The sequence below is a fragment of the Lynx canadensis genome, chromosome X (genome assembly GCF_007474595.2).
Source record: "Lynx canadensis isolate LIC74 chromosome X, mLynCan4.pri.v2, whole genome shotgun sequence".
Taxonomy (NCBI): domain Eukaryota; kingdom Metazoa; phylum Chordata; class Mammalia; order Carnivora; family Felidae; genus Lynx; species Lynx canadensis.
Genome location: NC_044321.2, coordinates 54134198 through 54206286, shown reverse-complemented (window position 1 = coordinate 54206286; position 72089 = coordinate 54134198). Strand labels below are relative to the sequence as shown.

General features: G+C 38.6%; 1 protein-coding gene and 1 long non-coding RNA gene across 2 annotated transcripts; one reads left to right on the top strand and one right to left on the bottom strand.

The window, feature by feature from the left end:
* Positions 1-5132: 5132 nt before the first annotated feature.
* LOC115507418 lies at positions 5133-7832 on the top strand. Its single transcript, XR_003966644.1, has 3 exons — positions 5133-5205; positions 6464-6469; positions 7805-7832. It is a non-coding gene; the product is annotated as an uncharacterized LOC115507418 (long non-coding RNA).
* Positions 7833-32510: 24678 nt separating this feature from the next.
* On the bottom strand, positions 32511-60974 carry YIPF6 (Yip1 domain family member 6). The gene is made up of 7 exons (XM_030304804.1): positions 60957-60974; positions 59981-60139; positions 58641-58719; positions 54998-55040; positions 51720-51845; positions 37512-37669; positions 32511-35752 (listed from the first exon to the last, which is right to left on the bottom strand). The coding sequence occupies exons 1-7, from the start codon at positions 60972-60974 to the stop codon at positions 35634-35636; spliced, it is 702 nt and encodes a 233-aa protein (XP_030160664.1). The 3' UTR covers positions 32511-35633.
* Positions 60975-72089: the final 11115 nt, after the last annotated feature.

Sequence of the window (72089 nt, the reverse complement as noted above, 5' to 3'; positions counted from 1 at the left end):
CCTCAATGGGGAAAAACTGAGAACATTCCCCCTAAGTCAGGAACATGATAGGGATGTCCATTCTCACCACTGTTGTTCAACTTAGTACTGGAGGTCCTAGCCTCAGCAATAAGACAACGAAAAGAAATAAAAGGCATACAAATTGGCAAGGAATAAGTCAAACTTTCACTTTGCAGATGACATGATACTCTACTTGGAAAACCCAAAAGACTCCACCAAAAAAAACTGTTGGAAGAGATACATGAATTCATCAAAGCCGCAGGATATAAAATTAACATACAGAAATTGGTTGTGTTTCTATACACAAATAATGAAACAGCAGAAAGAGAAAACCAAAGCTGACAACATCACAATTCTGGACTTCAAACCATATTGCAAAGCTCTAATCACCAAGACAGTATGGTACACATAGACCAATGGAACAGAATAGAGAACCCAGAAAATAAATCAAGGAATTGATCCCATTTACAATTGTACCAAAAGCCATAAGATAGGAATAACCCTACCCAAAGAGGTAAATGATGTGCATGCTGAAAACTATAGAAAGCTTATGAAAGAAATTGAAGAAGACACAAAGAATATGATCATTTGATATTTGTAAATACTGTGAAATGATCACCACAATATCAATCACCATACAAATTTATAGAATGTTTTTTATGTGATGGGAACATTTGAATTTACTCTCTTAGCAACTTTCACATATGCCATGCTGAATTATTAACTATAGTTAATAGGCTGTACACTTCCTATCCAAGACTTACATACTTAATAATTGGATTTTTGTACCTTTTGACACCTTTCACACATGTGGACCTTCCCCAACTCCCCAACTCTGGCAACCACCAACCTCTTCTGTGTATCTGTGAGTTGTTTTTATTTTTTATTTTTCATTCTTATTGAGTTTTATTAAATTACAGTATAGTTAACATACAATGTTATATTAGTTTCGGGTATACAATATAGTGATTCAACAATTCTCTCAGTGCTCATCAGGATAAGTGAACTCTTTAATCCACATCACCTATTTCACCCATACCCCTACCCACCTCACTTCTGGTAGACATCAGTTTGTTCTCTATAGTTGAGTCTGTTTTTTTGGTTTCTCTCTCTCTCTCTCTCTTTTCCTATTGCCAATTTGTTTCATAAATTCCAAATATGAATGAAATCATGGCATTTGTCTATCTTTGACTTATTTGCTTAGAATTATGCTCTCTAGCTCTATCCATGTTGTAGCAAATAGCAAGATTTCAACTCTGTATACTCCATTACGTATATATGAAATTATATATATATATATATATATGAAATTATATATATATATATGAAATATATACATATATAATATCTTCTTTATTCATTCATCTATTGATGGATACTTGAGCTGCTTCCATAATTTGGCTATTGTAAATAATGCTGCTATAAGCATAGAGGTGCAGCATATATCCCTTTGAATTAGTATTTTTGTATTTTGGGGGGAAATACCCAGTAGGGCAATTACTGGAATGTAGGGTAGTTCTATATTTAACTTTCTGAGGAAATTCCATACTGTTTTCCAGAGGGGCTGCACCACTTTGCGTTCCCACAAACAGTGAAGGAGGGTTCCATTTTGTCCACATCCTTGCCAATACCAACTGTTCCTTGTGGTTTTAATTTTAGCCATTCTGACAGGTGTGAAGTGATATCAAATAGTGGTTTTGATTTGTATTTCCATGAAAATGAGTGGTGTTAAGCATCTTTTCATGTGTCTGTCGGTCAGCCATATATCTTCTTTAGAAAAATGTCTATGTCTTCTGCCCATTTTGTAATTAGATTATTTGTTTTTTTGGGTGTTGAGTTTTATAATTTCTTTATAGATTTTGGATACTAACCCTTTATCCAATATGTCATTTGCAAATTTCTTTTCCATTCTGTAGATTGCTTTTTGGTTTGTTGATTGTTTCCCTTGCTGTGCCGAGGTTTTTATTTTGATGTATTCCCAATAATTTATTGTTTTTGTTTCCCTGGCCTCAGGAGACATATCTAGAAAAATGTTGCTAGGGTTGATTTCAGAGAAATTACTGCCTATGCTCTCTTCTAGGATTTTTATGGTTTCAGGCCTCACATTTAGGTCTTTAATTTATTTTGAGTTCTTTTTTGTGTGTGGTGGAAGTGGTCCAGTTTCATTCTTTTGCATATTGCTGTCCAGTTTTCCCAATACCATTTGTTAAAGAGACTGTATTTCTTCCATTGCATATTCTTTCCTCCTTTGTTGTAGATTAATTGACCATATAATTGTGGGTTAATTTCTGGGTTTTGTATTCTTCTTACTGCTGTATGTGTCTATTTTCATGCCAGTACCATACTGTTTTGATTACTATAGTTTTGTAATATAACAAAGTCTGGAATTGTGATCCTTCCAGTTTCGTTCTTCTTTTCAAGATTGCTTTGGTTATTCAGAGTATTTTTTGTAGTTTCTTACAAATTTTAAGATTATTTGTTCAGGTTCTGTGAAAAATGCTGATAGCATCTTGATGAGAATTGCATTAAATGTATAGATTTCATTGGGTAATACAGACATTTTTAACAATATTTTCTTTTCCAATCTATGAGCATGGAATGTCTTACCATTTCTTTGTGTCATCTTCAATTTCCTTTATCCCTGTTTTGTAGTTTTCAGAATACAGGTCTTTCACCTGTTTGGTTAGGTTCATTCCTAGATATCTTATTGTTTTTTTGTGCAATTATAAATGTAACTGATTACTTAATTTCTCTTTCTGCTGCTTCATTATTGGTGTATAGAAATGCAACAGATTTCTGTATGTTGATTTTGTACTCCGCAACTTTACTGAATTTGTCTATCAGTTCTAGCAATTTTTTGGAGTCTTTCAGGTATTCTATATAGAGTATTATACCATATGAAAATAGTGAAAGTGTTACTTCTTCCTTACCTATTTGGATGTCTTCTATTTTTGATTGCTGTGAGTAGGACTTCCAGTACTCTGATGAATAAAAGTAGTGAGAGTGGACATCCTTGTCTTGTTCCTGACCTTAAGGGAAAAGTTCTCAGTTTTTCTCCATTAAGGATGGTGTTACCTGTGGGTTTTTCACATATGGGCTTGATTATGTTGAGGTATGTTCCCTCTAAACCTACATTGGTAAGGGTTTTTATCATTAATGGATGCTGTGCTTGGTCGAATGCTTTTTCTGGGTCTATTGAAATGATCACAAGGTTCTTATCCTTTCTCTTATTGATGTGATGTATCATGAGGATTGTTTTGCCAATATTGCAACACACTTGCAAACAAGGAATAAACCCACTTGATTATGGTGAATGATCTTTTCAAAGTATTGTTGGAACAGTTTGCTAGTATTTTATTGAGAAATTTTGCATGCGTGTTCATCGGAGATATTGGCCTGAAGTTCTCTTTTTTAGTGGAGTCTTTATCAGTTTCATATAAGGGTAATGCTGGCTTCATAGGATGAATTTGGAAGTATTCCTTCCACTTCTATTTTTTAGAGTAGTTTGAAATAGATAGGTATTATCCCTTCTTTAAATGTTTGGTAGAATTCACCTGTAAAGCCATCTGGTCCTGGACTTTAATTCGTTGGAAGTTTTTTGATTACTGATTAAATTTCTTTGCTGATTATTGGTCTGTTAAAGTTTTCTATATCTTTCTGTTTCAGTTGTGGTAGTTCATATATTTCTAGGAATTTATCCACTTCTTCTAGGTTGTCTAGTATGCCAATATTGGTTGGCAGATAGTTTTTTGTAATATTCTCTTAGAATTGTTTATATTTCTGTGCTGTTGGTTGATATTTCTCCTCTCTCTTTTGTAATTTTATTTATTTGAGTCATTTCATTTTTTTTCTTGATAAGTTTGGTTACAGGTTTATCAATTTTATTGATTTTTGCAAAGAAGAAGCTCCTGGTTTCATTGATCTGTTCTATTGTTTTTTAGTTTCTGTATCACTAATTTCTGCACTAATCTTTATTATTTTCTTTCTTCTGCTACTTTTAGGTTTTTCTTCTTATTCTCTTTGTAGATCCTTTAGGTGTAAAGTTAGGTTGTATATTTGAGATATTTCTTCCTTCTTGAGGTGAGCTTTTCCACTTAAAACTGCTTTCGCTGCATCCTCAAAATTTTGGACCATTGTGTTTTCATTTTCATTTGTTTCCATGTACTTTTTAATTTCTTCTTTTGTTTCCTGGTTAACCCATTCATTGTTTAGTATCATGTTATTTAACCTCCATATATTTGTGTTCTTAGATTTCTTCTTATGGTTGACTTCTAGTTTCATAGCATTATGGTCTGAAAAGATGCATGGTATCACTTTGATCTTCTTCCCTTTTATTATTATATAGTGTCCATTTTTGTTTCTTGTTACAGACTTTGTTTTGAAGTCCATTTTGTCCAATATGTTTATTGCTACTCCAGGCTTCTTTGACATTCATTTGCATGATAAATGTTTCTCCATCCCCCTACTTTCAGTCTACAGGTATTTAGGTCTGAAATGAGTCTCTTGTAGGCAGCATATACTTGGAACTAGCTTTTTTTAATCCATTCTGTCACCTTATGTCTTTTGACTGGAGTATTTGGTCCATTTACATTCAAAGTAATTATTGATAGATATGTATTTGTTGTAATTTATTATTTGCTTTGTGATTATTTCTAAAGATTTTCTCTGGTCTTTCTTGCTTTTCTCTCTTTCATGGCTTGCTGATTTTCCTTAGCGATATATATGGATTTCTTTCTCTTTATTCTTTGCATTAGGGGTTTTTCACATATGGTTACTATCAGGTTTGTATATAACCTCTTCTGCATATAGCAGTGTATATTAAGTTGATGGTCATTTAAGTTTGAACCCATTCTTTATTACTCTTCTCCCCCACATTTTAGGTATATGTTGTCATTTTTTACATCCTTTTATTTTGTGAGTTCCTTGAATGATTTTTTACATAAATATTTATTTGTACTGCTTTTTTGTTTCCTACTTTCATACTGTCACTTTTTATCTCTTCCTTCTACTCAAAGAGTTGCTTTTAATATTTTTGCAGGGTTGGTTTAGTGGTCACAAACTCCTTTAGTTCTTCTTTGTCTGAGAAACTCTTTCTCTCTCCTATTTTGAATGATAGCCATGCTGGATAAAGCATTCTTGGCTGCAGATTTTTCCCATTCAGCACTTTGAATATATCATGCCACTCCTTTCTTGCTTGGAAAGTTTGTGCTGAAAAATCCCCTGCTAGTCTTATGGTGCTCTCCTTGTATATTATTGTCTTATTTTTCTTGCTGCTTAAAAACTTTTTCTTTATCATTATATTTTTCCAATTTAATTATGTCTTCGTGTCGGCCTGCTTTTGTTCATTTTGTTGGGGGTTCTCTGTGGCTTCTGTATCTGGATATCTGTTTCCTTCCCCAGATTAGGGAAATTTTCATCTAGTATTTTTTCAAATAAATTTTCTGCCCCCTTTTCTCTCTCTTCTTTTGGGACTCCTACAATACAAATGTTATTACCCTTTATGGAGTCACTGAGTTCCCTAAGTCTATTCTCATTTTGCCCAATTCTTTTTTGCTTTTTCTATTCAACTTGATTACTTTCCATTACTGTGTCTTCTAGGTCATTAAATCATTCCTCTGCTTCTTCCATCCTGCTATTTTTTCCATCAAGCATTTCATTCCATTCATTCATTCCGGTTCATTTAATGAACCTTTATTTCTGCTGTTATTCCTTATCTCTGTGTTAAGGGTCTCACTCATGTCTTCCACTGTTTCAAGTCCAGTGAGTATCATTATGAACATTGCTTTAAATAGCCTACCAGTCACATTACTTATATCTGTTTTGCTTAGATCTCTGGCCATGGCCTTGCCCTGTTCTTTCTTTTGGGATATTTTTCTCTGTCTTTCATTTTGTCTAAGTCTCTGTGCTTTGTCTCTGTGTTAGAAAAGTCACCTACATCTCCTGTTCTTGAGGTTAATGGCCTAATGAAGAAGAGGTCCTGATGTGCCCTGCTGTGTCCTGTACACTGTTCCCCAGGGCCTGGCTCTTCTAATAGTTTCCAAAGTGTGCTTTATATGCTCTGTTCTTTTGTCCTGGCTGCTTTATCCTTCAGACCAGTCATCTGCAGAGGATCTTTTTGCCTGTTGTGGGCAGTGTTTGGTTCCTGACCTGAATGTGTATGCTTTGGTTGGCTTGTGAAATGAGACCTGTTACCACTGCCACTGCAGTTTTGTGGAGGCTCCACAAAACTGCCATGTTGGGAGACATGGTGTGATCAAGGGTTTGGGCCAGCCTTCTGTACGAGAGGGCCCACAGCATTGGGACTGAGGCAACTGAGACTAGAAAGGGTGGTTCCACCACAGTGCAGTGCAGGGTGGGGAGAGTGGAGATTGTTGTAAGCAAGTTAGGTAGCAAGTGTTGGTGCTGTACTGGTTCCAGCAGGTGGCCCTGTGCTTTTGCTGAGTGACAGGGATGGAAATGGCAGTAGCCAGTTCCTTTGCTCCAAGAGGGGTCTCTCTGTGAATGAATGGTGCCTCTATGAGATGCACTCCAAAATGAGCATATAACCTCCCCACTGTGTGCCCCAGGCACTCACAGATCACTGTTTCCATGCTGTATGTCTGCAGGTTGTTTGCCTGCCTTCTTTCCAAGAGCAGCACAATGCTCTCCTAGCTCTATCCCAGCCAAGCCCACTGACCTTTAAAACTCCAGGCACTAAACTTTGCTGGTTGCCAGAAGTCATGAAATTGGGTCCCTCTTGCTTTGCAAGCCATTTGCTATGGGGATTCATTTTCCCTGAGTGCTCCCTTGGATTAGTCAATCTCTTGCTCTTCTCTGCAACCACAGCTCCTCCACCGCTACAGTGACCACGTTCCATTTTTCTCAGAGCATTTCTCTGTACTTCCTACCTTCTTTGATGTGGACTCTTCTCTACCTGTAGTTGTGGAGTTTGTTCTGTCAGTCTTCAGGTCAATTTCTGTGGGTATTTAGGTTGGTTTAATAGTTATCTTGTTCTATTGGTGGGACAAGGTGAGCCTAGAGTTCTTCTACCCCACTGCCATTTTCAATGGTCCATACCTTCCTTTCAATCTTCAGATGTCTTTAGGTCTGAGATGAGTCTCTTCTAAGCAGCATATAGATGCGTCTTATTTATTAATCCACTCTGTCACTCTATGTCCTTTGATTGGAGTGTTTAGTTCATTTGCGTTCAAGGTAATCACTGATAGATAAGTATTTATTGCCATTTTGTTACTTGTTTTGTAGTTTTTATCTGATCCCTTCTTCTCTTGCTCTCTTTCATGCTTTGCTTGCTCTATTTAACTATATACTTGGGTTTCTTTCTGTTTATTCTTTGCAAATCTACTACTGGTTTTTGATTTGTGGCTATCTGTAGGTTTGTATATCATCTCTTCTGCTTATAGCAGTCCATATTAAGTTTATGGTCACGTAAGTTTTAAACCATCCTTTACTCCTGTACCTTGCCCCTGTATGTTTTTAGATATATGGTGTTGTATTTTACATTCTTTTATTTTATAAATCTCTTGATTGATTTTTACAGATTTAGTTATTTTTACTGCTTTTGTGTTTTTTGCTTTTCATGCTCTCATTTATGTTTTTTCCTTTCCACTCAAAGATTCCCCTTTAATATTTCTTGGTGTAGTGACCATGAAATCTTTTAGTTTTGGTTTATCTGAGAACACTTTATCTCTCTTTCTATTCTGAATGATAGCCTTGCTGGATAGAGTATTCTTGCCTGCATAATTTTCATTTTCAGCACTTTGATCATATCATGCCACTTCCTTCTGGCCTGCAAAGTTTGTGCTAGAAAATCTGCTGATAGCTTAGAGGAGTTTTGGTTGTATGTAACTCTCTTCTCTTACTGTCTTAATTTCTTTTTTATCATTACTTTTCCCATTTTAATTACTATGTGTCTTGGTGTGGACCTCCTTGGATTGATTTTGGGAGGTAATTTCTGTTTCCTGGACCTCAAAATTTGTTTCCTTCCTCATCCATGTATTTGGGAAGTTTTCAGCTAGTATTTTTTCAAATAAATTTTCTGCTCTCTTTTCTCTTCTTCTTCTGAGATCCCTGTAATGTGAATGTGATTACACTTGATGGAGTCACTGAGTTCCCTAAGACTATTCTCATTTTGCATATTTGTTTTTCTTTAATTTGCTCAGCTTGGTTACTTTCCATTACCTGTCATCCAGGTCCCTCTGATTCATCTAGCCTGCTATTTATTCTATCAAGTGTATTTTTAATTTCATTTACTGTGTTTCTCATCTCTTTTTTTTTTTTTAAATTTTTTTTTCAACGTTTTTTATTTATTTTTGGGACAGAGAGAGACAGAGCATGAACAGGGGAGGGGCAGAGAGAGAGGGAGACACAGAATCGGAAACAGGCTCCAGGCTCCGAGCCATCAGCCCAGAGCCTGACGCGGGGCTCGAACTCACGGACCGCGAGATCGTGACCTGGCTGAAGTCGGACGCTTAACCGACTGCGCCACCCAGGCGCCCCTGTGTTTCTCATCTCTTATTCGTTCTTTATCTCTTTGTTAAGGGTCTCACTGATATTCTTCACTCTTTTATCAAGTCCAGTGAGTATCTCTACTATCATTTCTTTAAATTCTCTATCAGGCATATTACTTATATCCCTTTCACTTAGATCTTTTGCGGTGGTTTGGTCCTGTTCTTTCATTTAGGACATATTTCTCTGTCTCCTCATTTTGTCTATTTCTCTGTGTTAGGAAAATCAGCTTTATCTATTGCTCTTGAACATAATGTTCTTATGAAGAAGAGGTCCTGTAATGCTCTTAAGTGCAGGGTCCCCTGCTCCCTAGGGCCTGGCCCTTCAGGCAATGACCCCATGTGTGTTGTGTGTGGTCTCCTATTGAGTCCTGGTCTTTTTTCCCTTCAGTCCAATTGCCTACAGAGGCTCTCTTTGCCTGTTATGGACAGGGTTTGGTCCTTCAGCAGGGGTGGTTCTCATTTCAACAAAGTGTGCACAGGTCTGCTTGTGAAATAAGACCTGTTGCCACTGCTGCTGGAATTTAGGTCCTGCAAAATGCAGGAGTCAGTAGATGTGTTGGTGGGATTTGTACTGGTCTTCTGGAGGAGGGAGCTTGGAGTAACCAGAATGAGGCTAGCGTGACTGGGAAGGGCTGATCAGCCAAAGAGTGTGTGTGGGGGGGTGGGGGTTTGAGCTTGGTGTAACCAAGTTAGATAGCAAGTGTTGGTGCTGCATTGGTCCCTTCAGGTGACCCTGTGTTTCTGTTGGGGGGCAGAAGAGGGAAATGGTGCCTGCCAGCACTTTTGTTCCTGGAGAGGTCTCACCATGATCTCCACCTCTCTGGGCCTTATTCTGAGATAAGTAAATCACTCTTCCTCCTTTCTGCCCTCTAGCATTTTTCAAACTGCTGCTTTCAAACTCTATCTCTGCTGGCTGTTTGTGGTTCTGTCTCTGTAAGGGTGGGGACCCTGCTTCCTAAGACCCTCTGAGTTCTCCCAGAGCTGAACCCATCAATTTTTTTTTAATTTCAAGTTTAAGTCCTACGGGCTATAAGAACTTATGAAATTCAGCCTCTCTCACTTTCAAAGCTACATGTTATGGGGATTCATCTTCCTTATGTGGGCTTCCTGCTGGGAAAGTCTGTTTTTTGCCCTTCTCTATGCCACCAGCTCCCTCCCCATGGTCTTTTTTGCTCCCAAACCTCATCTTTGCCCTTCCAACATTCTTTGCTGTGGATTCTTCTCTATTATTCCTTGTGGAGTTTGTTCTACCAGTCTTCAGATCATTTTCTATGTCATTTATGCTGCTATGTCAACTAGTTGTATCTGTTATGCCCAGAATTCATGATCCCCAAAGACCACCAGGGAGCCAAGTCCGATGCAAAAGCAAAGAGCCTTTATTCGAACTAGCTCAAGCTCAATCCCCTACCTGCACCAACGCAGCAGTGAGATACCAGAGAGAGAGAGAGCGAATTTCAAAAGCACAAAGGTTTTATAGGGGTCTAGGGGTAGTTGGTGAGGAAATGGTCCTGGCCTTAGCCGATTGGCTGGGGAAGGGTCAGAGTCCCATTATGCAGGTTGCCGGGCATGGTTTGATCAGGAAGTTACTCAAGGGGAGGAGGCGTGGTCTGAGGTTTGAGCAGGAATTTCTTTCTGCAGCCATGTCGGGGACATAGTCACTCAAGATGGAGGATACAGAACAAGATGGAGGACACAGAACAAAATGGAGTTGGTCGGCCTAGGTCTGCTCTTTCAGTATCCATGGGAAGAGGCAAGCTTAGAGTCCTTCTACTTTGCCATATTCCCCAGTTTGTTTTTCTTTTTCTAGTTCCTTAAGGTGTAGAGCTAGATTGTTCATTGGGGATCTTTCTCACTTCTTAATGTAGGACTTTGTTGCTCTTAGAGCTCTTTTTGCTGCATTCTACAAGTTTTTGTATATTGTGTTTCCATTTTTGTTTCTCTCAACATACATCATTATTCCCACTTTAATTTCTCCTTTGTCTATTGATAAACTTCAGAAGAGTGTTGTTTAATTTCCATGTATTTGTAAATATTCCTTTTTTCCTCTTGCTGTTGATTTCTAGTTTCAAGATTTTGTGGTCAGAGAAGATACCTTGGTATCTTTAAGATACTTATTGAATTAAGAGTTATTTTGAGACCTAATGAAGGTCTATCATAAAAATATTCCATGTGTGCTTGAGAAGAATGTGCATTCTGCTGTTGACAGAATATTCAGTATATGTCTGTTAGGTCCATTAGGTCTATAGTGTTCTTCAAATCCATTGTTTCCTTATTGATTCTCTGTTTGGATGATCTTTTATTGAGGGGGGGTATTAAATTCCCCAACTACTATTGCATTACTGTTTATATCATCTTTTAACTCTGTCAGTATTTTGATTTATAAATTAGGTGCTCCAATGATGGATGGATATATATATATATATATATATATATATATATATATATAATTGTTACATACTGATGTATTTTAATATTTTCAGTTTAAATGCCATTTTGTCTGTGTAAGTATAGCTACCACTGCTTTTTTGTTATTTTTGCCATTTGCTTGAAATATCCCTTTTTATCCTTTCACTCTCAGTCTAATTGTGTCTTTAAGACTAAAGTGAGTCTCTGTGGGCAGCATATTGTTGGAACTTCTTTTTAATCCATTCAGCCATTCTATGTCTGTTAATGGGAGAATTTAGGCCATTTATATTTAAAGTAATTATTGATAGGTGAGTACATACTATTGCCGTTATGTCAATTGTTTTCTGGTTGCTTTGAAGATCTTTGTTTCTTATCCTTATCTCTTATTTTGTTTTGTTTCGTTTTGTTTTGACATCTTTTGGCACCACTATGCACTAACCTCTTTATTGTGTTCCTTTGTATCATTAATACAGGATTTTCCCTTGTCATTACTATGATTCATACATAAAATATCTTGAACTTATACCATCCTGTTTTAATCTCATAACATCAATAGAAGTAGTTCTTCTCCCCTTCATATTTTAGATTGTTATTCTTACAATTTACATGTTTTTGTTGTTTGTTTAAGTTAATATATAGTGCAGTATTGGTTTCAGGAGTAGAATTTAGTGATTTGTTGCTTAGATAGAACACCCACTGCTCATCCCAACAAGTGCTTTCCTTAATGCCCATAACCCATTTAGCCCATCCCCCCACCCAGTGCCCCTTCCAGCAACCCTCAGTTTGTTCTCCATATTTAAGAGTCTCCTATGGTTTGCCTCCTTCTCTGTTTTTATCTTATCTTATTTTTCCTTCCCTTTCCCTATGTCCATCTGTTGTGTTTCTTAAATCCCACATATGAGTGAAATCATATATTTGACTATCTCTGACTAACTTATTTCACTTAGCATAATATACTCTAGATCCATCCACTTCATTGCAAGTGGCAATATTTCATTCTTTTTGACCACCATTGTATATACCACATCTTCTTTATCCATTCATCAGCTGATGGACATTTGGGCTCTTTCCATAATTTACCTATTGTTGATATGCTGCTATAAACACCGGTGTATTGCTATTTCAAATCATCATTTTTGTGTCTTTGGAAAAATAACTAGTAGTCCAATTGCTGGTTTGTGGGATAGTTCTATTTTTAAATTTTTGAGGAACCTCCATACTGTTTTATGGTGTGGCTACACCAATTTGCATTCCCACCAACAGGGCAAAAAGGATTCCCCTTCCACCACATCCTCACTAACATCTGCCGTTTCCCGAGGTGTTCATTTTAGCCTTCTGACCTATGTGAAGTGGTATCTCATTGTAATTTTGATTTGTATTTCCCTGATGATGAGTGATGTTGAGAATCATTTCATGTGCTTCTTAGCCATCCGATGTCTTCTTGGGAAAAGTGTTTATTCGGGTCTTCTGCCCATTTCTTCACTGGATTATGTACTTTCTGGGTGTTGAATTTGTTAAGTTCTTTATAGATTTCAGATACTAAATCTTTATCCAATATGTCATTTGCAAATATCTTCTCCAATTTTGTAGGCTGCCTTTTAGTTGTGTTAATTGTTTCCTTCACTGTGCATAAGGGTTTTATCTTGATGAGGTCACAATAGTTCATTTTTGCTTTTGTTTCCCTTACCTCTGGAGACATGTCTAATAAGAAGTTGCTGTGGCCAAGGTCAAACACATTGCTGCCTGTTTTCTCCTGTAGGATTTTGATGTTTCCTGTCTCACATTTAGGTCTTTCATCCATTTTGAATTTATTTTTATATATGGTGTCAGAAAGCGGTCCAATTTCATTCTTCTGCATGTTGCTGTCCAGTTTTCCCAACACTATTTGCTACAGAGAACTTTTTTCTATTGGATACTCCTTCCTGATTGGTCAAAAATTAGTTGGCTATACATTTATGGCTCCATTTCTGGATTCTCTATTGCATTCCATTGGTCTATGTATACCATACTGTCTTGGTGATTAGAGCTTTGCAATATGGTTTGAAGTCCAGAATTGTGATGTTTCCAGCTTTAGTTTTCTCTTTAAACATAACTTTGGCTATTTGGGGTCTTTTCTGGTACCATACAAATTTTAGGATGTTTGCTCTAGCTCTGTGAAGAATTCTGGTGTTGCTTTGATAGGGATTGCATTGAATGTGTAGATTGCTTTGGGTGGTAGCAACATTTTAACAATATTTGTTCTTCCAATCCATGACCATGGAATGTTTTTCCATTTCTTTGTGTCTTCTTCAAGTTCTTTCATAAGCTTTCTATAGTTTTCAGCATGCACATGATTTACCTCTTTGGTTAGGGTTGTTCCTAGGCATCTTTTGGTTTTTGGTGCAATTTTAAATGGGATCAATTCCTTGACTTCTCTTTCTGCTGCTTCATTATTGGTGTATAGAAATGCAACCAATTTCTGTATGTTGATTTTATATCCTGTGGTTTTGTTGAATTCATGTATCAGTTCCAACAGTTTTTTGGTGGAGTCTTTTGGGTTTTCCAAGTAAAGTATCATGTCATCTGTGAAGAGTGAAAATTTGACTTCTTCCTTGCCAATTTGTATGCCTTTTATCTCTTTTTGTCGTATTATTGTTGAGGCTAAGACTTCCAGTACTAACCTGAACAACAGTCGTGAGAGTGGACATCCCTCTCATGTTCCTGACCTTAGGAGGAACGCTCTCAGTTTTTCCCCATTGAGGATGATATTAGCTGTGGGTCTTTTGTATATGGCCTTCATGATGTTTAGGTAAATTCTTTTTATCTATACTTTCTTGAGGGTTTTTCATCAAGATAAGATGCTGTATTTTGTCATATTCTTTTTCTGTATCTACTGAGAGGATCATGTGGTTTCATTAGGATCATTATCCTTTCTTTTATTAATAATGTTGTGTATCACATTGATTGATCTGTGGATATCAAACCACCCCTGCAGCTGAGGAATAAATTCCACTTGATCATGATCAATACTTCTTTTAATGTATTGTTGGATTTGATTTGCTAGTAACTTGTTGAGATTTTGCATCCATGTTCATCAGGGAAATTGGTCTATAATTCTTTTTTTTGTGGGGTCTTTGTCTGGATTTGGAATCAAGGTAATGTTGGTCTCATAGATTGAGTTAGCAAATTCTTCCATTTCTATTTTTTGTAACAGCTTCAAAAGAATAGATATTAACTCTTCTTTAAATGTTTTCTAGAATTCCCCTGGGAATCCATCTGGTCCTGGACTCTTGTCTGTTGGAGATTTTTGATAACTGATTCAATTTCTTTACTGGTTATGGGTCTGTTCAAATTTTATATTTCTTCCTGTTTCAGTTTTGGTAGTTTACATGTTCTAGAAATTTATCCATTTCTTCCAGCTTGCCCAATTTGCTGGCATGTAATAGCTCATAATATTCTCTTATTATTGTTTGCATTTCTGTGGTGTTGGTTGTGTTCTCTCATTTCTCATTCATGATTTTTTATTTGGGTCATCTTTCTTTCTTACTTACTTTCTTTTTTCTTTTATTTTTTTGTTGTTGTTGTTAAATCTGGCAAGGGGTTTATCAATTTTGTTAATTCTTTCAAACAACCAGATCCTAGTTTCATCTATCTGTTCTAATGTTTTTTTTTTAATATCAATGATTTCTGCTCTGTTTATTGTTTCCCTTCTGCTGGTTTGAGCTTTATCTGCTGTTCTTTTTCTAGCACCTTTAGGTTTAAGGTTAGGTTGTGTGTTTGAGACATTTCTTCCTTCTTTAGGAAGGCATGGATTGCTATGTACTTCCCTCTTATGACACCTTGACTGCATCCCAAAGGTTTTGGACTGTCGTGTATTCATTTTAATTGGTTTCCATGTACTTTTTAATGTGTTCTTTAATTTCCTGGTTAGCCCATTCATTCTTTAGTAGAATGTTATTTATCCTCCAAGTATTTGTGATCTTTCCAAGTTTCTGCTTGTGGTTGACTTCAAGTTTTAGGCATTGTGGTCTGAAAATACACATGGTAGAATCTCGAAGGCTGATTTGTGACCCAGTATGTGATCTATTATGGAAAATGTTGCACATGCCCTTGAGAATGTTTATTCTGCTGCTTTAGAATAAAATGTTCTGAATATATCTGTTAAGTCCATCTGGTCCACTGTGTCAATCAAAGCCATTATTTCCTTGCTGATTTTCTTCTTAGATGATGTGTCCACTGTTGTAAATGGGATGGTAAAGCCACCTACTATTATTGTATTATTATCAATGAGTTTGTTTATATTTGATATTAACTGATTTACATATTTGTTTTCCTTCAAGTTGGGGGCATAAATATTTACAGTTGTTAGATCTTGATGTATAGACCCCTTGATTATGACATGATGCCCTTCTTCATCTCTTATTACAATATTTGTTTTAAACATTTTTATGTTTATTTTTGATAGGGAGAGAGACAGATCATGAGTGGAAAGGGGCAGAGATAGAGTGAGACACAGAATCTGAAGCAGGCTTCAGTCTCTGAGCTGTAAGCAGAGCCCAACACAGGGTTCAAACTCATGAACTGTAAGATCATGACCTGAGCCAAAGTTGGACACTTTGGTGGACTGAGCCACCCAGGCACCCCTACAATATTTGTTTTAAAATCTAGTTTTTCTGATATTAGTATGGCTACTCTGGCTTTATTTTCACATCCACTAGCATGATAGATGCTTCTCCATCCCCTTTCAATCTGGAAGTGTCTTTAGGTCTAAAATGAGTCTCTTGTAGGCAAAATATAGATGGATCTTGTTTTTTATTAATTGTGTTACCCTATGTCTTTTTATAGGAGCATTTAGTCTATTTGCTTTCAGAGTGATTATTGAAAGTTATGAATTTAGTGCCATTGTGTTGAATGTAGAGTTGATGCTTTTGGTAATATTCTCTGGCCTTTTCTAGTCTTTGTTGTTTTGGTCTTTTTTTTTTTTTCTCCACTCAGTGTCCCCTTACCATTTCTTACAGGGCTGATTTAGTGGTCATTAACTCCTTTATTTTTTGTTTGTCTTGGAAACTCTTTATCTCTCCTTCCATTCTGAATGACAGCTTTGTGGGATAAGAATTCTTGGCTACATATTTTTCCCATTCAACATGTTGAATACATCCTGCCACTTCTTTCTGGCCTGACAATTTTCTGTGGACAGATCTACTGCAAAGCTGATCTGTCTTTCTTGTCAGTTAAGGACTTTTTATCCTTGATGATTTCATGATTCTTTCCTTGTCTGTGTATTTTGTGAATTTAATTATAGTATGCCTTGGTAATAGACAGTTTTTTATTGAATTTAATGGGAATTTCCTGTGTTTCTTGGATTTTGATGTCTGTGTCCTTCCTCAGATTAGGGAAGTTTTCAGCTATAATTTGCTCACATAAGCATTCTCTCCCTTTTTCTCACTCTAATCTTCTGGGACTCTTATGATACAAATATTATTTACCTTTGATAAATCGCTGAGGTCTCTATGTCTTGTATTGTAATCATTTGCCTTTGTTTCTTGTTTTGTTTTTAAGCTTCATTATTTTCCATAATTGTATCTTCTTCTTTTTTTAATGTTTATTTATTTTTGAGAGAGAGAGAGCACAAGCAGGGAAAGGGTGGGAGGAGGGCAGAGGATCCAAAGTGGGCTCTGTGCTGACAGCAGAGAGCCTGATGCCAGGCTCGAACTCATTAACCATGAAATCATGACCTGAGCCAAAATTCAGCCACTTAACCAACTGAGCCACCTAGATGGCCCTTATAAATTTATCTTCTATATCACTGATTTGCTGCTCTCCTTTGTTCGATCCTCACCACCATGGCATCCACTTGAGATTGCATCTTGGTTATAGCATTTTTAATTTCAGCCTGAGTAGATTTTAGTTCTTTTTAAAATGTTTATTTCTTTATCTTGAGACAGAGAGAGAGAGAGAGCAGAGGACAGGCAGAGAGAGATGAAGAGTGGGAGAAAGAATACCAAGCAGACTCTGTGCTGCCACCACAGAGCTCAATGCAGGGCTCAAACTCATGAACCCCAAGATCATGACCTGAGCCAAAATCAAGTGTCAGATGCTTAACTGATTGAGCCTCCCAGGCATCCTTTTAGGTCTTTTATTTCTGCAGAAAGGGATTCTCTGGTGTCTTCTATGTTTTTTTTTTCAACCCATTTAGTATTCTTACAACTGTGGTTTTAAATTCTAGTTCAGACATCTTATTTATATCTGTGTTGATTAAATCCCTGGCTGTCATTTCTTCCTGTTCTTTCTTCTTAGCTAAATTTCCCTGTCTCATCATTTTGGAGTAAGAAAAAATAATAACAAAATGAAATAAAAAATAAAAATTAAAAAATTAATACCAAAAGAAAAAAATCAAATAAAGGAAGCTAGATCCTAGACGTTTTGGTCTGCTTGTTGAGAGAATCTTGATAGAAAGGAGGAAAAATTTTTTTCTTTAATTTAATTTTTTATTTTTTAAAATTTACATCCAAATTAGTTAGCATATAGTGAAACAATGATTTCAGGAGTAGATTCCTTAATGCCCTTTGCCCATTTAGCCCATTTCCCCTCCCACACCCCCTCCAGCAACCCTCAGTTTGTTCTCCATATTTATGAGTCTCTTCTGTTTTGTCCCCCTCCCTGTTTTTATATTATTTTTGTTTCCCTTCCCTTATGTTCATGTTTTGTCTCTTAAAGTCCTCATATGAGTGAAGTCATATGATTTTTGTCTTTCTCTGACTGACTAATTTCACTTAACATAATACCCTCCAGTTCCATCCATGTAGTTGCAAATGGCAAGATTTCATTCTTTTTGATTGCCGAGTAATACTCCATTGTATATATATATACCACATCTTCTTTATCCATTCAAAAATCGATGGACATTTGGGCTCTTTCCATACTTTGGTTATTGTTGATAGTGCTGCTATAATCATTGGAGTGCATGTGTCCCTTCAAAACAGCATACCTGTATCCCTCGGATAAATAGTAGTGCAATTGCTGGGTCAGAGTGTAGTTCTAGTTTTAATTTTTTGAGGAACCTCCATACTGTTTTCCAGAGTTGGCTGTACCAGTTTGCATTCCCACCAGCAGTGCAAAAGAGATCCTCTTTCTCCAAATCCTCACCAATATCTGTTGTTGCTTGAGTTGTTAATGTTAGCCATTCTGACAGATGTGAGGTGGTATCTCAGTGTGGTTTCCTGGATGATAAGTGATGCTGAGCATTTTTTCATGTGTCGGTTGGCCATCTGGATGTCTTCCTTGGAGAAGTGTCTATACATGTCTTTGGCCCATTTCTTCACTGGATTATTTGTTGAAAGGAGAAAAAATTTTAAACTAAAAATTTTTAAACTAAAAAATATTTTTTAAGTAATAAAATAGAATAAAAGAGGGGCACCTGGGTGGCTCAGTCGGTTGAGCATCCAACTTGGGCTTAGGTCATAATCTCACACTCTTGGGTTAGAGCCTTGCATCGGGCTCTGTGCTGATAGTTCAGAGCCTGGAGCCTGCTTTGGGTTCTGTCTCCCTCTCTCTCTGCCTCTCCCCCACTCTCTCTCTCTCTCTCTCTCAAAATAAATAAACATAATACTAAAAAATTAAAAAAAAGAAAAGAAAATAAAATTGAATAAAAAATTGCTATTTCTGTATCTAGAAAGAAAAAGAAAATAAAGGGAAAGCAACATAAAAACAGAAGCAAAGAAAATGAACAAACGAAGAAGCAAATAAAATGAAACCCAAATAAAGCTAGATCCAGTTTCTCCCAGACCTGAAAGTTTGCAGCACACTACACTCCATAGACTACGTGGGTGAAAGGGATTGGTCTTGGTGGGGGGGCAGTGCCTAAGGGCATAGTTAAGCAGGGCATGTTGTAATGGCTCTTTTCTCCACTTGGTGGCACTACTTAGTTCTCTGGGGATTATCTGTGTGGGTGGGGTAGAAGTGAAAATGCCTTCACCCTAACACCCTCACAGTCATATGATCAATCACCCCTCCTTTGTCTCAAGCTTCTGTCCACTCTCCACCTTTACCCTCCCAGTGTCCAAGCTGCCTGCCTTCCAGACAGTGCCTCCCTCCTCCTGCCAGAGTTTTATCTGATGGGACTGGTTTCAAAACCCCACAATTTAGAGATCCCTGTGGCTTGGACCTGCACTGATCTTCTGGTGGAAGGTCTCCCCGAGCAATGACCGGGTACCAACTTGTCCCACAAGACATTTCTGCATTCCCACTGTGACAAAGGCTCAGAGTTTATGGTAAATCATAGCACACAGCTGACACCAGGTTTTGTTGCACTCAGCTGGTGTCTTTGTTCCAGTATCAATAAATGTGGCAGCTCTCTGGTGTCTGTCAAGACTTTTGCGGGCACAGAGGCTATACTGCCTCTTACCAAATGCAACTCCAATCAGGGGAACTGCTTCTCCCCATGTGGCACAAGGGCTCCTTGGACCTTGCTGCCTGCTCCCAGGGATTAGCCCTGCTTCCTCACCAGAGCACTGCCAGACACTAAGGTCCAAAACTTCAGACTCTGAGCTCCACTGTTATAGAAAACTGGCGGTATTGAAACCCTCTCATTTTTCCCTGTCCCATGGTTTGGGGAACAAATTTCTTGTCCAGTTCCCTGTGAGTGTTTCACCCTTTCTATCTCTCTTTCTCTCCAACTACTTTCAGGGGGAGTGCTTTTCTTGTGCAATCCCGATGTGCTACACTCTCTCCCCCTTTCTCTTCCTCTCTCTGTCCTCTCTGAAAATGACTCCCTACCTTCTGTGGTACTGCCACTTTCTTTCCCCCAAGCCACCTCTCTGCACTGTGTACCTGCCAAGATCTGTGGCTCAAATTATGCAAGTTGTTGCGTTAATCTTCAGATCAATTTCCTAGATGTTCAAAATGGTTTAATGCTGATCTAATTGTGTTTCAGGGACAGGTCCCCATACTATCCCTCCATCTTAACTCCTCTTTACATGTTTTTTATACTGTGTAACTAATAATTATTGTAGTTATGATTATTTTTATACATTCATTTTTAATTTTCAAACTAGAATTGTAAGTGAATTATGCAATACTATTGCCATATTGCAGAATTTAACTATGACTATATATTTACTATTACCAGTAAGATTTACACTAATTTTTAATTTTTAAAAAATTTTTTAATGTTTATTTATTTTTGAGAGAGAAAAACAGAGCATGAGTGAAGAAGGGGCAGAGAGAGAAGGGAGACACAGAATATGAAGCAGGTTCCAGGCTCTGAGCTGTCAGCACAGAACACGACGCAGGATTTGAACCCACAAACCTCAATCATGACCTGAGCTGAAGTTGGACACTTAACCGAGTCACCCAGGCACCTCTGTTTTTCATAATGTTAATTAGCATGCTTTAATTCCATTCTGATAACAACCTTTAGCATTTCTTGAAAGGTAGGAGTGGTGGTAATGAGCTCCCTCAGCTTTTGTTTGTTTGAAAAAGTCATTATCCTTCCTTTGTTTCTGAAGAACAGCTTTGTCAGGTATAGAATTATTGGTTGTCAGGCATTTTCTTTAAATACTTTAAATATGTTATACCATTCTGTCCTGGCCTGTAAAGTTTGAGAAATCCAATGGTTACCTCATCTAATTTTCTTTGTATATAATCTCTCTTTTCTTTGCTGTTCTTAAAACTCCTTCTTTGTATTTGACTTTTTAAGTTAGTGCTTCTTGGTGTCATTCAGATTCAATCTATTTGGGGTCTTCTGGGCCTCATGTTTTTGGATTTTTATTTCTCACTCCAGGTTCAGGAAACTTTCAGCCATTATTACTTTAAATATACTTTGTCTCTTTCTCTTCTCCTTCTGGAAATTTCATAATGAGAACATTGTTTCTATTCATTGTGTCCCATAACCAAGACTTTCTTTTTTTAAATGTTTATTTATTTATTTTTAGAAACAGAGAGCATGAATCGGGGGAGGGGAAGAGGGAGAGGGAGAGAGGGAATCCCAAGCAGGCTCTGCACTGACAGCCTGATGCTGGACTAGATCTCAGAAACCTTGAGATCATGACCTGAGCTGAAATCAAGAGTCAGACGCTAAACTGACTGAGCCACCCAGGCACCCAACACATAGACTTTCCTTTTGTCATTCTTTTTTCCTTTTGCTCCTCAGATTCAGAAATTTCCAATATCTTCTTGTCTAGGTAATTGACTTTTTCTTCTGCATGTTTGAGTCTTCTTATGAAACTATTGAATTCTTCATTTTATTTATTATAGTTTTCAACTTTGGGATTTCTGGGGTTTCTTTTTCTGATGGTTCGTATTTTCTTGTCAAACTTGTTTTCTTTATGCATTGTTTTCCTAACTTTATTTACTTATCTGTGTTTTCTTGTTGTTTACTAAAATTTCTTAGGAGGTTTACTCTGAATTTTTTGCCTGACAGTTCATTGATCTCCATTTCGTTAGGGCCAGTTATTAGATCTTCATTAGTTTCCTTTGGTGGTGTCACATTTACCTGATTTTTTTGTGATCCTTAATTTATTACATTAGTATCTGCATTTCAGTAATCAGGTTCCTCTTCCAGATTTTATAGGTTTATATTGGCAGAGACAGTACTTTATCAGGCAGCTCAGATTTGACTTCTGGGTATGTCTGCTGGTAATGTCCTTGGGCAGGTAGAACCTGCTATTATGATGTGGTTTTTGTTGTTGTTGTTGTTGTTGTTGTTGTTGTTGTTTTTTAAGTGAGGCAACAGTTTGATCTCTGAGGAGGGGAGTGGGAGGGGAGCCATGGCCTAAGAACAGTTTGATAGGACTTGTGACTTGGCTACCTGTGTAAGTGATTCTGCAGGATGGGCCCGGATTCTCTGCTTAGGCTTACTAGATAGTCAGGACTTGGTAATATATTCAGTGGTTAGTGGGGCTATGAATTAGCTTGCCTGACCTGGAAAGACAGTAGGACAGGTACCAGAGACTGTGCAGCATGATGTCTGGGGATCAGAATCAGGCCAGACTGTGCACTGAATTTCCTGGTTAGCTGAACCCACTAGTTTTTTCTTTTTTCTTTAAATTCCAGAGAGTTAACAGTGTAATATTAGTTTTATTTGCACAATATAGTGACTAGCACTTCCACACAACACCAGGTGCTCATCATGACAAGTGCACTCCTTAATCCCAATCACCCACTTAACCCATTTCCCTACCCACCTGTCCTCTGGTAACCATCAGTTTGTTGTCTATAGTTAAGAGTCTGTTTCATGGTTCCCATCTCTCCCTCTTTATTTTCCCTTTGCTCATTTCTTTTTTTTTCTTAAATTCAAAATTAGTGAAATCATGTGGTATTTGTATTTCTCTGACTGACGTATTTTGTCTAACATAATACTTTCTAGCTCCATCCATATCGTTGCAAGTGGCAAGATTTCATTCCTTTTTATGTCTGAGTAATATTCCATTATATATATATATATATATATATATATATATATATGTATATGACATATTCTTTATCCATTCATCAGTCAATGGACATTTGGGCTTTTTCTGTAATTTGGTTGTTGCTGAAGGTACTGCTATAAATATCAGAGCTCATGTATCATTTTTAATTAGCATTTTTGTATTCTGTGGGTAACCACCTAGTACTGCAATTGCTGGATTGTAGGGTGGTTCTATTTTTAACTTTTTGAGTAGCTTCCATATTGTTTTACAGAGTGACTACACGACTTTGCATTCTCACCAACAGTGTAAGAGGGTTCCCCTTTCTTCACATCCTCACCAGCACCTGTTGTTTCTTGTGTTGATTTTAAGCATTCAGACTGGTGTGAGGTGATATCTCATTGTACTTTTGATTTGTATTTCCCTGATGTTGAGCATCTTTTCATTTGTCTATTGGCCATCTAGATATCTTCTTTGGGGAATGTCCATTCATTTCTTCTGCCTATTTTTAATTGGATTATTTGCTTTTAGGGTATTGAGTTTTATAAGTTCTTTATATATTTTGGGTACTATTCCTTTATCAGATATGTCATTTGCAAATATCTCCTCCCATTTTGTAGGTTGCCTTTTAGTTTTGTTGATTATTTCCTTTGCTGTGCAGAAATGTTTTATTTTGATGTGGCCCCCATAGTTTATTTTTATTTTTGTTTTCCTTGCCTCAGGAGACATATCTAGAATGAAGTTGCTATGGTCAATGTCAAAAAGGTTACTGACTGTGCTGTCCTCTAAGATTATTATGGTTCATGTCTCACATAGGTCTTTAATTCATTTTGAATTTATTTTTGTGTATGGTGTAAGAAAGTGGTCCAGTTTTATTCTTTTGCAAGTTGCTGTCCAGTTTTTCCCACACTATTTGTTGAAGAGACTGTCTTTTTTTGCATTGGATATTCTTTCCCTGTTTGTTGAAGATTAATTGACCATATATTTGTGGGTTCATTTCTGATTTTTTTACTCTGTTCTATTGATCTACGTGTGTATTTTTGTGTCAGTACCTTACTGATTTGATCACTACATCTTTGTAATATAACTTAAAGTTCAGAATTATGATACCTTCAGCTTTGCTTTGCTTTTCACAATTCCTTTGGCTATTTGGGGTCTTTTGTGGTTCCATACAAATTTTGGGATTGTTTGTTCTAGCTCTGTGAAAAATGCTATTGGTATTTTGATATTAAATGTGTAGATTGCTTTTGGTAATGTAGATATTTTAATATTTGTTCTTCCAATCTGTGAGTATGAAATGTCCATTTCTTTCTGTCATCTTGAATTTTTTCCTCAATGTTTTGTAGTTTTCAGAGTATAGTTCTTTCACCTCTTTGGTTAGGTTTATTCCTATATATCTTATTGTTTCTAGTGCAATTGTAATGGGATTGATTCCTTAAATTCTCATTCTACTGCTTCATTATTGGTGTATAGAAATGCAACCGATTTCTGTATGTTGATTTTGTATTCTGGGACATTACTGAATTCGTGTTTCATTTCTAGCAATTTTTTGGTAGTCTTCGGGTTTTCTATATAGAATATCATGTCATGCGCAAATTGTGAAAATTTTACTTCCTCCTTGTCTATTTGGATGCCTTTTATTTATTTTTGTTTTCTGATTGGTATGGCTAGGGCTTCCAATACTATGTTAAATAACAGTGGTGACATTGGACATCCATGCCTTGTTCCTGACTGTAGAGGAAGAGCTCTCCATTTTTCCCCACTGATGATATTAGCTGTGGGTTTTTTGTATATGGGCTTTATTATGTTGAGGTATGCTCCCTCTAAACATACTTTGTTGAGGGTTTTTTTTTTTATCATGGATGGATGTTGTATTTTGTCAAATGCTTTTTCTGCATCAATTGAAATGATCATATGGTTCTTATCCTTTCTCTTTTATGTGGTATATCACATTGATTCATTTGCAAATATTGAACCACCCTTGCAACTCAGGAATAAATCTCATTTGATCATGGTGCATAAATTTTTGATGTATTGTTGGATTCGTTTTGCTAGCATTTTCTTGAGATTTTTTGCATCCATGTTCATTAGGGCTATTTGGCCCATAGTACTCTTTTTCAGTGGACTTTTTATCTGGTTTTGGCATCAGGGTAATGCTGACCTCATAAAGTGAATTTGGAAGTATTACTTCCTTTTCTATTTTTTGGAGTACTTTGAGAATAGGTATTAACTCTTTTTTAAATATTTGGTGGAATTGGCCTTATGAAGCCATCTGGCCTGGGACTTTGGTTTGTTGGAAGTTTTTGATTATTGTTTCAATTTTTTTGTTTTTTGCTGGTGATTAGTCTGTTCAAGTTTTGTATTTCTTCCTGTTTTAGCAGTTTATGTGTTTCTAGGAACTTATCCATTTGTTTTAGGTTGTCCAATTTGTTGTTATATAGTTTTTCATAATATTCTTTTAGAATTATTTGTATTTCTGTACTGTTTGTTGTTTCTTGTCACTCATTTGTGATTTTACCTATTTGGGTCCTTTCTCTTTTCTTTTCGATAAGTTTGGCTAGATGATTACCAATTTTATCATTTTTTTTCCAAAAAACTAGCTCCTGATTTTACTAATTTGTTTCTTTTAGTTTCTATATCTTTTATTTCTTCTCTAATCTATATTATTTCTTTCCTTCTGTTATCTTTTGGCCTCATTTATTGTTCTTTTTCTAGCTCCTTTAGGTGTAAGGTTAGGTTATTTATTTGAGATTTTTCTTGCTTCTTAAGGTAGGCCTATAGTGCTGTATACTTCCATCTTATCGCTGCATCCAAAATTTTTGAACCATTTTGTTTTTATTTTCATTTGTTTCCATGTATTTTCTTATTTTTTTATTTCAGATTTTTATTTCTGTTCCAGTTAGTTAACACATAATTAGTTTCAGGCGTAGAATTTAGCGATTTGTCACTGATATATAACACCCAGTGTTCATCACAAGTGCTCTCCTAAATGACTATTACCCATTTAACCCATCCTCCCACCCACCTCCCCTCCAGCAGCCCTAAATTTGCTCTTTAAGAGTCTGTTATTTTCTTATTTCTTATTTTTCAGCTTCATTGTTTTTCATTATTTTGTCTTCTAGGTCACTGTTTTTCCTTTGCTTCTTCCAGCCTGCTTTTCATTGCATCAAGCATGTTTCCAATCTCCTTTATTGCATTCTTCATCTCTGACTCTTTTTCAACTCTTTTATCTCTGTGGTAAAGATCTCACTGATGTCTTTTATTCATTTCTCAAGCCTAGGGAGCACCTTTATGATTGTTGCTTTAAATTACCCATTAGACATGTTACTTATATTGGTTTTGCTTAGATCTCTGTCCAAGGCCTTATCTTGTTCTTTCGTTTAGGCTAAATTCCTCTATCTTTGCATTTTGTCTAAGTATCTGCCAGTTAGAAAAGCCAGTTATGTTTCCTGCTTCTGAAAGTAGTGGCTTTATTAAGAAGAGGTCATGTAGTGCCCAGGGCTGGTGCTTCATGGAATGTCTGTTGTGTGTGTTGCATGCTCTCTATTGTGTTTTAGCTGCTCTATCCTTCAGGTGTCTTTCCTTGCCTATAGTAGACAGTGTTTGGTCCTTGGTGTGAATGTGGTTTTAACTATGTGTGCTCTGCTCTGCTTGTGAAATGAGACCCCAAACTTCTTCCAGTAGAACTGAGACCCTGAAGAAATCTCTGGTTGGAAAATGTGTGAGCAGGGGTTTGTGCTGGTGTTCTGGGCAAGGGCCCCACTTAGGCTAGCATGACTAAAAAGGGCAGTTCCACCAGAGTGCAGGGATTTGGGGCCTGTGTCTGCAGTGTCCTGCATCGAGCAGGTGGCTCTGTGTTTATGCTGAGGGATGAAGGAGGGAAATGGCGCCCGCCAACTCCTTTTTTTTCCTAGAGGTATCTTGGTGAAAACTGCCTCTCAGTGACAGGTCCCAGAGCAAATAATCTCTCCCTGTGTGCCCCAGGCATTGTTCAGATTTCTGTTTCCATGCTGTCTGCCCCTGGGTTGTTTGCCCATCTTCTCTCTAGGAGCAGGGCAGTGTCCAGTGGGCACTATCTTAGCCAAGCCTACTGACCTTTAAAACTCTTGGCTTGAAGCCCTGCTTGTTGCAAGAACTCAAGAAATTCACCCCTCTTGTTTTCCCAGCCAGTGGCTTTGGGGAAACTTTCTTCTTGTGTGTGTTTCCCTGTGTGCCCTTCTGTTTCTGTTCCTTCTCTGTGACCATGGCTCTCTCCTCTCTCAGCACTCATAATCGGTTTCTCCCCTAACCACGTCTTCACACATCCTACCTTCTCCAATGTGGCCTCTTTCTCCCTTAGTTGTGTATTTTTCTCTGTCAGTCTTCAAGTAAATTTGTGGTGTATTTAGGATGATTTAATAGTTATATAGTTGTGTTTGTGGGACCTTCATCAGCTAGAGTCCTCCTACTCTGCCACGGTCTTCCAAGGCCACTAGTTTGCTTTGCAGATGGGGTGAGCCATCAGCTGTGGTCTCTTTTCAAGTGCTACTATATATAGGGTTGTTGAATGGGCTATGCAACTGTGTGCTCTGGTTAGGTCCTCTGGTTGGATGGACTGAGGGCTGTATTAAGTGATAAGCAGGGCTATGAATTAGAGTCCTTGCCTTGGCACAGCAGAAGCACCTCTAAAGGCAATAAAGCTCTTTGTGGCCTTAAACCAACTTATACCCCAATTCCCCGATAGAACATGGCCACTGTCTTTCCTCTGAAAACTATTGGCTTTGCCGACCTTTTGGCTCAAGTACTGCTGAGCAACACAGCTTCCAGGAGTTGTCCCAGCTTTTCTGGTCAGATGAGACCAGAAGACACTCTTCACAGCAAGTGGGGTGCTAGGTCTCAGCTCTCTTACCTGGCTGGGAGTAGGGGAACTCCAGTCTACTGTCAATTTCCCAGTCTCTTTGGTTGGAAGGAGCTAGGAGCTACCCTGAGCTTTGGCTATGAATTAATCCATGAATGCTCCATGCCCAGTACTGGATTTGCTCTGGGGGTGATCAGTTCTACTTGCCTCTCAGCTCAATCACCACTGAGCCAGCACAGCTTCCAGGGATTGTTGCCAGCCCTTTTGGTTGGATGGGGCTGAGAGACCTTCCATAGTAGGTGGACCTGTGATTCAGTTACTTGCCTCGGTATAGGCAACATGGGTTCTATGTCCAGTATATCTCATTTGAGGATCTGAATCAGGAACATCTGCACCCCATCAAGTTCCCTAGTCAGAGTCTATGCCCAACTTGGTTTTGCAGATGAGCAAATCTGCTAGTTGGGACTACATGGGCATTGTAGGTATGAATTTGGTCTGCCAAGATCCATGTGCTGGTTGTTGCAAGCGTCTCCCTTCTCCATCAGATTCCCAGTGGTTGAGCCCCATAAATTTCCTTACAATCCCCTTGGTGTGAGAACAGAGCAGGGGCTCCTGCAGAGCAACCTACCATGCTGGATGGGATGATTGCCTCCCCTGGGTTATCTTGTCCCACTGGAGTAACTAGAAGCTTAGGAGAGATGTCTCCACATGGTATTGTGCTGGAATGGAGGAGGAGCGATGTCATCAACATGTAGCTACTTCTCTTGCCCTTCTAATTCCATCTGTCTTGGTCTTTGTGGTACAGTGGGGTGCTTCAGCCTCACCCCTATGTTTTAGGATTCTCTCAGTGGTGTCTTGTTCTTGAATAGTTGTTAGTTGTTCTTGTGAAGGGCAGCGAAGTTAGGAATAACCTCTGCCACCATCTTGGTGCTATCACTCCCCTGAGGCAGTTTTGAATCTTCAATATCTAGCATAATATAACAGTCAACAAACTTGTTGAGGTGTAACATTTAATTATTAATGTATCTATCTAACCACTCAGTCTTCATTTTCACCTCACAAGAGGTTTCTCTACTTTCTCCAAAGCTAATCTACCAACTATGTTCAGAATCACAGTCCTTTTCATCTTCTTTGGGTAGTTACTCCCTTAATAAACCCTATTCCTTGCAGCCTATCACTCTTTCTTATAAGCATCTCCTTTTTTCACTGTTACATATGTGCAGTGACAAAGTGTTGATTTTTTTTTTTGCATTAGGTTATGACACTTTCAGCTACTCTACTGTGTTATATCATATAAAGAGCAGTGGACTTGAAGAAAACTAAGTTTTATTCTGGTTCCTTCCATTAGCATTGGATAAGTAATCTTCCCTCTCTGACCCTCAGCTTTTCACTGGTAAAATGAGTAAATGGGATCAACTATCTCTAAGATTCCTTTCATCTCTAATATTCTGTGCTTGATATGACTCTACAAATAAGAAACAAATACTCAGTGCCTCAAGCTTCTAATAACTTTGGAAACCTAAAAAGAAAATTAAGAATGGCTTTTGTATCCAGTTATCTACCGCCACTATAATGCTGCATATCTAACCACTCAAAATTTAGTAGATTAAAACAATAAGTATTTATTTAGTTCTTGAATCTGCAGATTGACAACTTACGTTGGCTACAGCTGGGCAGTTCTTCTACTCTTAGAAGGCTCACTTATTTGTCTGACAGTCAGTTGGTGTTGGGCTAATCTGGAATAGCTAAGGCTGGGATGACTGGGCTATGTTCTGTATGTCCAGCAGGCTAATTCAGGCATGTTCTCACAGATATGGCAGAGAAATGAGAGATAAATAAAAACACACAAAGCCTCAGGTTGCAGGGTCACACCATTACTTTTGCCAGATTTTATTAGGCAAAGCAAGCTATAAGGACCACCGAGAAAGAAGAGGTGGGGAATAGGTTCTGCCTTTTACTGAGAAGAACTTCAAAGTCACATGGCAAAGGGCAGGGCTTCAGAGGGGGGTAAAATATTGAGACACTAATGCAATCGAATTACCACAGCCTTCTAGCCAAATATATTCTTTCAATTCTTATTTCTCATCATGCCCCCACACTCAGCATGTAATACCTATTTACTATTTTTCTTTTAACTAATTCAACACATTTCCTGAACACCTACTTTGTGCAAGACACTCATTCTTAGGCTTTCAGAGTATAAAACTTTCTGTAAGGGTAGCAGAGCATAGCAGGAAGTGCACACACTTTTGAGTTAAGATGGAGCTGTGTTCACATTCCAACTTTGCCACTTACTGAATCCAAACTGCTTCTTCCTCTGTAAGAATGAAGGAAATTCCCTCAAAAGGTTAGTGTAATATGAAGGTAGCATGTAGAAATCTGTGGCACATAAGTAATAGTTCCATTTCTTCCTTCTCATCTTTCTGATTCTTAATCAGGCCTTCCCTTCAGCAACTACACTTGTCAACAAGACTGAAACAATACATTCTCTCAACATGCATCACATCTACAAGATCAAATTTACATTCCTAGCTATGATTTTTACAATTCACTTGTATTTCCAGTTGTCTTTAGGATATGATTGCTTTGATGGTCAAACTCAGTACCTATTCTCAAACACATACCATTCTTCAAGGCCCGTGGTTAGAAATATACTGGCATTCCTTTCTTCTCTGCCCTACTCACAATCCAAGTTTTCAAGGTCATTTATTCCATTAAAGTAACTTTCTTCAAAAAACTCCCCTGCTCCAGAACTTTTGAAAACATCCTATTTCCTACCACAGTATGACCTACTCATGACTTTTCAGTATCTACCCTCAATAATTTGGTCTCATCTTATCCAACCAACTTTATTTTCCAAAGTCAGTTGAATTCACTTCAGTATGTGAGTTATCATTAGAAAAGGATCAATATTAACATGAAGAACAACTTTCCAATTGTGTTCTTGAGACTGGCTTTATGATTCAAGGCCTATCACTTCACTTATCTGAGCCTATTTCCTTAGGTATAAGCTTAGAAGCTTTATCTACCTTGCAAAGTGAAATAAAGGCAGCTAGAAAAATTTCACAAAGCATTGTGATTATGTACAGGACAATGTGACACACTTGCACATGTGCACACAGATGGCTTTAGACTTGCCTGCTATCTCACCTTTGTTCATAAGTATTCTCTACCATCTGGAATGCTACACCCCACCCCCATCTTGGATGATACAAATTCTCCCAATATGTCATAGATGTATTCCTGTTCATACTGCTCATTCTGAGATCTTATGTGGCACCAAAATTAAGAACCACATGCATTTCAACTATTAGTGTGTAGGGATGGTGAGTTCAGTTTATCCAAGTAGATTGCAAACTGAAAGCAGAAACAGGTATAGTTCCCAGAAGATGTGTGAAAACCCAGTTTCTCACCATGTTATTAAGGTACCTGATTGATGCGGCTTAAGTGGGTAGGTATGATGGCAAAGAACCAATATAGAAGACTATGGAGTCATAAAACCAGAGTTTGAACCCTGGTTGTGCTGTGACTTTAGGCAGTTTATTTAACCTTCCCAAGTTCCCAGGTTCCAAAATGTTGAGATAAGGATAATACCACCAACCTCAAAAGGCTGTTGTGATTAGAGATACTGTTTATAAAGTAGCTAATATTAACTTGGTATATATTATTTGCTCAATAATTGTGATTTCTCTTACTAACTTGCTGCCTGTGCAATCCTATACAGCATTCAATATTGTCTGATGACAATATATTACATCTGAAAATAGTATGCAGCAAATATCTCTGCATCTTTCAGTACAAGAAGATGCACATACAAAATCTCCTTTTCCAGTGTTTTTATTTGCACATTTAACATTCACAAATCATTTTACAGATTTATTATTTCCACAGGTTCATTATTTATAGGAAAGATCAGGATTGAAATGGAGTACTAAAGAGGACCAAGAAATTACCAGCAGTGATGGCATAGTTTAAAAAGTTCTGAAATAAAGAGAACAGAGTGAGCAATAGCAGCATGTGGCCACGTCCTACCAGGCAGAACCACTGACTTCATTAAGGCAATGTCCTTACTGTTATTTTCCCCACCTAGTTTAACCAAAATAAAAAAGGATTTTATTCTCACAGTACTGCTTTCTGAAGTCTTAGAAATATAAATGGTACTATAGGTGACTAGATGCATCTGAGGACTATAAACACCTGAATAAACAGGTTAAATTTTGATGCATTAAACATCCCTATGGAAGATTTAAAATGAAAGAGGCAGAAGTCCGTTTGACTCTTAAGACTTTGGGAATTTGGGGGAGGGGTGTGTGTGCTGGTGGGGAGAAGGGAGAGAAAAGGGATTCAAGGTGCAGGGGGCAGCAAACCTAACTCCAATGTACACCTCCTCTTGTGTTTTTCTCAGATGCTAACATAGTGTTCTATTACTCAGGGGAAAAAAAGAATGAGTTATCTATCTCTAGTCAGTTGTAGGGTATAATGGTTAATGACAGGGAGCATACCCTGGGAAAGGGGTACATTCATTTCATGTACATAACAATGCAATTCAAAACTGTGTCCTACTATGCTCCCATCTATGGTGTTTTCCTACTTTATTTTTTAAAATTTTATAATGTTGATTTAGTTTTTGAGAGACAGAGAGACAGAGCGTGAAGAGGGGAGGGGCAGAGAAAGAGAAGGACACAGAATCCATAGCAGGCTCCAGACTCTGAGCTGTCAGCACTGAGCCTAAGATAGAGCTCGAACTCATGAGCTATGAGATCATGACCTGAGCAGTAGTCAGATGCTTAACCGACTGAGCCACCCAGGCACCCCACGTTTTCCTATTTTAAATCAATTTACTGCGTGCCCTTGGGCAATTTACTTAACTTTTCTGTGACCCAATTTTCTATTTGTAAACTAAGAGCTGTAGCATTTTATGTTAAGGATTAAAGGAGATATATAAAATGCATTTAACGATAGTGCCTGGCCAAATCCATGGAGACAGAACGCATACTGGTGATTGCCAGAGGCTGGGGAGAAGTGGGAGAGGAAGTGACTGCTACTGGATATGGGATTTTACTGTGAAGTGATGAAAATGTTCTCAGATGAGAGTGGTGATAATTACACAATTATGTGAAAATACTGAAAAATCACTGAATTGTATAACACTTTAAAAGGGTGAATTTTATGGTAAAGTATATCTCAATAAAGCTGTTATAAAAAAATTCTTAAAAAAATAGAATATTGCCTGGCACAATGTAAGTGCCCAATAAATGTTAACCATTATTAGTAGTAATATTACTGTTATTATTATTATTTGGCCATCCTATGGCCTGAGTAAATCACTAGAAATTCTTTATTTTCAATAAAAGCCCACAGAATCTAGAAAAGTATTTCTAATTTACATATATTAACATTCACACATTTATTTCTATCCAAATTGTCTCAGAAATTAACAGTCTAATAAAGAATAACAATGTCAGTATTTTACCTGGAATAAAACAGCTGCATGCAATGGATGTCTGATCATATCATGATAGCATTCAGATAAATTTCAATGATTTGATGTTACCCAAAGATTTCAAATGACAGGAGATTTTCATTTTCATCTCCAGGAATAAACAGGAAGTCCAGGTACAGTAAGTACTTAGCTTATAAGAAGTATACAATTAAATCTTCAAATACAGGCTTGCTAACCTTCTCACCACATCTGGGGAATACTTTATAAAAAGACAAATATAGTAAACAGTTAAATGCTTACCAGTCCCATGCTCTGTGACAAGCCCACCTTGCCCAACAAAACAAAACCCCCATCACAATAAAAAGATCCAATTGAATTCATGTAATAAGCCTTTTATGATGCAAAAGACTTGAAAATTAATGGTATGACTGACATTTACGACTACATGGCACAAATACATTTGCATCAGTTGAGTTTTTATAATCTGAACAGAGATTAAATCCAGTCTTTACCCTTCCTATTGCTAAAGAATATGACAGTGGAGGCTCAATCTCAGAAGCAAGAGCAGCAAATGATAAGCCACGACAGTAGTGATGCACCACACTTGGCAATGATCCACCACATTTGGTAATGATGCTCACACACTTGAGTTTCATCTAAAGCATGAAACTTCCCAATTCTTGGAACAGGCTTTCCTTTGTTAAAATCCCCTTCTATTCTAGTCTTTCTTTCTATAATTAGCCATGTGCCTTTGCAGCAAATCAGGGAAAGCTGTGTTGAGGGTTACAACTTCCAGATAATCAGGTCTTCTGCCACAGAAAGCAATGCACTTTTTTTTCATATATTAAGAAAATATAATTTATGCCACAAAACTGATCATTTATTTTAAGAAAGATAATCTCCATTTTACCCACTTTCATTTAAATCAAATAAAACCATTCTTCAAGTCACCAAAGAGCAACAGGTTAATAGACAGAACAAGCTGCCTTAACACCCAATATGTATAACCCCCCCCCCCACACACACACACACAACCCCTACTCCAGTTGTGGCCCTAAAAATTTCTGACCAAAATATTTAGCCTGAATAAAATCCAGCAGATAATTCCCTTTTGAGAAACAGGATTATTTTTTTAATTTTACATTATAACCATTGGGACAGAGTATGAAATAACTTTGGAAGAGAGATGTTTTTGGTAAGAAGTTAGAACATTTCAGACAATGGAGATGGATGATATTTTTGGACCAGTCAGAACCAGTTTCAAAATATTTTCTTTACCACTTCAAGACTGAAACATTGGCTTTGTGCTCACAAGATTTATTTTAAAATTTAGAAGGGAAGCTGAAATAAAGATATAAACAAAAACTCTGGACAAGGCTGGGACAGAGGGAACCAACTTTGTAACGCTCTGTAATTTAATATCACTCCAAGAACACATTTGTCCTGGTATTGTTCTTAGTTAAGCTGAGAATGGAGAAAATACGTTTTTAAAATTATATATCTATGTGTAGATAGTCTTTAGATACAAAATGAATAAATATTTAAATTCCATGATAAAGAAAAAATGTGGAATAAATTCCTATCTTTAAAAGTAACTGTATATACAGTGGATGGTGTCTGCCTGACTCCTAATCTTTTGTCTATTAAGAGTTCTTCAATGTGCAATTTATAGAAGGCAGTAGCTCATATTACCTGAAAGGAGCCCAGTTTAGCTTAGAAATCAGCCTTTCCAGACACTCTGCTTCCTGAAAAGCCCTCACACTTGTGTGTATAAATAGCTGAGAATACAAGCAGGTGCACACATGCAAAAAAAGTACTTGTCTAAAGAAGAATTAATTAGCTTTACAAATAAAGTCTAAAACCAAGAAAATAAATTGCTATTCCCCAATCCGAGCACATCTAATGAAAAAACTGCTAAGCCCACTATGAAAAGGTGACAGCTGTAAACCCAACTCATCCTACGTCATGCTCTAAGCATCTAGCTGTTTTGTGAACCAGCCATCAGAACACTAAATCCCTCCATGTTCACATGGTTAAGTGCAGGCTTCTGATTTAGCTTTACTTTCTAGTTAGAGGCCAGACTATGCAGAATAATTGTTTAGAGCTATGCTGTATCCAAACTACCTCCTACTATTAAGAAGAAAGTGCCCACGTGATAATATGCATGAAGGACCTATCAATCTAAATTTCTGAGGTCTTCCACCTGGGTAAGTTCGAGCACTGGTCCACAGAGAGCTTTAACCAAAGGAAAATTATATGGTAACTGTGAACAGTTTGCATATTCAGAGCTAGGGGGGTAAGATTAAAAATTAGAGTAATATATGGTAACTGTGAACAGTTTGCATATTCAGAGCTAGGGGGGTAAGATTAAAAATTAGAGTGTCACTGAGGTGCTGTTAAGCATGGCAGAAAGGTGACTATATGGAAAGACTAAAGAAGCCAATTCTTTAGCTGTCCTTTGCTTTTTAAAAAAGCAACAAGTGTAGAATTTTCCCCTGTCAAAATCTGAACACTGGTTGATGCATGATGCATGTTTTCTCCTACCCAGTTATGAACCCCCTTCCCAACCTCTGTCATTGCCTTTTTAAGCCTAAGAGAGAAATAAAAGGAAATGGATACAGACTATCGATTCTTATTTATGAAGAGAGAGGCATATTCTAATAGTCATAAGGCAATGTATTTAAGAGCTGCACCTGAACTGGTATTCTCAAAACTGAAAATACAGTTACTAATTCTACTCAACTTGCAGGATGTATACATGTGCTTTCCAAATCATTGGTTGTCACTCAAATGGACCACAGTGACCCTCTCATGCCTTAAGGCAGCACTATACTGTGTATACTATGTATTTTCAAGAAATGACATTAAGAGGAAAAGGACAATCTTTCAAACATCAGTTCCTTACATAAATGGTGATGGTGCTTTATGGCTCCCCTTTCATCTCAAAATATCTCCAAAATTAGACAAAAGAGGGCCAGAGGCAAAGCTCAATGGTAAATTGCATCTTTCAGACGAGCTTTCAATTCACTGGTTTTTAATTTCCATTTCCTGATTTACTGAGGAGTGAAGGTGAGAATCATCCAACTGATGACAAAATAGAACAAGAAAACAGGATAAATGGCGAGGGCTTTGCGGTTTGGAGGCTGGCTATCGGCAAGAAAAGCTGTAGAGGCTAAACAAAACAAACAAAACAAAATGGAACCTTTAATATAATAAGATTGTCACAACCACTAACATCTACTAAACTTGAATGTGCTTGGCATAGTACGGAACATAGAATTATACTAAAAGTTCAGTTATATTTGATATCCTCAGAGAAAAAGGCATTCTGCAGCATAGTTTCCCAGACAGTTGAGAGCTACTAGTTTCTAGTATTAAGATTTCAACCATTTTACATGAAAATCTTTCTAAAAGGGGTTTCCTACTCTTTTCTCAGAAGTTACTGAACTGTGATGAGTAGACTTATTACAAAGATGTCTAAGGTTAGTTGCTCCTGTGGCAAATGACTTCATACTGCTGTGCTGGGTTATCAGCTCTTTATGATGCTGTCCCTCTTGTCCACCCAGGAAAGGAGACTCATCTTGTTACTCATTAATGACCACCTTTCATGGAAATCTTTCCTGAACAACCATCTGTTATCCTGCCACCCCAGGTAGATCTGCCCACATACCTCCTCTGTGTCCTCACCATCCCCTGCACAGACTTCCGTCTTCTACCTTGGATGCCTATTGCCCTTAAGTGTTTACATGTCTGGCTGCTCCACTAAGTTATGAACTCTGAGGATGGAGACCATGGTTAGCACAATGCCTGACACAGAGTTTGTGCTTAAGAAATACTTGCTGAATTAAAAAATGGAATGTTTACAGGAGCCTCTCTCCCTTCTAAGATTCTACTTTCTGAACTGCTATGAGCCTGGACACTGGGTATTTAGAACTACATATAGGGTAAATTATCAGACTCTATGTGAGGGAATGAGGAGTTCTCCCATGGGTAAAGCACTCGACTTAATATACAGTCTCTGCAGTATCAATTCTATCACTCTTGGACCTTACTTTTGGATTACTTCTTGGATTTTAATCATGGTCCAGAGCAAAGACATGATAATGCACTTAAAAATATTAAGCAGTCTGTCTATCCCATGAAACAAGAAGCTACCTTGTAGCTGAATGTAGAATTTTAAGAGAATTTTAGGAAGGCAAAACTAATGAGCACTTGGCATTCACTGCCACTGCTACAGGCTCTTCCTAATCTTTAGCAGAATGTTCTACTGAAGCATAAAAGTACTATATAATGATACCTAACAACCTATACTGGGAGATCGTATAGTACACTTCTAAAGAGGTGTGAGATCTGCTTGGGTTTTAAACTTAATTCCCTTATTCACTAGTTATGTGTTCTAGGGCATGTTGTTTAACCTCGCTGTGTCTGTTCCTCATCTGTAAAAAAGGACCAATATATATAGTTTTTATTTATTAGGGCTGTTGTGAGGGTTAAGTGAGATAATACATACATAGCACTCACAACAGTGCTTGGTCTGTAATAAGCAATCTGTATATGCAAGCTACTATTTTTATTATGATGAATTTCACAGGAAAAGTCCCAAGTCATTTCTCAAGTCACCTATGCCTCCTACATGCCAGGAACTGAGCTAGGTCTAGTATAATCTCCATTCCCAATCCTATATATTATTTAATAATTTTTAAAAAAAGGATGTGACTATCCACATCTCAAAACTCTAGATACCCAATCTGCATAAGGTGGACATCACCCCTATCAAATGCCTACTCAGAGAAGAGGGTTCCATGGATGACACTGGCAAGAATCATATCACCCATGTATGACTTAGGAGTTACATTGCTCCTCATCTGGTCTTCATCTCTTAACTCCTGTACTTGTATGTTTTGCCATTGTAGAGATAAATACATTCTTACCTACTATAGACCATGTAAACATCACGATCACCACAAAAAGCCGGACCATGAAGTTTATTGGTCCTTGCTCGGCCAAAAGCACCAACCGACAAACCAGCATTGCCACTGTCAAGGGAAGTATACAGTAACCCAGCACACAGAGGCTCTGGAAAAAAGATCTAAAAAAATAATATACAACCATAAAGATCATAAATATAGTTGATCTGTATCATGAGATAGTTTATTACACAGATTTCTATGTAGCCTGGATTGCTACAGTCCTCAAAATACATAATACCTATACTTTAACATTGATTTTATGAAGACAGGTTTCTGTATTAATCATATGCTTTAATTTTTCTCTCCCCATACTCTTCCTCCTTTCCTCTCACATTCCTTAAGAGTCAATCATCTAGGATACCAGATGATCTACTCTAATTCGTAAAGACTTCCTTTTCCCACTGAACCTCTAAGACAGTGATTCTTAATCTTTTCTAGTTTAAAAACCTATTTAAGAATTTGTTGAAAGCTATGGACCATTTTTTCCACAAAATGGACATAATATCCTTTTTTTTAAATATGAAATTTATTGTCAAATTGGTTTCCATACAACACCCAGTGCTCATCCCAACAGGTGCCCTCCTCAATACCCATCCCCCACCCTACCCTCCCTCCCAGGCCCCATCAAACCTCAGTTTGTTCTCAGTTCTTAAGAGTCTCCTATGTTTTGGCTCCCTCCCTCTCTAACCTCTTTTTATTTTCCTTCCCTTCCTCCATTGTCTTCTATTAAGTTTCTCAGGATCCACATAAGAGTGAAAACATATGGTATCTTTCTCTGTATGACTTATTTCACTTAGCATCACACTCTCCAGTTCCATCCACGTTGCTACAGAAGGCCATATTTCATTCTTTCTCATTGCCAGGTAGTATTCCATTGTGTATATAAACCACAATTTCTTTATCCATTCATCAGTTGATAGACATTTAGGCTCCTTCCATAATTTGGCTCTTGTCGAAATTGCTACTATAAACATTGGGGTACAAGTGCCCCTATGCATCAGTACTCCTGTATCCCTTGGGTAAATTCCTAGCAGTGCTATTGCTGGGTCATAGGGTAGGTCTATTTTTAATTTTTTGAGGAACCTCCGCACTGTTTTCCAGCGCGGCTGCACCAGTTTGCATTCCGACCAACAGTGCAAGAGGGTTCCCGTTTCTCCACATCCTCTCCAGCATCTATAGTCTCCTGATTTGTTCATTTTAGCCACTCTGACTTGGGTGAGGTGGTATCTGAGTGTGGTTTGGATTTGTATTTCCCTGATGAGAAGGGACGTTGAGCATCTTTTCATGTGCCTCTTGGCCATCTGGATGTCTTCTGTAGAGAAGTGTCTATTCATGTTTTCTGCCCATTTCTTCACTGGATTATTTCTTTTCTGGGTGTGGAGTTTGGTGAGCTCTTTATAGATTTTGGATACTAGCCCTTTGTCCAATATGTCATTTGCAAATATCTTTTCCCATTCCGTTGGTTGCCATTTAGTTTTGTTGATTGTTTCCTTTGTAATGCAGAAGCTTTTTATCTTCATGAGGTCCCAATAGTTCATTTTTGCTTTTAATGCCCTTGCCTTTGGGGATGTGTCAAGTAAGAAATTGCTATGGCTGAGGTAAGAGAGATTTTTCCCTGCTTTCTCCTCTAGGGTTTTGATGGTTTCCTGTCTCACATTCAGGTCGTTTATCCATTTTGAGTTTGTTTTTGTGAATGGTGTAAGAAAGTGGTTTAGTTTCATCCTTCTGCATGCTGCTGTCTAGTTCTCCCAGCACCATTTGTTAAAGACACTGTCTTTTTTCCATTGGATGTTCTTTCCTGCTTTGTCAAAGATTAGTTGGCCATATTTTGTGGGTCTAATTCTGGGGTTTCTATTCTCTTCCATTGGTCTATGTGTCTGTTTTTGTGCCAATACCATGCTGTCTTGATGAGTACAGCTTTGTAGTAGAGGCTAAAGTCTGGGATTGTGATGCCTCCTGCTTTGGTCTTCTTCTTCAAAATTACTTTGGCTATTCGGGGTCTTTTGTGGTTCCACACAAATTTTAGGATTGCTTGTTCTAGCTTCGAGAAGAATGCTATTGCAATTTTGATTGGGATTGCATTGAATGTGTAGATAGCTTTGGGTCGTATTGACATTTTAACAATATTTATTCTTCCAATCCACAAGCACGGCATGTTTTTCCATTTCTTTCTATCTTCTTCAATTTCCTTCATAAGCTTTCTATAGTTTTCAGCATACAGATCTTTGACATCTTTGGTTAGATTTATTCCTAGGTATTTTATGCTTCTTGGTGCAATTGTGAATGGGATCAGTTTCTTTATTTGTCTTTCTGTTGCTTCATTATTAGTGTATAAGAATGCAACTGATTTCTGTACATTGATTTTGTATCCTGTGACTTTGCTGAATTCATGTATCAGTTCTACCAGACTTTTGGTGGAGTCTATCGGATTTTCCATGTATAATATCATGTCATCTGCAAAAAGTGAAAGCTTAACTTCATCTTTGCCAATTTTGATGCCTTTAATTTCCTTTTGTTGTGTGATTGCTGATGCTAGAACTTCCAACACTATGTTACACAACAGCGATGAGAGTGGATATCCCTGTCGTGTTCCTGATCTCAGGGAGAAAGCTCTCAGTTTTTCCCCATTGAGGATGAAATTAGCTGTGGGCTTTTCATAAATGGCTTTTATGATGTTTAAGTACGTTCCTTCTATCCTGACTTTCTCGAGGGTTTTTATTAAGAAAGGATGCTGACTTTTGTCAAATGCTTTTTCTGCATCGATTGACAGGATCATATGGTTCTTTTCTTTCCTTTTATTAATGTGATGTATCACATTGATTGATCTGCAAATGTTGAACCAGCCCTGCATCCCAGGAATGAATCCCACTTGATCATGGTGAATAATTCTTTTTATATGCTGTTGAATTCGATTTGCTAGTATCTTATTGAGAATTTTTGCATCCATATTCATCAGGGATATTGGCCTGTAGTTCTCTTTTTTTTACTGGGTCTCTGTCTGGTTTAGGAATCAAAGTAACACTGGCTTCATAGATTGAGTCTGGAAGTTTTCCTTCCCTTTCTATTTCTTGGAATAGCTTGAGAAGGATAGGTATTATTTCTGCTTTAAATGTCTGGTAGAATTCTCCTCAGAAGCCATCTGGTCCTGAACTCTTATTTGTTGGGAGATTTTTGATAACTCATTCAATTTCTTCGCTGGTTATGGTTCTGCTCAAGCTTTCTATTTCTTCCTGTTTGCGTTTTGGGAGTGTGTGGGTGTTTAGGAATTTGTCCATTGCTTCCAGGTTGTCCAATTTGATGGCATATAATTTTTCATAGTATTCCCTGATAATTGCTTATATTTCTGAGGGATTGGTTGTTATAATTCCATTTTCATTCATGATTTTATCTCCCTTTTCTTCTTGAGAAGCCTGGCTAGAGGTTTATCAATTTTGTTTATTTTTTCAAAAAACCAACTCTTGGTTTCATTGATCTGCTCTACAGTTTTTTTAGATTCTATGTTGTTTATTTCTGCTCTGATCTTTATGATTTCTCTTCTTCTGCTGGGTTTAGGCTGCCTTTGCTGTTCTGCTTGTATTTCCTTTAGGTGTGCTGTTAGATTTTGTATTTGGGATTTTTCTTGTTTCTTGAGATAGGCCTGGATTGCAATGTATTTTCCTCTCAGGACTGCCTTCGCTGCATCCCAAAGCGTTTGGATTGTTGTCTTTTCAATTTCATTTGTTTCCATATATTTCTTAATTTCTTCTCTAATTGCCTGGTTGACCCATTCATTCTTTAGTAGGGTGTTCTTTAACCTCCATGCTTATGGAGGTTTTCCAGACTTTTTCCTGTGGTTGATTTCAAGCTTCATAGCATTGTGGTCTGAAAGTGTGCATGGTATGATTTCAATTCTTATATATTTATGAAGGGCTGTTTTGTGACCCAGAATGTGATCTATCTTGGAGAATGTTCCATGTGCACTCGAGAAAAAAGTATATTCTGTTGCTTTGGGATGCAGAGTTCTAAATAGATCTGTCAAGTCCATCTGATCCAATGTATCATTCAGGGCCCTTGTTTCTTTATTGATCCTATTTCTAGATGATCTATCCATTGTTGTAAGTGGAGTATTAAAGTCCCTGCAATTTCCACATTCTAATCAATAAGGTTGCTTATATTTGTGATTGTTTTATATATTTGGGGGCTTCCATATTCAGCGCATAGACATTTATAATTGTTAGTTCTTCCTGAAGGATAGACCCTATAATTATTATATAATGCCCTTCTTCATCTTTTGTTACAGCCTTTAATTTAAAGTCTACTTTTTCTGATAGAAGTATGGCTACTCCAGCTTTGAGTTCCAGTAGCATGATAGATAGTTCTCCATCCCCTCACTTTCAATCTGAAGGTGTCCTCAGGTCTACAATGAGTCTCTTATAGACAGCAAATAGATGGGTCTTGTTTTTTTATCCATTCTGATACCCTATGTCTTTTGGTTGGAATATTTAGTCCATTTACATTCAGTGTTATTATTGAAAGATACGGGTTTAGAGTCATTGTGATATCTGTAAGGTTTCATGCTTGTAGTGATGTCTCTGGTACTTTGTGGTCCTTGCAACATTTCACTCACAGAATCCCCCTTAGGATCGTTTGTAGGGATGGTTTAATGGTGATGAATTCCTTCAGTTTTTGTTTGTTTGGGAAGACCTTTATCTCTCCTTCTATTCTAAATGACCAACTTGCTGGATAAAGGATTCTCAGCTGCATTTTTTTTCTGCTCATCACATTGAAGATTTCCTGCCATTCCTCTCTGGCCTGCCAAGTTTCAGTAGATAGATCCGTCACTAGTCTTATCAGTCTCCCTTTATATGTTAGAGTGCATTTATCCTTAGCTATTTTCAGAATTTTCTCTTCATCCTTGTATTTTGCCAGTTTCACTATGATATGTCATGTAGAAGATCGATTCAGGTTACATCTGAAGGGAGTTCTCTGTGCCTCTTGGATTTCAATGCCTTTTTCCTTCCCCAGATCAGGGAAGTTCTCAGCTATGATTTGTTCAAGTACACCTTCAGCCCCTTTCTCTCTCTCTTCCTCCTCTGGAATCCGTATTATACAGATATTTTTCTGTTTGACTGCATCACTTAGTTATCTAATTCTCCCCTCATACTCCTGGATTTTTTTACCTTTTTCTCAGGTTCCTTTTTTTCCCTAATTTTAGTTTCTAATTCACCTATTCTCTCCTCTGCCTCTTCAATACGAGCTGTGGTCGCCTCTATTTTATCTTGCAACTCATTTATAGCATTTTTTAGCTCCACCTGTTTCTGAGTCCCTTGATCTCTGTAGCAATAGATTCTCTGGTGTCTTCTACACTTTTTTCAAGCCAAGCAATTAATTTTATGACTATTATTTTAAATTCATGCTCTGTTATATTGCTTAAATCATTTTTGATCAATTCGTTAGCTGTCACTACTTCCTGGAGTTTCTTTTGAGGAGAATTCTTCCATTTCATCATTTTGGATAGTCCCTGGAGTGGCGCGGAACTGCAGGGCACCTCCTCTGTGCTGTCTGGGGTAACTTGTGTTGGTGGGCGGAGCCACAGTCAGACCCGATGTCTGTCCCCAGCCCTCCGCTGGGGCCACAGTCAGACTGGTGTGTACTTTATTTTCCCCTCTCTCGGGGCAGGACTCACTGTGGAGTGGTGTGGCCCTGGTCTGGGCTACTTGCACACTGCCAGGCTTGTGGTGCTGCTTCTATGGGATCTGGTGTATTAGCCGGGGTGGATCCGCAAGGTGCACAGGGGCGGGAGGGGCAGGCTTAGCTCACCTTGCCATCAGTGGTCCCCTGTGGGAGGGGACCTGCAGCACCGGGAGGGAGGCAGGCAGACCAGTGGGAGGGATGGATCCACAGAAGCACAGCATTGGGCATTTGCGCAGTACAAGCAACTTTGGTGACAGAAACTGGTTCCCTTTGGGGTTTTGGCTGGGGGGTGGGCGAAGGAGATGGCACTGGCCAGCACCTTTGTTCCCTGCTGAGTTGAGCTGTCTTCTGGGGCTCAATACTTCTTCCTCCTGGTGTCCTCTCTGCTCTCCGAAAAGAGCCGCTGACTTTTAACATTCCAGATGTTAAGTCCCGCTGGCTGTCATAACTCATGCAGTCCAGCCCCTCCGCTTTTGCAAATCAGACTCGGGGGCTCTGCCTTGCCGGGCAGGCTGCTCCTACGCCACCCCGGATCCCTCCCACCAGTCCGTGTAGCGTGCACCGCCTCTCTGCCCTTCCTACCCTCTTCCGTGGGCCTCGTGTCTATGCTTGGCTCTGGAGAGTCTGTTCTGCTAGTCTGTTAGTTTTCTGGGTTATTTAGTCAGGTGTGGGTGGAATCTAAGTGATCAGCATGATGTGGTGCGCCCAGCATCCTCCTACACTGCCATCACCAGACATAATATTGTAACACAAAATATTCTCCATATGATTTCATGAGCTGGGCATAGCATCTGAAGCTTATCAAAGGACTGTAGATAATTTAAGGTAAGGTAACTAAACTAAGTTATCTCTGTTCAATTTTTTAAAAATTTATTTTTATTTTTTCTATTATTTATTTCTTATAACTTACATCCAAGTTAGTTAGCACATGGGGTAATGATGATTTCAGGAGTAGATTCCTTAAGCCCCTTACCCATTTAGCCCATCCCCCTTCCCACAACCTCTCCAGCAACCATCTGTTTGTTCTCTATATTTAAGAGTCTCTTAAGTTTTGTACCCCTCCCTGTTTTTATATTATGTTTGCTTCCCTTCCCTTATGGTCACCTGTTTTCTATCTTACAGAGCTCATATGAATGAAGTTATATGATATTTGTCTTTCTCTAATTTCGCTTACCATAATACACTCGAATTCTATCCACATAGTTGCAAATGGTAAGATTTCATTCTTTTTGATTGCCGAGTAATACTCCATTGTTTATGTATGTGTATGTATATATATATGTGTATGTGTATGTATATGTGTGTATATATATATATATATATATATATGTATATATATATATATATACACCACATCTTCTTTATCCATTCATTCATTGATGGACATTTGGGATCTTTCTATACTTTGGCTATTGTCCATAGTGCTGCTATAAACATTGGGGTGCTTGTGTTCCTTTGAAATAGCACACCTGTATCCCTTGGATAAATACCTAGTAGTGCAATTGCTGGGTCGGAGGGTAGTTCTAGTTTTAATTTTTTGAGGAACCTCCATACTGTTTCCCAGAGTGGCTGCACCAGTTTGCATTCCCACCAGTAGTGCAAAAGAGATCCTCTTTCTCCAAATTCTCGCCAACATCTGTTGTTGCCTGAGTTGTTAATGTTAGCCATTCTGACAGGTGTGAGGTGGTATCTCAATGTGGTTTCCTGGATGATGAGTGATACTGAGCAATTTTTCATGTGTCGGTTGGCCATCTGGATGTCTTCTTTGGAGAAGTGTCTATTCATGTCTTTTGCCCATTTCTTCATGGGATTATTTGGTTTTGGGGTGTTGACTTTGAAAAGTTCTCTATAGATTTTGGATACTAAACCTTTATTCTGATATGTCTTTTGCAAATATCTACTCCCATTCCATAGGTTGCCTTTTAGTTTTGCTAATTGTTTCCTTTGCTGTGCAGAAGCTTTTAATTTTGATGAGGTCCCAATCGTTCATTTTTGCTTTTGTTTCCCTTGGCTCCGGAGACCTGTCGAGTAAAAACTTTCCATGGCTAAGGTCAAAGAGGCTTTTGTTTGTTTTCTCCTTTAGGATTTTGATGGCTTCCTGTATTACGTTTCAGTCTTTCATCCATTTTGAGTTTATTTTTTTGTACAGTGTAAGAGTGGTCCAGATTCATTTTTCTGCATGTTGGTGTCCAGTTTTCCCAGCACCATTTGCTGAAGCGACTGTCTTCATTCCATTAGATATTCTTTCCTGCTTTGTCAACAATTAGTCGGCCATATGTTTCTTGGTCCATTTCTGGGTTCTCTATTCTGTTTTGTTGATCTGAGTGTCTGTTTTTGTGCCAGTACCATACCGTCTTGATGATTACAACCTTGTAATACATCTTGAAGTCTGGGATTGTGATGCCTCCTGCTTTGGTTTTCTTTTTCCAGATTGCTTTGGCTATTCAGGGTCTTTTCTGGTTCCATACAAATTTTAGGATTGTTTGTTCTAGCTCTGTTAAGAATGCTGATGTTGCTTTGATAGGGATTGCATTCAATATGTAGATTGCTTTGGGTAGTATTGACATTTCAACAATATTTCTTCTTCCTATCCAGGAGCATGGAACATTTTTTCCATTTTTTTGTGTGTCTTCTTCAATTTCTTTCATAAGCTTTCTATAGTTTTCATCACATAGATTTTCATCTCTTTGGTTAGATTTATTCCTAGGTATTTTATGGGTTTTGGTGCAATTGTAAATGGGATAGATTCCTTGATTTCTCTTTCTGTTTCTTCATTATTTGTGTATAGGAATGCAACCGATTTCTATGCATTGATTTTATATCCTGCCACTTTGTTGAATTCATGGATCAACCCTAGAAGTTTTTTGGTGGAATCTTTTGGGTTTTACACATAGAATATCATGTCACCTGTTAGGAGTGAAAGTTTGACCTCCTCATGGCTGATATGGATGCCTTTTATTTCTTTCTGTTGTCTGAATCCTGAGGCTAAGGCTTCCAATACTATGTTGAGTAACAGTGGTGAGAGTAGACATCCCTTTCTTGTTCCTGCCCTTAGGGGGAAAGCTCTCAGTTTTTCTCCATTGAGGATGACATTGGCAGAGGGTCTTTCATATATGGCTTGTATGATCTTGAGGTAAAAGCCCTTCTATCCCTACTTTCTTGAGGGTTTTTATCAAGAAAGGATGCTGTATTTTGTCAAATGCTTTGTCTGCATCTATTGAGAGGATCATGTGGTTCTTGTCCTTTCTTTTATTTATGTGATGTATCACATTGATTGTTTTGTGGCTAGTGAACCAGCCCTGCAACCCAGGTATAAATCCCACTTGGTCCTGGTGAATAATTTTAATGTATTGTTGGATCTGGTTGGCTAATATCTTGTTGAGGATTTTTGCATCCATGTTCATCAGGGAAATTGGTCTATGGTTCTCCTGTTTATTGGGGTCTCTGGTTTTGGAATCAAGGTAATGCTGGCTTTATAGGAAGAGTTTGGAAGTTTTCCTTCCATTTCTATTTTTTGGAACAGCTTCAAGAGAATAGGTGTCAACTCTTCCTTAAATGTTTGGTAGAATTTCCCTGGAAAGCCATCTGGCCCTGGACTCTGTTTTTTTTTTTTTTTTTGGCAGATTTTTGATTACTAATTTGATTTCTTTACTGGTTATGGGTCTGTTCAAATTTGCTATTTCTTCCTGTTTCAGTTTTGATAGTGTATATGTTTCTAGAAATTTGTCCATTTCTTCCAGCTTTCCCATTTCATTGGCATATAATTGCTCATAATATTCTCTTATTTATTTTTTTTATTTCTGCTATCTTGGTTGTTATCTCTCCTCCCTCATTCTTGATTTTATTTATTTGGGTCCTTTCCTTTTTCTTTTTGATAAACTTGATAGGGGTTTATCAATTTTGTTAATTCTTTCAAGGTACCAACTTCTGGTTTCATTGATCTGTTCTACTGTTTTTTTTGGTTTTGATAACATTGATTTCTGCTCTTGTCTTTATTATTTCCTCTCTTCTGCTGTTTTTGGGTTTTACTTGCTGTTCTTTTTCCAGCTCTTCAAGGTGTAAGCTTAGGTTGTGTCTCTGTGACCTTTCTTCATTCTTTAGGAAGGCCTGGATTGCTATATACTTCCCTCTTATGACCGCCTTTGCTGTGTCCCAGAAGGTTTGGGCTGTGTTGTTTTCATTTTCACTGGCTTCCATTTTAACTTCCTCTTAACTTCTTGGTTAGCCCATTCATTCTTTAGTAGGATGGTCTTTAGTCTCCAATTATTTATCTTTCCACATTTTTTCTTGTGGTTGATTTCGAGTTTCATAGTGTTGTGGTCTGAAAATATGCACGGAATAATCTCAATTTTTTTTTTTTTTTACTTGTTGAGGGCTGATCTGTGTCCCAGTATGTGGTCTATTCTGGAGAACGTTCCACATGTACTGGAGAGGAATGTGTATTCCAATGATTTAGGATGAAATCTTCGGTATATATCTGTTAAGTCCATCTCGTCCAGTGTGTCATTCAAAGCCATTGTTTCCTTGTTGATTTTCTGTTTAGATGGTCTGTCCATTGCTGTAAGTGGGGTGTTGAAGTCCCTGACTATTATGGTATTATAATCAATGAGTTTCTTTATGTTTGTGATTAAGTGATTTATATATTTGGGTTCTTCCACATTTGGAACATAAATGTTTCCAACTGTTAGGTCTTCTTGGTGAATAGACCCCTTAATTATCATATAATGCCCTTCTTCATCTCTTGTTACAGTCTTTATTTTAAACTCTAGATTGTCTGATATAAGTTTGGCTACTCCAGCTTTCTTTTGGAGACCATTAGCATGATAGATAGTTCTCCATTCCCTTACTTTTAATCTGAAAGTGTGTTTAGGTCTTAAGTGGGTCTCTTGTAAACAGCATCTAGATGGATCTTGTTTTCTTATCCATTCTGTTGCCTTATGTCATTTGATTGGGGCATTTAGTCCATTGACATTTAGAGTGAGTACTGAAAGATATGAATTCATTGACATTATGTTGCCTGTACAGTTTGAGTTTCTGGTGGCGTTCTCTGGTCCTTTCTAGTCTTTGTTGCTTTTGGTCGTTTTTCTTCCATCTTTTCTCTTCTCAGAGTCCCCCATAAAAGTTCTTGCAGGGCTGGTTTAGTGGTCACAAACTCCTTTAATTTTGTTTCTCAGGGAAACTTTAATCTCTCCTTCTGTTTTGAATGATAGCCTTGCTGGATAACGAATTCGTGGCTGCATATTTTTCCAATTCAACACATTGAATATATCCTGCCACTCTTTTCTGGTCTGCCAAGTTTCTGTGGCTAGGTCGGCTGCAAATCTGATGTGTCTTCCCTTGTAGGTTAAGGACTTTTTTCCTCTTGCTGCTTTCAGATTCTTTACTTGCCTGAGTATTTTGTGAATTTGACTATGATATGCCTTGATGAAGGTCGGTTTTTGTTGAATCTAATGGCAGTCCTCTGTGCTTCCTGGATTTTGATGTCTGTGTCTTTCCCCAGGCTAGGAAAGTTTTCCACTATGATTTGTTCACATAACCCTTCTACCCCTTTTTCTCTGTCTTCATCTTCTGAGACTCCTGTGATTCTGATGTTGTTCCTTTTTAATGAGTCACTGATTTCTCTAATTCTTAAATCATGTTCTTTGCCTTAGTCCCCTGTAGGGAATAAGCTTATAAATCCCCCGGGCTTACATCAATGGGTTAACAAGGCATAAAGAAGTACAAAACCATTGGATGCTCACATCTGAGTTTGGGTAAAAAAGACAAGGCAACCAAGAATAGGGAGGTACAAAGGAACCCAATACATAGGTATATGAAATAAACAAGATTAAATATTCAGGGTGGAAGCACCCCACAATTTAGTACTATAACAGAATGCTGCTTTCACAGGAAGGAAGGACCAAGTTAGGTAAACAGGTAAATTGGGCTATAGACCGCTGCGCTACAGGTGAAGTAGACCAGAGCAAAGATGATTAACAAAAGAAAAGGTGCCTTGTTAACTCTGAGGTCACGTGTCCTACCTGTCTCATTCCCCTAGGCTAGCTAAGATAAACAGAGGTGGTGCCTCATGTTCGCTATAAACAACCTTCCACCTGACTGCCTGGCATCAGCATTTTGCTTTGTATTAGCCCAAACCCCTAACCCCAAATGTCTTCAGGACCCCCTTTCCCTCACAACCACAAGTTAAAGTTCACAGATTTATTGTCTCTTTGCGCATGCCCATCACCATGTTTGTAAGCCTTCTTATCCTAATAAAAACAGGGCAAGGACTCTTATTTGGGGCTCTTGTCTTTTCCCAGACATTAGCAATCTTGTTTTTTCATCCTGTGTCCCGCTCTCTTGCTAGACAAGAGAGAACATTAGACACAGAGTCTACGACAGTCTCCCTCTTTTTTTCTGCTCCATTGTTCTCCATAAGTTTGTCTTCTATACTGCTTATTTGCTGCTCTGCCTCATCTGTCTTTGACACTGTGGCATCCATTCAAGACTAAGGCTCAGTTACAACATTTTTATTTTCATCCTGACTAGCTTTAATCTCCGTGGAAAGGCATTCTAATCTGTTTTCAACCTCAGCTAGTATTATTATCATGATTCTAAATTCTGGTTCAGACATCTTTCTTGTATCTGTGTTGATTAAGTCCCTGGCTGTCATTTCTCCCTGTTCTTTCTTTTGGGGTGAATTCCTCCGTTTCATCATTTTGAAGGAAGAAAAGGAATTAAAAAGGTAAAAAAAAGTTAAAATTAAAAAATTAAAAACACACAAAAAATCAAATAAAGGATGCTAGATCCTAGGTGTGTCCTGGTCTGGTTGTTGAAAGGAGCTTGATAGGTTAGAGAAAAAAGGAAAGAAAAGGAAAATGCTTGAAAATTTGAAAAAAATGAATACAATGAAATAGAATAAAATGAAATGATGAAATTAAAAAAGAACTTGAAAAATTTACAAAAAGGTAAAAAAAAGTAGAAAAAAAATATTTTTAATAGAAATGGAAAATAAAAATAAATTTTTTCTCTTTCTGTATTCAAGGATAAAAAAAGAAAGAAAAGAAATTGAATAGATGGACCAGTAGACTTAAGTACGATTGAAATTATATCAGCTTCCCCTAGAAATCAAACTATGAAGCACTTTATAGTCTGTAAACTAAGCAGGCAAAGAGACTACTTGTGTTGTTCCTGAAGAGTGAGGTTGGCCCAGTTGGGCAGGGCTTAGTGCAATGGCTCTGTTCTCCACTAGATGGTGCTGCTTAGCTTACTGGGGTTGATTGTTGTGGTCCTGTAGGTGTGTATGCACAGATGCATTAGGAGTGAAAATCGTGTCACCCAGCTACCCAGTCTGTAGTATCAGAACTCTGTGCTCTCCATGACCAGAAATCAGGCACCCCTCCTTTGTCTCCGGCTTCCATCCACTCCCCACTTTTACACTGTCTGTGACCAAGCCATCAGGTTGCCAGGTGGCACCTCCCTTCTGAGTTTTATCTCAGATGTAGCTGTGTTTCCCAACCCCTCACTTCTGGGGGACTGGCTTTGACCTGCTCAGACCCTCTGGGGGAGAGTCTCACTGAGCAATGGCTGGGTGCTGGCCCACCCCCAGGAACATTCAGGAGACCATGTTGCTGCTAATGCCCAGAGACTGTGGCCACGTGCCAGCCTGCCCCGGAAAAATTTTGTGCTATCTTGTAGCAGCAGCATTTCAGGAATTATGGAAAATTGCAACACACATCTGCACCAGTCTACCCCCTTAACGTCCTTGTTCCAGCACCAGTGAATGTGGTTGCTCTCCAGGGTCCACTGGGGCCTTTGCCTGTGGGGAGGCTGCACAGCCTCTACCAAATGTCCTCCCAGCAGGGGAACCGCCTCTCCCCACGTGGCCTGAGGACCCTAAGGACCTCACTCTCTGTTCCTGGGGATTTGCCCTTCCCACCAGAGCACCACCAGGTATCAAAGTGCAGAGTTTCAGACCCTGAACTCTCCCTGTTTATAAAGTCTTAATGGAATTTAAACCCTCTCCTTTCTCCTTTCTCCCTGTTTTGTTCAGTCCCTTGAATAATCTTTCTTTTCTCTCCAGCTGCTTTTGGGCGGGGGGGGGGGAATGTTTTCTCTACTCTCCCCCCATCTCTGTCTTCTCTCTGCAAGGAAAAACAGCTCCCTGCCCTCCGCGGGCTTCTCCCCCAGTTCACCTCTTTGTGCTGCATATCTGCTGAGTTCTCTGGTTCAGGTTGTACAGATTGTTGTGTTAATCCTCAAATCAGTTTTCTAGGTGTGCAAGATGGTTTAGTGTTGATCTGGCTGTATTTCAGGGATGAGAGATGCAAAAAAAACTTCCATGCTGTTCTGTCATCTTGGCCCCCTCCTAGAAATCCTCTGTTCAGCAGTTTTAAGAGACTTTTCTCTTTAGCCCTCATATATATATATATTAAAAAATACCTAACAGTCAGACTTCCTAAAAAATCTAAGAGACGCTACCTGCCAAGGGAAAAAATGCATTTTAATAATACTCACATGTTTCCTCCAAGAAGTTTTGAGTTGAGGGTGATGGTAACTGCACCAAACCAGACAATGACAAAGACTTCTGCAAACTGGGGCCCTCCATCCTTTTCACTATCTACAGAGCTTCTTTGAAGCATTCTGTGACAAGGAAATGGCATGAGAAATGCTTCATCTTTTATTTAGAGCAATAAAGTTAAGGCATGGGTTGTCCAACATTGAATCAGAGAGCTGTCTGAAACCTCACCTAGAGATCTGTAATATGTAGGCTGTATAAAAGGAAGATGTCAGAAATATTTAGCAAGGCTCCTTTATTTCAAATTCCAAATGCCTCAGGACTACAAGGGTTGCCTCATATGGCCTTAAGATGTTTACATGCATTACTGAAGACCGTTTTGGTTAAGCACAGGTTATAAACTGAAGGGCCAAATGTGGCTCACAGACATGAGGTTGTTGGTCTGTACATGGCTTAACATGGGTTTAAATCCAAGATGACATTATTTTAAAGTTGGGAGGTTTCACATAAAAACATGTATTTCTGGGGGCGCCTGGGTGGCGCAGTCGGTTAAGCGTCCGACTTCAGCCAGGTCACGATCTCGCGGTCCGTGAGTTCGAGCCCCACGTCAGGCTCTGGGCTAATGGCTCGGAGCCTGGAGCCTGTTTCCGATTCTGTGTCTCCCTCTCTCTGCCCCTCCCCCGTTCATGCTCTGTCTCTCTGTCCCAAAAATAAAAAAAAATAAAACGTTGAAAAAAAAAAAAAAAACATGTATTTCTGGGGGCACCTGGGTGACTTGGTTGAGCATCCAATTTCGGCTCAGGTCATGATCTCGTGGTTCATGGGTTCAAGCCCTGCATTGGGCTCTGTGCTGACAGCACAGAGCCTGGAGCCTGTTTTAGATTCTGTGTCTCCCTCTCTCTCTGCCCCTCTCCTGCTCACACTCTGTCTGTCTCTCTCTCTCAAAAAATAAACATTAAAGAAATATGTATTTCTGGATTTTCTTAAAAAACCAGAAGAATTTCTAACACATTGCTACACAGCAACAATTGGGAGCAGGTGACACAGCAGCAGCTCCCTTCACAAGGGGCTTCAGGTCACCAATTCCCAACGAATACATTTAGGTTACTTTTCTAGCCCTTAGACACATTTGGATTTGTAATCCTGGGGTTAAGTCTTTAGTTCTTACATTCAAAAATGGAAACGTTCTATAAACCTATTTAGCTGTGAATTTTTAAAAATAAAAACATACAGATTATTACTAAGAGACTTTGCTTTAAAATAGAGTAGTTGAACTGTCACTTAAATATCCTCTCTTTGTCTAAGAATTTTACAGACATAAACTGTTTTGAACTTTGGACAAGAACACTTGGATTCAGTGTCATTTTTTTCAGAAAAATAATAAATAACACCAAGCTCTTTTCATTACATAGTATAGACAAGTCACATAGTAAGTCTTGCCCTGCTATGCTGTTTGCCAGTACAGGCTTTTGTATTCTACAGTTGTACATAGTCCATTCTGAGTCCTGACGATCCAATGCAAGGAATGCTGGCATTCATCACTTGTCTGGAATCTCTATCGCTTCAGCATGGTATGATAGAAGAACATTAACTGGCCTCAAAGGAAGGAGATCCAGAAAGTGATCCTAGTTCTGTCACTAGATACATACACTAGAGTAATCATTTCATGTCTTGGGACTCCAGTTTTCCTCTCTGCAAATAAATTGGGTTAAACTACATAATCTCTAATGTTAAACTTTTAAAACTAAAAAAGTACATGCGCAGAGATTCTAATATAAACCTGTCCATCAAGGCACCAGGTTATTGCCCTTGATGTGGTTATTAAAGGGCTAAGAAAAAGCACTCTATGTTATTACCTAAATCACCACATGATCAATTTACATTAAAAAAATGGGTATGGGAGCCTGGGTGGTTCAGTCAGTTAAGCATCCAACTTGATTTCAGCTCAGGTCATGATTTCATAGTTGGTGAGATCAAGCCCCATGGAGCCTGCTTGAGATTCTCTCTCTCTCTCTCTCTCTCTCTCTCTCTCTGCCCCTTCCTCTCTCACGCTCTCTTTCACTTCCTCCCTCTCTCTCAAAATAAACTTTAAAGTAAAAAAGTGGGTAGAAAAGCCAGTAAGAAACTTGTTGAATTTAGAATCATAAAACATCAAGCCTGGAAAGGATCCTCAGCCATCTCCTTTTACAGATATGGAAGAGGAGACCCAGAGGGGTTAGGTGGGAAGAGAGGTATAATAATCATAGAGACAGAGAACAGGCAGTCAAGGAAACCTGAGGTTGAATCCCAGGTCTACCACTGACTGTGTGATCCTGGTTCAGTCCTCAATCTCTCTGAACCTAAGCTTGTTTGTCAAAAAAAGAAAATAATATTCTTGTTATGATGTTAAAATAAGAGAAGGTATTTAAAAGTTTTCTGTAGGGGCGCCTGGGTGGCTCAGTCAGTTAAGCGTCCGACTTCGGCTCAGGTCGTGATCTCATGGTCTGTGAGTTTGAGCCCCGCGTTGGGCTCTGTGCTGACAGCTCAGAGCCTGGAGCCTGCTTCTGATTCTGTGTCTCCCTCTCTCTCTGACCCTCCCCCCATTCATGTTCTGTCTCTCTCTGTCTCAAAAATAAACTTAAAAAAATTTTTTTTTAAAAAGTTTTCTGTAAACTGGGAAAAATTATTATATACATTTTGGTTCTAAGTAGCCCAAAATCGCTTTGCTGATAGCACAGTCAGGATGAGAACCCAGAACTGAATCCTAATGCAGTACTTTTTTTCCTCGCTACCAATGGTTATATTCCCTTCTCCAATGGAACTTCGCTCTTCCTGTCCTCTCCCTTTATGTACTATGTGTATAGAAAGCCTAACACTTTGAAACATGATCTTGCTTTGAACTGTACCACTTCTACTCTAATTTATTCTCATTCGTATTATTGTTAAGATTTAAAAACAATACGTTTGCAAATAAACATTGCTTAAACCTACAGATATTTAATTCACTTAGTTTAATGATAGGGAGGTTCATGAGAGTAAACAAATATCTATTCAACAAAAATGGCTAAAGCAGGCTAAGAAATTGGTAAACAGGTGAGCATAATTTTCCCATCTCTAATTCCATCATTTTTTGAATTGATCTGGAAACCTACTTGACTTTTTAGATTTAAATCATAAGGAGCATAATGTGTCAAAGAAGTCCTAACTGAAATATTCAATATTCCCCTCAATTTTGAAACTCCACACAAAAAAGTATAGTCTATCTCAAATGACAAAGGATGGAAATGTAAGTACTTACAATGCAAGTGTCACACAAAGGATCAAAGGGCCCCATAAATCCCCTACAAGGCAAGCAAAAAACAGAAGATTGTTAGGAAACAACTATGTAGAATTTTCTATCTTTATTCCAATATCTGCCTCTCCCACTCTTGGAATTCAGACATCAAGGCTCTCCCTGCCCAAGCCTTCCAACCTCTTACCCCTCTACCTGCCCTCCCTGCTCCCTGATTCTGAATGCCCTTCTTCATATATCCTTTAAATTCTGTTTACTCCATATCCCACAAATCACCCTTCTTCCACCTACTAAGCCACATTCCAGCATGCTATAAAGACCAATGGGCCATGGGTCAAGAGACTTAGGTGCTCCACCCTCAGAAACACTAGAGTTAACTCATTCCACCAAACTGACACTATAGGAGACAGGGCAAATATAATCAGGATCACCTCAAGAATATGAAAATTGAAGCTGAGAAGTGACTTACCCAAGTTTATATAAATATTTATTAGGTATGGAGGTGGGACCACAACCTAGATCTTCTGATTCCTACTCCAAAGTTCTTTCCACTCTGCCACACTGCTTCCCTTTTATAATCATTAAATTGAACTAGTATTGAATCGCTGTTCTTATAAGTGAAAAAACAGCCCAATATTGGTAATTTTATAAAGTTAAACCTTAGCAAATAACATGAAAGCCTTTTGAAAGGTATAAATCGCTCTATCAACATCAGGTGTAAGCACAGTGGTTCTCAATTAATAGCTGTTAGGTAATTAATATGCCAACAGATGAGTAACATACAACTTAAAGCAAAATTACCTTCCTCAACAAATATGAAAAAAGATACATATACCATTTCTAACTTTAACCTCCTATGTACATAACTTTAAATAAGTATGCATATGTACATACTTACGTTGGTTTTTTTTCATATTATATAAGTAATTTTGATATCACTGTGGCAAGTTAGGAAGATGTAAAAACAAATCATAATCCTACCACTCTGATTAAATATTGTTCTTGTTAAATTTTTGAACTTATCAGTTGAAAAGTGAATTCAAGTTCAACTGACATTAATATACTGGCTTTTAAAAAATACACTGAGGTTTTTTAATTAATAAAATTCTGTAACTGTATTTAAAAATCTTTATTTTAGTAGAATATATATATAGAATATATTATAAACACACATATATAGAATATATTATATATATATATACATGTATATATATGTATATATATATATAAACACAAAATTTACCATTTGAGTCACTTCTAAGTGTACAGGCTTTGAGTACAGTCATCATTGTACAACCTTCATATCACCCATCTCCAGAACTTTTTCATCTTCCCAAACTAAAACTCCAACCCATGAAATAATAACTCTCCACTTAGCCTCCAGCAATCATCATTTTACTTTGTTTCTAGAAATTCAACTATTCTAGGTACCTAATATAAGTGAAAAAATATAATATACGTCCTCTTGCGACTGGCTTATTTTACTCAGCAAAATGTCTTCATGGTTCATCCATGTCATAGCCTGTGTCAGAATTTCACTCCTTTTTAAAACTAAGTAATATTCCATTAATACATAGTATATGACATGGTGTGTACACCACAATTTGTTTATCTATCCATCCATTGATGCCATTTGAAATTGTTTTCACCTTTTGGCTATTGTGAATAATGCTGCTATGAACATGGGTGTACAAATATCTGTTTGAGTTCCTGCTTTCAATTTTTGGGTATATACTCAGAAGTGGAATTGCTGGATCATATAGTCATTCTATGCTTAGTTTTCTAAGGAGTCACCATGTCATTTTGCACAGCAGCTGCACCATTTTACATTTCCACTAGCAATGCACGAGGGTTACAATTTCTCCATATTCTCACCAGTAGTTGTTATTTTCTGTTTCTTTGATAATGACCATCCTAATGGGTGCAAAGTCCTATTGCATTGTGTTTTTTTTTTTTAAGATTTTTAAGTCGTGAATTTTTTCCTTGCCACTTTGCCCAGGACTGTGCTAACACAGCAGGGCAGAAGTGCAAATCTGGGCCATGACTTACTCATCCTTTGTGCCAGCCCATCTGTGTATCCCAAGGTCTGAGAATGGACCTTAACATATGACACAGCTAATCATCATCACTAATCTGCAAAGTTAACACACTGGTTCTGCATTGTCACTGAAGCAACCTTGCTCTGAACTGAGCCACAGCAGCAGTTGAAAGGATATCTTCACATCTGGGATAACAGTGGTAGAATGGAAAGGGCACTGAACTTGAAAACTGGGTTCTAATTTTGCCTGTGTCATCCTGACACTCACCTTCGTGGAGACTCGTTTTCTTCACCTGTAAAACAGGAGCCATAACTTTTCATAAGGTTGTTGTAAGGATTAAAAAAGAGGTATGTGTGTGTAGGCAGAGGCAAGGCACTAGAATAATAGCTATCATTTATGGAGTGCCTAATAAATGTCAGATGCTGTGCAAGGTGGCTGGTATGCATGATCTCTAATCCTCACCAGCAGGTATGTTATTATCTCCACTTTAACAGGGGAAGAAAGTTGAGCCTCAGAAAAGTTAACTGTCTTATCCAAGATAACACAGGTAGGGATGGAACTGCTATTCAAACCCAGATCTGTCCATGCTCTTTCCATCACATACCAGCGGTAGCAAATCATGTCAGCTCCAACCCACGGTGTACTATGTTGAAAAAGATTCTGACGCTGCATCCAGTCTCCACAGAGTGACGGCATATATGCCACATATTTGACATCCCTACATTATAGCTGAAATGCCGCCAAAATAGAAGGTACACTCATGTATAACATCATTGTTACTATTCTCACACAACTGATTCAATTTTTCTAATAAAGGGTACTATGAAAATAACGCTAAAAGGTCTAACAATTTTAATAATAAATTCTAAATAAGAGCATAATGTACTGCAAGCACTGTTTTGATAGAACTCTTGAACAAAAAAAATGCAGTCATCAGACTAATAGTTCTGAAAATAGAAATGTCAATAAAGGTATTAATAATTTTGTTAATCCTTAATGGGTATTAGCTGTTATTCTAATTTAATATTTAAACATTTTGCCTTTCCTTTGGAGACTGTCAGCTCTTTGATTGAACAAAAGTCCTTATGTGTTTACAATTTCCAGAGATATTTTTTGCAGTGTCCACTATAGCAGTTGAGGATATACAAACTATATTTGTTGATGAAGATAATATATTAAGCAAAATCTTCCAGTCTCTGAAATTCCATTCTAATTTTTTTTATTTCTTCCCAAATTTTCATTTGTATATTCATTTATATATTTTTTCATCCAGTTTTCTTACCACAGAAATTTAGCCATATAGGGGCGCTTGGGTGGCTCAGTCGGTTGAGCATCCAACTTCAACTCAGGTCATGATCTCACACTCATGGGTTTGAGCCCCGTATTGGGCTCTGTGCTGACAGCTCAGAGCCTGGAACCTGCTTTGGATTCTGTAGCTCCCTCTCACTCTGCCCCTCCCCCACTTGCGCTCGCGCGTGCTCTCTCTCTCTCTCTCAAAATAAATAAACATAATAAAATTTTTTTTAATTACAAAAAAGAAATTTAGCCATATAAAGTACTTATAAGATAAAGCGAAAAACAGAAAATTCTCAAAAGCCTCATATACTTACAATCTCTCAAAAGAGTATTACTTTTTCTTGGATACAAAACATGCATGAATTTTTTCCCAACAGCTTTTAGATCACGCATCTGAAAGACATAAACAACTTGCTGCATTGTCATCACCAAAGTTGCCAAGTAGTTCCCTTACTTAATTTGCTAAGATTTATTTTAATTTCCTGGGAATCCTTCATGTGGAATTTTAGAACTACAATTCCAGTTTAACTCCTTCACAATACAAACAAACCAGAGAGGTAGGGCTTTTCTATTAACTTTTTTATTAACTCCTTAGGCCAACGTTTAACTCTTTACCATACCCACCAGTTCTATTTTGATTTTTAAAGCTCTGTAAAAGAGAACTATAACCATTCTGATACCTTAAAGAAATTAAAGTAATAATAGCACTACTAAAGTCTGCTCTGCAAAACATGGCATCTGACATTCAGTTCACAAGTGATGAAGTCCCAAGGGCCAATCAGCCTGCTCCCCAGCTACCACATTATTCACAATATAAAACAAATTAGTTTCCAACATTCCCAATTTAACTGGTAAATGAAGCCTAGAAGCCAGATTTTTAAGAATCAAGACATTTGAGGAAGAATATAGTAATACAAACATAACCTCTCAAAATATAGTTGAGATAATTCTGTCCTAATTTTTTCACCTAGAAATTTCTTCGTGTCGGGGTGCCTGGGTGGCTCAGTTGGTTAAGCGTCTGACTTCAGCTCAGGTCATGATCTCACAGTTCGTGAGTTCAAGCCCCGCATCAGGCTCTGTGCTGACAGCACAAAACCTGGAGCCCACTGCGAGTTCCATGTCTCTCCCTCTCTCTCTGTTTCTCCCCTGCCCCTGCTCTCTCACTCACTCTATTTCTATCTCTCTCAAAAATAAATGAACATTAAAAAAAATTTCTTCGTGTTATTAACAGTGCTTTGTAAATACATTTTTAATGGCTGTTCGGTATTCCACCACATAAATGTAACATTATTTAATTGATATCCCCTCTGGTGTTCAATTTTTCCCTATTATAACGAATGCTGGGATGAACATTTTTGTACATTAATATTTTTCTGTATTTTAAAAACATATTTTTTTAAAAATTTCCGTATACTCTAGGTGGAGCAGAATTATCAGCTTAAAAATATTTTAACATCTGCAGATTCTTAATACTCATTATAGCCAAACTGCTTTCCAAAAAGGCTATACCAAATTATTCTCTAGAGTAAAATCTTAAAATTTCAATAAATTATATTGAAAGTCAGTGAACCAAACAAAAGAAATATTACAAAGTGCTATTAGTTATTTAGTCCCATGATACTGAACAGAAGTTCTTTCAACTAGTCTCACTTACAATAGTATTCTGAACAGATTCATTTAACGTGGAGCTGTCAAATTCCCGAATGTGAGATGTCATAGGAATGGTGATTTCTCCTTCCACTGGGATGTCTTGTGAGATGGATATATCAGAAAGGCCTGCAAACTGAGAAGAGTTGGGGAAAAAAATTAAAGCCTGTAATCAACTACAGCATTCCTCAAAGACATCATTTCCTAGTGAGTAGGGAGTATGTCTTTTTTTTAATTTTTTTATTCTTTCTTTAGTTTTGAGAGAGAGACAGTGAGACAGAGTGTGAGTGGGGGAGGAGCAGAGAGAGAGTGAGACATAGAATCCGAAGCGGGATCCAAGTTCTGAACTGTCAGCACAGAGCCCGACGCAGGGCTTGAATTCACAAACCACGATATCATGACCTGAGCCGAAGCTGGATGCTTAACCAAGGGAGTCACCCAGGTGCCCCAGGACTATGTCTTTAGCAAGGCATTAATTTATCAGACATTAAACAATGTGGTTAACTAAAATTCTCAAATGCTTATTTCTTTTAAAGGAGATAGCATTTGATGGAAAAAATATGAAGTAAATTTCACAGACACTTTCTTGCCCTTAAATATTTGGTTTCTTTCAAGCATGAAATCTTCACAGGACACACACAAGCTAGCAAGATTGCAAAGCTATTTAAAAAGACCTTTCAGCAATGACATCTTCACATAGGCACAATTCTGTAGCTCTTCTGCTCTTTGATAGGCTCTGGTGGCCTCTGCTGGCTAGAAAAAAGCATTATGTGAAGCCTAAAGCGAAACTGGGAAGAACAGGGAAATAGCAAAATAAATCTTAATCTATACTCTTTTTACCAGGTTATCTGGCAAACCAGATCAAATAACATTTCCAAAATGAATTATGAGACTAAAAGCTTTTAAACTCTTATGTTCATCTGCCAAATTTGATTACTGTAACTAAAACTCAGGAGTCTTCTAGTTCCTAAGAAAACAAATACGACGATCACTTCTCCCATGACTTTTGGCCCAATGGGCACAATATTTAGAGGGTAGCAGCTGCAGGTAAATGAAGTGTAAGACAGTATACTGAAATTCTAGGAAGAATAAAGTTGTTCAAAGAACTTCTGAAAAATAAATTCTCAAACACACTTTTTAATAAGAAACGAAAATTAGGGGTGCCTGGGTGGCTCAGTCGGTTGAGTGTCCGACTTCGGCTCCCGTCATGATTTCACAGTCTGCGAGTTTAAGCCCTGCATCGGGCTCTGTGCTGACAGCTCAGAGCCTGGAGCCTGCTTTGGATTCTGTGTCTCCCTCTCTCTCTGCTCCTCCCCCACTTGCTCTCTCCCTTTCAAAAATAAATACATAATTAAAAAATAAAAAAAAAAGAAATGCAAATTAAAACTGCTTGTAATAAAAATGTTTACGTGTTAAGACTGGCAAAAATCCAACAGTTTGACAACATACTCTGCAGGTGAAACTGTGGGGAAAGAGTATTCACACGCTTCTGGTGGAAATGCAAAGTAGTACTACATTCTACTGAAGATGAATCTGGCCATACCTAGCAAATTTATATATGGATCATCCACTGAAAGCAATGCCACTTTTAGGAGTCTAAAGATAGAGTAGCAAAAATACTACTCCATTGTTCCAAAAGGAACATATACACAAAGCTGTTTATTATAACGTTACTTGTAAAAGCAAAAACCTGAGAATAACCTAAACATCCATCAACATAGAACTAGCTGAACAAAGTATGATGTATTCACATAATGGAGCACTGTGCATCTGTAAGAAGGAATGGGAGTATCTCTAAAGAACTATTTATGGAGTATTGAATAAAAAAGCAATGTGGAGGGGCGCCTGGGTGGCGCAGTCGGTTGAGCGTCCGACTTCAGCCAGGTCACGATCTCGCGGTCCGTGAGTTCGAGCCCCGCGTCAGGCTCTGGGCTGATGGCTCGGAGCCTGGAGCCTGTTTCCGATTCTGTGTCTCCCTCTCTCTCTGCCCCTCCCCCGTTCATGCTCTGTCTCTCTCTGTCCCAAAAATAAATAAACGTTGAAAAAAAAATTTTTAAAAAGCAATGTGGAGAAAAGTTTTTATAATATGCTGCCATTCATTTAAGAAAGTAGAGGCTATAAAGGCGCTCAATGCACACACACGCACACACACTCACATGTGAATGTTACTTTTAAATGTAAGAAATGTATAAGAAATAAATCATGCAGTATAATTTAAGTCATACATAATGTAAGAAATAAGTCATATGATTTTTTTTAAAAGAGGCTTCCATTAAGGAAAGGAGAGAATAAGGTAGAGGAGATAGAGAAGCTAGGCTTCTGCAAATACAAGTAGTTCTATATATACGACTTGAAGTCATATAAATAGTTCACATAATCATGAAACAAAATTAAAATTTAGAAGTCCGGGGCACCTGGGTAGCTCAGTCTGTTAAGCGTCTGACTTTGGCTCACAGCTCGTGAGTTCGAACCCTGTGTTGGGCTCTGTGCTGACAGCTCAGAACCTGGAGCCTGCTTCGGATTCTGTGTCTCCCTCACTCTCTGCCCCTCCCCTGCTTGCACTTTGTCTCTCTGTCTCCGTCTCTCTCAAAAATAAATAAACGTTTAAAATTTTTTTTAAAAATTTAAAAGAAGTCCTTAAAACTGAAAGAAAAATGAAACAAATGAATCTACTGTATGTTGAATTAAATGCACAACTACACAGAGAGCCAACTATTTCAAGTGACTTTAGAACACTGAATTTGACTTGTGAGTAGGATACAGAAAGCTAGAAAGAATACCCCTACCACTAGAACAATGAGGAAAAGTTAAACTACAAAATCATAACTTTTCTTAAACCCATCAGACAGTTGAGGTTGTAGGGCAACCAAGTAGCCTGAATAAAATCTAAGGAAGAAGAGAAGCTTCAAGGAAAAGATGGGACATGAGCACTACATTGCACAGTGCAGCAAAATATAAGACAATGACACTAGATATCACATAGATGCTTAAGAATTCAGCGAAAACTTAAAAGGAATTGCCAAAGGCCAAGCGTGGACTAGTATGTGAGTACAGGGCCCCTGGATGCATCAGACACGAGGGGAATTCACACCCACTTGTGGGCTCTACAACAGAGACTTCCACTGGGTCTTGGTGCTAGGGAAGGGAGCAGCTGCCAATTCTGAGAAAAGCAAAGAGCCCCTGCTCAGGCCCTTCTCCCCTACAGAACAGAAGCCTTAGAGATACTAAGAGAACCCTGCTGTCTCCAGGGCACAGGTGAAGGCCTACTGTGTATGGTGAAAGGGAAAGACAAATGTCTCTACTTCTGGGAGAGGGATAGGAAAACATCCTGAAGCCAGACCACTACAGTGTCCTTCAGCTGGGGGAGAAACAGGGACACATGAACTACCTAAGGCTGAGGCTGGACCAAGATAGCAAATAATCCCTTCTCCCAGGCTAGCAAGTGTGGAGTCAAAACCAATAGCAGTCTACTGCTAGGGGAGGGGCTAGAGGTTAGAGAAAGACCTACTACTTTATGCAAGGGCAAAGGGAAAATGCACAGATCTGAGCATAGAACAGGGACATTAAGAAAAACACCAGGACGATCTAGCACCCACCCTAAGCACAATGTAGTGGAAGAGGAATTTGAAGCTGGTGACAGATTGAAGGTTCCCATTGCAAGGATAAAATCCAAACACCGTTCAACTCCTGACTAGACTGACTTAATCCCCACAGTAAAAACTTGGAAGAAAAGATGCACTACTTCCAGGCCGTCTCTACTGTTCTATACACAACGGCCAGCATTCAATAAAAAATATTACACCCCCCACAATGAAAAAACAACCCACTATGACAAGACAGACTCTGAGATGACCTAGATGTTATAATTATCAGAAAAAAATTAAGAGGACTATGATTAATATGTTAAATGCTCTAGTAGAAAAGGTATATGCACAGATAAATGATGGTGAATTTCTGCAAAGAGATGGAAACTGTTAGATTCAAATGGTAATGCCAGAAATAAATGAACATAGTAATAGATGAAGAATGCCTTTGACAACTTTATCCATAGACTCGACACAGCCAAAGAAAATCAGTAATAGGTCAGTGAAAATTATCCAGACTAAAACAAAAACAGAAGATTTAAAAAAAACACATGAACCATTGTTGTACACCCTAAACTCATACAGTGTTACTATGTCAACTTTATCTCAATAAGACTGGAAAAAGCAAACAAAACCCAAAACAGAATAAGCATCCAAGAGCTGTGGGTCAATAGTAACGGTCTAATATGTATATAATTGGAATCCTAGAACAAGAGAGAAAATGTGCCTGAAGAAATATTTGAAAAGATAATGGGTGAACATTTTCCAAAAATAATAAAAGACATCAACTGATAGATCCAAGCCCAGAGAACCCCACTCAAGATAAATACTTAAAGACAAAACAAAACCCAAAATCTACAAACCTAAACACATTCAAACTACTAAAAACAAAACAAAACAAAACAAAAAATCCTGAAGCCAGCCAGAGACAAAAAGACATTGCATTCAGAGGAAAAATTTCAGTAACAGACATCTCACCCAAAACTACACAAGCCAGAAAAAAAATGGAGACACCCTTAAAATGCTGAAAAAACTGTCAACCCAGAAAACCCAGCAAAAACAGCTATCAAAAATGAAGGCAAAATAAAGACTTTTTTCAGATAAGCAAAAGTTGCACAAGAAATGTTAAAAAAAGATCTTCAGGAATATGGTATATATGTACAATGGAATACTATTCAGCCATCAAAATGAATGAAATCTTGCCACTTGCAATGATGTGGATGGAGCTACAGTGTATTATGCTAAGCAAAATAAGTCAGTCAGAGAAAGACAAATACCATATTATTTCACTCATATGTGGAACTTAAGAAACAACACAAATGAGCAAAGGGAAAAAGAGAGAGAGAGAGGCAAACCATGAGAGACTCTTAAAAGTAGAGAACAGGGGCGCCTGGGTGGCGCAGTCGGTTAAGCGTCCGACTTCGGCCAAGTCACGATCTCGCGGTCAGGGAGTTCGAGCCCCGCGTCAGGCTCTGGGCTGATGGCTCGGAGCCTGGAGCCTGTTTCCGATTCTGTGTCTCCCTCTCTCTCTGCCCCTCCCCCGTTCATGCTCTGTCTCTCTCTGTCCCAAAAATAAATAAACGTTGAAAAAAAATTAAAAAAAAAAAAGTAGAGAAGAAACTGAGGGTTAATGGAGGGAGGTGGGTGGGAGATGGGCTAGGTGGGTGATGGGTATTAAGGAGGGTACTTGTTGGGGTGCCTGGGTAGCTCAGCTGGTTGGGCGCCCGACTTCAACTCAGGTCATGATCTCACAGCTCGTGAGTTCAAGCCCTGCATCAGGCTCTGTGCTGACAGCTCAGAGCCTGGAGCCTGCTTCGGATTCCATGTCTCCCTCTCTCTATGCCCCTCCCTTGCTTGTGCGGTCTCCCTGTCTCTCTCAAAAGTAAATAAACATTAATTTTTTTTTTCTTTCTAAAAAGGAGGGCACTTGTTGTGATGAGCACTGGGTATTATGTAAGCAATGAATCACTGAATTCTACTCCTGAAAAAAAAAGAAAGATCTTCAGGAATATATCAGAAGGAAACTTGGATTTACACAGGAAATGAAGATCTGCAGAAATGGTTAAAATGAAGATAAATATAAATAATATTATTTTTATTTTTAATTATTCTAAAAGATGATTGCTTAAAGCAGGGGTCCCCAAACTTTTTCTATAAAGGGCCCCAAAAGTAAATATTTTAGACTTTGAGAGTCATGTAGATTCTGTTACAACTACTCAACTCTGCTGTTACAGCATGAAAGCAGTCCGAGATGATACATAAACAATTAAGTGTGGCTATATTCCAATAAAACCTTATTAATAAAATAGGTATTGGGCCAGATTAAAATTTTTAATGTTTATTTATTTTTGGGGAGAGAGAGAGAGAGAGAGAGAGAGAGACATTGTGAGTGGGGGAGGAGCAGAGAGAGAGAGAGGGAGACAGAATCCGAAGCAGACTCTAGGCTCTGACCTGTCAGCACAGAGCCCGACGCAGGGCTCGAACTCACGGACCATGAGATCATGACCTGAGCTGAAGCTGGACACACAAGCAACTCAGCCACCCAGGCGCCTCTAGGCCAGATTTTAAATTCTAAACATACAACATTTAGGAGATAATTGGAAATTTGAATACTGACAGGATATTTGATATTAGAAGTTTACTAATTTTTTAGATGTACCAATGATATTATAGTTATGTTCTTTAAAAACAAAATCCTGAGGGGTAGGGAGGGAAGATGGCGGCGTAGGAGGACGCTGGGCTCACCGCGCGTCCTGCTGATCACTTAGATTCCACCTACACCTGCCTAAATAACCCAGAAAACCGCCAGAGGATTAGCAGAACGGAGTCGCCAGACCCAAGCGCAGACGAGAGGCCCACGGAAGAGGGTAGGACGGGCGGCGAGGCGGTGCGCGCTCCACGGACTGGCGGGAGGGAGCCGGGGCGGAGGGGCGGCCCGCCGGCCAAGCAGAGTCCCTGAGTCTGGCTTGCAAAAGCGGAGGGGCCTGACGGACTGTGTTCCGACAGCAAGCGCGACTTAGCGTCTGGGAGGTCATAAGTTAACAGCTCTGCTCGGAAAGCGGGAAGGCTGGAGGACAAAGGGGGGGAGAGCTGCGGAGCCCCCCGGTCCACAGAGCTCAGTTTGGTGGGGAACAAAGGCGCTCGCCAGCGCCATCTCCCCCGCCCAACCCCCAGCCAAAATCCCAAAGGGAACCGGTTCCTGCCAGGGAAATTGCTCCCTCCGCGCAAACACCCAACTCTGTGCTTCTGCGGAGCCAAACCTCCAGCACCGGATCTGACTCCCTCCGGCTGCCACAGGGCCCCTCCTGAAGTGGATCACCTAAGGAGAAGCGAGCTAAGCCTGCCCCCCTGCCGCCGTGCACCTTGCCTACCCACCACAGCTAATACGCCAGATCCCCAGCACCACAAGCCTGGCAGTGTGCAAGTAGCCCAGACAGGCCACACAACCCCACAGTGAATCCCGCCCCTAGGAGAGGGGAAGAGAAGGCATACACCAGTCTGACTGTGACACCAGCGGTGGGCTGGGGGCAGACATCAGGTCGGACTGCGGCCCCGCACACCAACTCCAGTTATACACCACAGCACAGGGGAAGTGCCCTGCAGGCCCTCACCACACCAGGGACTATCCAAAATGACCAAGCGGAAGAATTCCCCTCAGAAGAATCTCCAGGAAATAACAACAGCTAATGAGCTGATCAAAAAGGATTTAAATAATATAACAGAAAGTGAATTTAGAATAATAGTCATAAAATTAATCGCTGGGCTGGAAAACAGTATAGAGGACAGCAGAGAATCTCTTGCTACAGAGATCAAGGGACTAAGGAGCAGTCACGAGGAGCTGAAAAATGCTTTAAATGAAATGCAAAACAAAATGCAAACCACCACAGCTCGGATGGAAGAGGCAGAGGAGAGAATAGGTGAACTAGAAGATAAAGTTATGGAAAAAGAGGAAGCTGAGAAAAAGAGAGATAAAAAAATCCAGGAGTAGGAGGGGAAAATTAGAGAACTAAGTGATACACTAAAAAGAAATAATATACGCATAATTGGTATCCCAGAGGAGGAAGTGAGAGGGAAAGGTGCTGAAGGGGTACTTGAAGAAATAAGAGCTGAGAACTTCCCTGAACTGGGGAAGGAAAAAGGCATTGAAATCCAAGAGGCACAGAGAACTCCCTTCAGACGTAACTTGAATCGATCTTCTGCACGACATATCATAGTGAAACTGGCAAAATACAAGGATAAAGAGAAAATTCTGAAAGCAGCAAGGGGTAAACGTGCCCTCACATATAAAGGGAGACCTATAAGACTCGTGACTGATCTCTCTTTTGAAACTTGGCAGGCCAGAAAGAATTGGCACGAGATTTTCAGTGTGCTAGACAGAAAAAATATGCAGCCGAGAATCCTTTATCCAGCAAGTCTGTCATTTAGAATAGAAGGAGAGATAAAGGTCTTCCCAAACAAACAAAAACTGAAGGAATTTGTCACCACTAAACCAGCCCTACAAGAGATCCTAAGGGGGACCCTGTGAGTCAAAGTACCAGAGACATCACTACAAGCATAAAACATACAGACATCACAATGACTCTAAACCCATATCTTTCTATAATAACACTGAATGTAAATGGATTAAATGCGCCAACCAAAAGACATAGGGTATCAGAATGGATAAAAAAACAAGACCCATCTATTTGCTGTCTACAAGAGACTCATTTTAGACCTGAGGACACCTTTAGATTCAGAGTGAGGGGATGGAGAACTATTTATCATGCTACTGGAAGCCAAAAGAAAGCTGGAGTAGCCATACTTATATCAGACAAACTAGACTTTAAATTAAAGGCTGTAACAAGAGATGAAGAAGGACATTATATAATAGTTACAGGGTCTATCCATCAGGAAGAGCTAACAATTATAAATGTCTATGCGCCGAATACAGGAGCCCCCAAATATATAAAACAATTACTCATAAACATAAGCAAGCTTATTGATAAGAATGTGGTAATTGCAGGGGACTTTAACACCCCACTTACAGAAATGGATAGATCATCTAGGCACACGGTCAATAAAGAAACAAGGGCCCTGAATGAGACATTGGATCAGATGGACTTGACAGATCTATTTAGAACTCTGCATCCCAAAGCAACAGAATATACTTTCTTCTCGAGTGCACATGGAACATTCTCCAAGATAGATCATATACTGGGTCACAAAACAGCCCTTCATAAGTTTACAAGAATTGAAATTATACCATGCATACTTTCAGACCACAATGCTATGAAGCTTGAAATCAACCACAGGAAAAAGTCTGGAAAACCTCCAAAAGCATGGAGGTTAAAGAACACCCTAGTAAAGAATGAGTGGGTCAACCAGGCAATTAGAGAAGAAATTAAAAAATATATGGAAACAAACGAAAATGAAAATACAACAATCCAAACGCTTTGGGACGCAGTGAAGGCAGTCCTGAGAGGAAAATACATTGCAATCCAGGCCTATCTCAAGAAACAAGAAAAATCCCAAATACAAAATCTAACAGCACACCTAAAGGAAATAGAAGCAGAACAGCAAAGGCAGCCTAAACCCAGCAGAAGAAGAGAAATAATAAAGATCAGAGCAGAAATACACAATATAGAATCTAAAAAAAATTGTAGAGCAGATCAACGAAACCAAAAGTTGGTTTTTTGAAAAAATAAACAAAATTGACAGACCTCTAGCCAGGCTTCTCAAAAAGAAAAGGGAGATGACCCAAATAGATAAAATCATGAATGAAAATGGAATTATGACAACCAATCCCTCAGAGATACAAACAATTATCAGGGAATACTATGAAAAATTATATGCCAACAAATTGGACAACCTGGAAGAAATGGACACATTCCTGAACACCCACACTCTTCCAAAACTCAATCAGGAGGAAATAGAAAGCTTGAACAGACCCATAACCAGCGAAGAAATTGAATCGGTTATCAAAAATCTCCCAACAAATAAGAGTCCAGGACCAGATGGCTTCCCAGGGGAGTTCTACCAGACGTTTAAAGCAGAGATAATACCTATCCTTCTCAAGCTATTCCAAGAAATAGAAAGGGAAGGAAAACTTCCAGACTTATTCTATGAAGCCAGTATTACTTTGATTCCTAAACCAGACAGAGACCCAGTAAAAAAAGAGAACTACAGGCCAATATCCCTGATGAATATGGATGCAAAAATTCTCAATAAGATACTAGCAAATCGAATTCAACAGCATATAAAAAGAATGATTCACCATGATCAAGTGGGATTCATTCCTGGGATGCAGGGCTGGTTCAACATTCGCAAATCAATCAACGTGATACATCACATTAACAAAAAAAAAGAGAAGAACCATATGATCCTGTCAATCGATGCAGAAAAGGCCTTTGACAAAATCCAGCACCCTTTCTTTTTATTTTTATTTTCTTTTCAACGTTTATTTATTTTTGGGACAGAGAGAGACAGAGCACGAACGGGGGAGGGGCAGAGAGAGAGGGAGACACAGAATCGGAAACAGGCTCCAGGCTCTGAGCCATCAGCCCAGAGCCCGACGCGGGGCTCGAACTCACGGACCGCGAGATCGTGACCCGGCCGAAGTCGGACGATCAACCGACTGCGCCACCCATGCACCCCAATCCAGCACCCTTTCTTAATAAAAACCCTTGAGAAAGTCGGGATAGAAGGAACATACTTAAAGATCATAAAAGCCATTTATGAAAAGCCCACAGCTAACATCATCCTCAATGGGGAAAAACTGAGAGCTTTCTCCCTGAGATCAGGAACACGACAGGGATGCCCACTCTCACCGCTGTTGTTTAACATAGTGCTGGAAGTTCTAGCATCAGCAATCAGACAACAAAAGGAAATCAAAGGCATCAAAATTGGCAAAGATGAAGTCAAGCTTTCGCTTTTTGCAGATGACATGATATTATACATGGAAAATCCGATAGACTCCACCAAAAGTCTGCTAGAACTGATACATGAATTCAGCAAAGTTGCAGGATACAAAATCAATGTCCAGAAATCAGTTGCATTCTTATACACTAACAATGAAGCCACAGAAAGACAAATAAAGAAACTGATCCCATTCACAATTGCACCAAGAAGCATAAAATACCTAGGAATAAATCTAACCAAAGATGTAAAGGATCTGTATGCTGAAAACTATAGAAAGCTTATGAAGGTAATTGAAGAAGATTTAAAGAAATGGAAAGACATTCCCTGCTCATGGATTGGAAAAATAAATATTGTCAAAATGTCAATACTACCCAAAGCTATCTACACGTTCAATGCAATCCCAATCAAAATTGCACCAGCGTTCTTCTCAAAACTAGAACATGCAATCCTAAAATTCATATGGAATCACAAAAGGCCCCGAATAGCCAAAGTAATTTTGAAGAAGAAGACCAAAGCAGGAGGCATCACAATCCCAGACTTTAGCCTCTACTACAAAGCTGTACTCATCAAGACAGCATGGTATTGGCACAAAAACAGACACACAGACCAATGGAATAGAATAGAAACCCCAGAACTAGACCCACAAATGTATGGCCAACTCATCTTTGACAAAGCAGGAAAGAACATCCAATGGAAAAACGACAGCCTCGTTAACAAATGGTGCTGGGAGAACTGGACAGCAACATGCAGAAGGTTGAAACTAGACCACTTTCTCACACCATTTACAAAAATAAACTCAAAATGGATAAAGGACCTGAATGTGAGACAGGAAACCATCAAAACCTTAGAGGAGAAAGCAGGAAAAGACCTCTCTGACCTCAGTCGTAGCAATCTCTTACTCGACACATCCCCAAAGGCAAGGGAATTAAAGGCAAAAGTGAATTACTGGGACCTTATGAAGATAAAAAGCTTCTGCACAGCAAAGGAAACAACCAACAAAACTAAAAGGCAACCAACGGAATGGGAAAAGATATTTGCAAATGACATATCGGACAAAGGGCTAGTATCTAAAATCTATAAAGAGCTCACCAAACTCCACACCCAAAAAACAAATAACCCAGTGAAGAAATGGGCAGAAAACATGAATAGACACTTCTCTAAAGAAGACATCCAGATGGCCAACAGGCACATGAAAAGATGTTCAGCGTCGCTCCTTATCAGGGAAATACAAATCAAAACCACACTCAGGTATCACCTCACTCCAGTCAGAGTGGCCAAAATGAACAAATCAGGAGACTATAGATGCTGGAGAGGATGTGGAGAAACGGGAACCCTCTTGCACTGTTGGTGGGAATGCAAATTGGTGCAGCCGCTCTGGAAAGCAGTGTGGAGGTTCCTCAAAAAATTAAAAATAGACCTACCCTATGACCCAGCAATAGCACTGCTAGGAATTTACCCAAGGGATACAGGAGTACTGATGCATAGGGGCACTTGTACCCCAATGTTCATAGCAGCACTGTCAACAATAGCCAAATTATGGAAAGAGCCTAAATGTCCATCAACTGATGAATGGATAAAGAAATTGTGGTTTATATACACAATGGAATACTACGTGGCAATGAGAAAAAATGAAAT

Bases quoted from the DNA above. Each gene is read 5' to 3' on its own strand.
- YIPF6 (XM_030304804.1), bottom strand. The intron at 37,670-51,719 runs GTGAGTATTATT...TTATTTTTTTAG, and splicing joins AAACTTCTTGGAGGAAACAT to ATCTTTTTTCCAGAGCCTCT. The intron at 35,753-37,511 runs GTAAGAATGTAT...TGTTTTGTTTAG, and splicing joins GTTTACATGGTCTATAGTAG to CCTCTACAGCTTTTCTTGCC.